Source organism: Primulina eburnea, chromosome 17 (genome assembly GCF_022965805.1).
Source record: "Primulina eburnea isolate SZY01 chromosome 17, ASM2296580v1, whole genome shotgun sequence".
NCBI lineage: Eukaryota > Viridiplantae > Streptophyta > Magnoliopsida > Lamiales > Gesneriaceae > Primulina > Primulina eburnea.
The window spans coordinates 28,771,435-28,843,523 of record NC_133117.1 but is presented as its reverse complement, the minus strand read 5'-3'; the positions used below and the strand labels follow the sequence as shown (position 1 = coordinate 28,843,523).

General features: G+C 39.6%; 2 protein-coding genes across 2 annotated transcripts in view; one reads left to right on the top strand and one right to left on the bottom strand.

Annotated features, from left to right (window-relative positions):
- Positions 1–1,786, top strand: part of LOC140818018 (uncharacterized) — a 1,968-nt gene extending 182 nt beyond the window's left edge. The window contains exon 1 of the mRNA XM_073177811.1: positions 1–1,786. This exon is cut by the window's left edge and continues 182 nt beyond it. Coding sequence (XP_073033912.1) covers positions 1–1,786 — 1,786 coding nt within the window.
- Positions 1,787–37,237: 35,451 nt separating this feature from the next.
- LOC140818017 (uncharacterized) lies at positions 37,238–38,059 on the bottom strand. The gene has a single exon (XM_073177809.1). It carries the CDS (start codon positions 38,057–38,059, stop codon positions 37,238–37,240), a length of 822 nt encoding a protein of 273 aa, XP_073033910.1.
- Between the last annotated feature and the right edge of the window lie 34,030 nt (positions 38,060–72,089).

The window sequence follows — 72,089 nt, the reverse complement described above, 5'->3', positions numbered from 1 at the left end:
ACGCCAAGCCACCCCTCCAAGACAAGAGCAGGAGCAAGAGCAAGAGCAAGATCAAGGAAGGAGGGAGGAGGAGGAAGTAAGGGAGGAGGATGGTGAGTCTAATGCCGGGTCCAATTCCCCGACCATAGCGGAAGAATTGTTGGAGTTAAGGAAAAAGATGAAAGTTTTGGAGGGACAGTTGGAGAGCCGGGGTACTTCTCGGGCAGTTATCAGGGGATGCCCGTTTGCTGAAGCTATCGTTTGGGAACCTCTTCCCGGGAACTTCAAATCTGCCAAAGTAAAAGATTACGATGGCAATGCGGATCCCGAGGAGCACTTGGTCAAGTTTGAAAATATGGCCATGTTACAGTGTTACACTGATCGAATCAAGTGTAAGGTGTTCTTGACTACATTGGTGGATTCTGTTCAAAGATGGTTTGAGGGATTGACTCCTCAAAGTATTAATTCCTTCAAGGAATTTAAGAAGGTGTTCTCACACCATTTCAGCAGCAGCAAGAAGTATAAGAAGACTGCTTTCAGTCTTTTTGAAGTTAAACAAAGCCCGGAGGAGAGTTTGAGGGCTTACATCAGGAGATTCAATAGAGTGGCTCTGGATGTTCCTACCTGCGCCACTGAAACAAAGACCATTGCCTTCACCCAAGGCCTAAGGGAAGGAGAATTTTTCCGATCTCTGACCAAGAAAGTGCCCGGAGACTTTGAGGACTTATTGTCTAGGGCAGAAAAATACATTAATATGGAGGAAGCCCAGAAGCAGAAAAGGGAGGACGTGGGGAAGGAGAGAGGAGATCGGGTGCTTAAGCCCGAGGAGAAAGGACAGAGGAGGGGTAATCCAGGGAACTTTTCTCATCATGTGCTTTTAAAAATTACTTGGGATAGGGAAGTTCAAGAATGTAGTAGAGATCTGGCTCCGGATTATCAACTCCCCCGGCCTGAGAAGAACAGATTCTGCACTCTTCATGGAGTTTGTTTTACTGGGGACTGCAAAACTTTGAAAAGAGATTATGTTCCGCCTGCCATCCAGGGACATAATCAAACTAATAAGAGGCCGAGAGGTCCACCTTGGGCACCTCGGCAACCAGGACCAAGCGCCCGGAGAGATTCAAGGAATGCCCCAAGAGATGAGCCCGAGAGAAGGAGAGGGGAGGAGCCCGAGAAAAAGAAGTCTTCACCCCCTGCTGTTGGGTTGATAAAAATGATATCAGGAGGCTCTACTGACGGAGACTCCAACCGGGCAAGGAAGTCGAGGAGCAGAAGGGATTGTATAGAGGTGGAAGGGACGAGGAAGAGTGAGGCTGTGATCAGTTTTGGCCCAGAGGATTTAAAGGGGGTAAATCTACCCCATAATGACGCCCTGATTATCCATGCCCGGGTAGCCAATTATGAAATTTTGAGAGTCTTCGTGGACTCGGGAAGCTCTGTTAATGTTATATTTAAAGATGTCTTTATGCAAATGGATTTGCAGGGTTATCATTTGGAAGCTATAGAGACTGCACTTTTTGGATTTGCTGGCTATGTGGTTTACCCGGAAGGGGAGATTGTCTTGCCACTCACTTTGGGCTCTGAAGATCTTAAAAAGACAGTGATGACCTCTTTCATTGTGGTAGACTCCTCGTCATCAAATAACATCATTTTGGGGAGGCCGGCTATGAATGAATTAAGAGCCGTGACATCCACCTATCACCAAAAGATCAAATTTCATGTGGGAGCCCGGGTAGGAGAAGTCCGGGGAGATCAACCTTCTTCCCAAAAATACTATGTGGAAGCAGTTCGGGCTGATCAAAGCTAAACCAAGAAGGAGGGAAAGAAAGCCAGAGTTGATAAAGTTGGAGGGAGAGTAATGGAGAAGGGTGAGGTGCATTTTGTGGCTAAGGAAGAGCAGGAAGTTGTAGAAGTTGGACCGGGCCAGCAGATCCGGGTGGCTCGAGACCTCAATCCATCCACCCGGGTCAATTTAATCAATTGTTTAAAAACTAATGTTCATGCTTTTTCCTGGTCCCAACAGGAGTTGACAGGGATCTCACCCCTGATATCGGAGCATCAATTGAATATTCTCCCGGGATTTCACCTGGTGAAGCAAAAGAAGAGGCACTTTGGTCCTGAAAATGACAAAGTTATTGATGAGCAGGTGAGAGATTTGCTGAAGGCTGGCCACATTTGGGAAATTCAATTTCCTACCTGTCTCTCGAATGTAGTGTTGGTGCCTAAATCTACTGGAAAGTGGAGGATGTGCGTGGACTTCCGTGATCTCAACAAAGCTTGTCCCAAAGACAATTATCCCCTGCCCAGGATTGACCAACTGGTGGATTCCACCTCAGGTTTTGAACTATTGAGTTTCGTGGACGCTTACCAAGGGTATCATCAAATCCCCCTAGCCAAGAATGATCTGGATAAGGCCAGCTTCATTACCTCAGGAGGTACATTTTGTTATATTGTAATGCCTTTCGGGTTGAAGAATGCAGGGGATACTTACCAGCGTCTCATGAACAGAGTCTTTGAGAAGCAACTGGGCCGGAATGTGGAGGTATATGTGGATGATATCTTGGGCAAGTCTAAAGAGGTTTCGGACTTCATTGCTGATTTGGAAGAAACCTTTGCCACTTTGATGTATTATGGAATCAAACTCAACCCTGTCAAGTGCATTTTTGGCGTAAAGAGTGGCAAATTCTTGGGTTTTATAGTGACAGACCGGGGAATCGAGGTGAATCAAGAGAAGGTCAAGTCTGTATTATCCATGCCATCTCCCCGATCTGTCAAAGAAGTCCAGAAGCTGGCCGGGAGGATTGCTTCACTGTCATGATTTATATCCCAGTCAGCACATAGAAGTTACCCTTTCTTTCAAGTCCTAAGGAAGGCCCAGCAATTCGGATGGGTCGAGAAGTGTGAACGAGCCTTCCAAGATTTGAAAATTCATTTGGCAGAACTTCCTGTGTTGGTAAAGCCGGAGCCCAGAGAGAAATTGTTTGTCTATTTATCTACTACGGAGCATGCTGTTAGTTCAATACTAATCAAAGAGGAAGCCTCTGATCAGAGGCCTGTCTATTATGTCAGTCATGCTTTGAGAGGTCCCGAGCTTTGGTACAGTGAAGTAGAGAAGATTGCCCTGGCTTTGGTTGCAACTGCAAGGAATCTGCGACCATATTTCCTATCACATCCTATCATAGTGTTCACTAATAGCCCTTTGGGGAGAATCATGACTCACTCAGAGATAGCTGGGCGGATGATCAAATGGACGGCGGAATTAGGGGAGTATGATATTGAGTACAAACCCCGGGTGGCCATCAAAGCACAAGCTTTATCACATTTCTTATCCGAGATGGTCCAGCCCGACAAAGAGGAAGTATGGAGAGTGTTTGTGGATGGGGCTTCTAGCCTTGTTGGGTGTGGAGTAGGGGTTGTGATAATATCTCCCCTTGGAGAAAAGGTTAAGTTGGCCCTGAGAATTGATGCCCGGGCAACTAATAACGAAGCCGACTATGAGGCTGTTCTGGCCGGCATCAGAGCTGCCCGGGAGGTTGGAGCTTCCCGGATTATCTTGTGTTCTGATTCCCAATTAATTACCCAGCAGATCAAGGGTGTGTATGAAGCTAAGGATGATAGGATGCAAAAATATCTACAGCTCATCAAACCCCAATTGGAAGTCTTTATGGATTGGGGTATTGAACAAATACCCCGAGAAGAGAATAATGAAGCAGATATTTTGGCCAAAATGACTGCTTCTTTATCAAATGCCAGTACCCGGGAAGTGCTACATGTTTCCCGGTTAATTCTCTCCACAGATGAAGAAACATTACCAGCACTTGAAGACTCCTGGATGACATGCTTGATCAAATTCATTACAACAAATGAATTACCTGAAGACAAGGCCCAAGCTCAAAAAATCAAGAGACAAGCTCCCAGGTTTGTTCTCTTAAATAATGTTTTGTACAGGAGATCATTTCATGGGCCCTTATTGAAGTGTTTATTTGAGGGAGAGGTGGAGTATGTCCTCCGAGAGATCCATGAAGGGTGTTGTGCTGAGCATCTCGGAGGAATATCTTTGGCCCGGAAGACAATATTAGCCGGATTCTGGTGGCCAACTCTTAGACAGGATTCTACTCGTATAGTTCGGGCTTGTGAGAATTGTCAATATCATTCAAAGTTTCAACACAGCCCAGCCACTCCTATGAGGCCGATTTGGGCATCTTGCCCCTTTGATCAGTGAGGTATGGACATTGTGGGTCCCTTCTCGATTGCCCCGGCTCAGAAGAAATTCTTACTGGTGGCCGTTGATTATTTCTCCAAGTGGGTAGAAGCGGAGCCCTTGGCTTTTCACCAAGCAGGAAGTATTGAAATTTTTGTCGAAAAACATAGTATGCCTGTTCGGGATACCCAGGAGATTGATCTCAGATAATGGAAGACAGTTCCAGGGTAAGGAGATTACATCCTGGTGCCAAGAAATGAAGATCACTCAGTCTTTTACTTCTGTTGCCTATCCTCAAGCTAATGGCCAAACAGAAGTTGTCAATAGAATTATTGTACAAGCTTTGAAAACCAGGCTACAAGGCAAAGGAAAAGATTGGGTGGAAGAATTACCCAGTGTCCTCTGGGTATACAGAACAACTCCCCGAGCACCTACTCAAGAAACTCCCTTCAGCTTGGTATATTGTTCTGAAGCAGTCTTACCAGTTGGAATCGGGAACACTTCTTCCCGGGTAGAATCTTACCCGGGTAACAATGATCAAAGCCGTGCCATGGGGTTGGATTTAGTAGAAAAAAAAGAGACCGAGCATTAATACGAATGGAAGCATACAGAAGCCGGGTTATGAAATAGTATAACAAGAAAGTCCGAACCCAAGACTTCCAAGTGGGGGATTTAGTCATGAAGAAAGTCAATCCAGCAGGGGATGTCGGGAAGTCGGATGCTCGGTGGAAAGGACCTTATAGAATAACAGGAGGGTCAGCTCAGTATCTTTTTATCTAGAAGATGCTCAAGGACATTCTCTCAAAAGGTCTTGGAATGTATTTCATTTAAAGAAGTATTACGCTTGACAGATGTAATTGTTTATTGGAATATATAATGAAAAATCTATTCTCTCAGAAGAGTATTGAGTCTTTATTTATTATGTCTTCACCTGGGAGATACAAGGCCCCGGACAAATAAAAGCCCAGGGCACAAACACCCTGGCTCGGAGAACCACACCTCGATCAACAAAAAGCCCAGGGCCCAAAAACCCTGGCTCAGGGAACCACACCTCGATCAACAAAAGTCCAGGGCACAAACACCCTGGCTCGAGGAACCACACCTCGATCAACAAAAAGCCCAGGGCACAAACATCTTGGCTCGGGGAACCACACCTCGATCAACAAAAAGCCCAGGACACAAACACCATGGCTCTAGGAACCTCACCTCGATAATTCTCAAGTCCCGAGACATGCTACTCGGCCCATGGTTCCACATGGGATATTCATACAACGCAAGTCCTTGTGCCTTGACTTAAAGGGCCTATACCTCGGTTATTTATTAAAATACAAGGATTATTATTCAGATCCAGAAGCTTACCAGCCAGGCTACTCACTAAGGTTCCCTGTTATTTCTTAACACTTAGAAATTTTTGTGATTTATTGAGACATGCTTCCTGACCTAAGTTTCTACACTCTGATCATTCATCCAAGACAAGAATTATTATTCGGGTTCAGGGTTTTTTCATTTCTACTACTCACTAAGGCTCCCGGTTAGTTATCAACACTTAGAAAAATTCCTGATTTTTTGCAAGTGATTATATTAGCCGGGTTTCGGAAGATTTATTCATTATTATCAAAAGGCACAATTGATCAAAGGAATAAAGTTTCATTAAAAAGCCCGAAGGCATGAATTACAAGGAAAGTAAAGAAAGAAATAAAAGAAAGTACAATCCTAATCTATATCTACATGCTCATACTCGGGCTGCTCTTCCTCTTGAGTTTCCTCTGGTTCCTTCTCTCCATCCTTGGGAAGGGATGTTATAGCCAGTTTGAAGTTGGGGAAGTTCTTCCTCTCCGAGGGCAGTAAGCCGGCCTCTTCAAAATGTTCTCGAAATTTGTCAAAGCCGGTCTTAAAAAAGGGATAGGCCCGATCTTCAACAGCTGCCTTGAATTCTGGAGAGAGGAGGAAGGAGGTTTGCAGTTGCTCCCTCTGATGTTCGGCTTCAGCCCGGGCCTTCTCAGCTCTTTCAACCCGGAGCATTTATTCTTCCATGCTCTCCATCAAGGATTTGTTTTTACCTTCAAGGATGTAGAAGTGTCCTTGAAGGGTCTCCTCCCTGATGAGGGCCTCATTATGATCCTCCCGGGCTTTGGCCAGCTCTGCCTGGGTGGATTCCAAGGAAGCTCGGAGGGCGGCCATCTCATCTTCATGAAGCCCTCTCAACTGGGCAATCTCTCCCTGGAGTCGATCCTGGGTCTCTCTGGCAGCCTTTACTTGAGGAGCTTGCCTAGTAGCTATGGTAGATACCTCCTCAAAAGCCGACATCATCATGAGAGCGCCCTGTTTCAAGAAGGAGTCAAAAAAAAAAGAAGAAGAGAGAAGATAATAAAAGAAAAGGAAGCTTACCGAGAGAAGCCGGTTGGAGCCCTCGAGATAACAGGGGGCTGGCGAAGAATTCCTCGGAAAAGCCTCCTCGGCAGAAGTCAACAGCTGCCTAAGGAGGTTCGCCTTGAGTGGAGTAGCCCCTTCCAGGAAAATAGTAGCCCGGTTGGGCTGTTCAGAATTAGGGAGCTCTTGGAAGGGCTCCTAAGAGTTTTGCTGGTTGGGAGTGTCACGCCCCGAGCCCGGGCTCGCGCCTGCGTGACTGCACAATGGGCCCCTATAGCAACTACTTCGTATTCGTCCTCGCTTTACGAAAATGGTTAACCCAAGTTGCTATAGAAGTCCATTGTAACCCTTTATTAACTCATTTTAAATCTCTGATTTTTTCAATGTGGGACAAGGGTATCACAAGGGAGGGCTGAATGACTGGTTGGCTTGGGAGGAGCCTTGGCCTCTCTCCTGGTTACCTTCAATCAGAATTAGCTCGGGGCTGGCAACAGCTTCATGCTTCCTCTGGATAAGAGAAATATGGTCTTCAGCGTCCTCCCGGGATCCAGGTACCTCCCGCTCTTGTTCAGTATTTACCCGGACTGCGTCCTTCGCCCGGGCGGCTGCCTCCTCCACAGCCTTTTTCTTCTTTTCCGCAGCTGCCTTCCGGACTGCCAGTTTCTTTTCCTTGGCAGTTCTCTCCTTCTCCCACTTCTTGAGGAAAGCCTCTTGCATCTTGTCTGCACAATAAGAAAAGAAAGGTTAGTACAAGTTATGAATAAAGGATAAAGCAGCAAATACAGGGAAAGAAAGAGTTACCAGGTTGAGAGCCCGAGCCAGCCACTTCCTCGATTACTCGGTCTATGGGATCTTTAGCCCAGGCACTCAACCGGTAGGTGACCAGGTTCTCCTGGGCAATGAGGATGGAGGAGGAGTACTTTTTACCCTCCACCAAGGCTTGGCTTCGGGTATAAAATTCCTCAAGCTTATAAGCTTGGGGAAGATCAGGTTGAGGGGGAAGGGAAGAAAGAAAGCCGATCTGACAGGAGAGAGGGGTCGGGAGTTGGATGAAGAAATATCTTCCTTTCCATCCCTTCTGGGAAGAAGGGATATCATCAAGAAACCAGGCATTAAGCCGGGCGGAGAGAGAAAAGGCATTATCACCTAGTCTACAAACAAAAAAATAATGGAGGACTAAGGGGTTGATGACAAGGTCATGCATTTGAAAAAGTACAAGGACCGAGGCCATGATATGGAAAGAATTAGGGTGGAACTGATTGATAGGTACACCAAAGAACTTGGCGACCTCAATATAGAAAGAAAGGATGGGAAACCAGAGAGCATTTCTAACTTGGTCCCGGAAGAAGGTTGTAAAGCCAGAAGAAGGGTTATCTGCCCTAGCAGAAGGGCCGGGTATAAGAATGGAGTATGTGGAAGGAATATACCCTAGGGTTCGGAGTTCTTCGTCTGCCCTCGAGCGCAAGGTGCTGCTCATTGAGGAGAACCAAAGAACCTCCGGGGATTTGGTAGAAGGGGTGTCAGAAGCCCAGGTTTTGCCCTTATCCTTGTCCTTTTTTAGGACTCGGGAAGTGCCCGAGGAAGAAGGTTTTAAAGAAGAGGGTTTTGTTTGATGAGCTTTGGATTTTTTAGAAATGTGGCTAGAAATGCAGCGGCGAGAGGGAGAAGGAGGAGAATCAGAGCGCATCGTGGTGGACTCATACCCAGATGAGCCTCGCGCATTTGCTCTCGAGGTTGAAGAAGTAGAATTGGACATGGATTAAAGAGGAAGAATGTAGCACCCCATAACTTAAATGGTATATGTAATATGATATATTATATTTTATTTATTAATTATTATATAATTAAATATTTATATATATATATATATAAATAAATGAATAACTAATATATTATTTATACACATTCACACATGCATACATACCTACATACCATCATCATAGTTGCTTAACCAACACACCACATCCCTTCTTGCCCAACCGGTGATGAAGATGTGTTCATCATAGATTGGAGATAAGGCTTGATCATTGTCTATAAAATGAACCCTTCACTTCAAGAATTTCAAGAGTTCTCAGCCTTAATTTTCGAGTTTAAGGAGTGGGTCTAGTATAGGGTGGAGTGGTGAGAGTTTATAGCTCAAAAAGTAGAGAAAATGGGCCAAAAATATCTTTATATACCCAAAACCATTCCAAAAATTCTATAAAAATTCCACAACACTCGGTCATTATGGATATAGTGGCATGGCGAGTAACTTACCCAGAAATTTATCACAAAAGGAGGTGTCAAAAAATCGTCAGCCGATATTTTGTTAAAATTCAGAAATCGCTACTGTCCGGGAAGGGAATAGTGCCGGAAAACTAACTTTTCAGGTACTGTTTTCACTCCCAATTTCCGTACCTTTTATGACCGTATTTCACCTTAGTTTAAACGCGAAAGTTGTTCATTGTATGTCATACTTCTAATTCATGTCTTTGGTTTCCCGGAATCGGCCTCGGAAATAGTGTTTTCCAGTAGCCGAAGTCGGGGTGTGAGTTCTACTAGTTTTTCCTTTTCTGGCACGTTTCGGCTGAGACTTTAAGAAAACTTATAACATAAGAGTTGTGGAAAATTGAATTTTACGTCTGCTGGAAAAAACGTGGCCGCGCGTGGTGGCCGGACGCCGGACACGCGCCGCAGGAACCGGCGCGTGTGGTGTAGAAATTTTATTTTTCGAAGCATACTCTATATTATTCTAGGCTACTGTACAAGTTTCGTAATTGTTGGATGAGTATTGCATTTACTGTGAATTTTTAAAGGGAAATACTATGATTTTCGGATATGATATACTATCTATATGATCATATAAACCTTTCTATAAATGTTCGTAGCCTTCAATACTTGAAAAATATATCATTGGAAGTAGCTGTGAAGTTTTATAATTTTTTCGACACACAAGTTATTTATTATGAATTTTGTGAGTTATATCTTAATTGTTATATATATCGATTAATAATAAAATAATTTTCAAATATTACTTATTTTGAATTTTTTTCAGTTAATATTATAATAAGAATTGTTATAGGAAATATTGTAATTTTTGGAGTCAAATATTATTTATTGTAAATTTTAAATATATTTTTGACTATTAGAAAATAATTTTGGACAAAGAAATATTAAATAAATAAATAAAATAAATTTTTATGAACTTTTAGTCAATAAATAAAGTTTATAAAGTTATATTCTTTATTATTTAGGGATAATCTACTATACTAATGATAATCACATTGGTCAATAGGATTGACTTGAACTTGGAACTCTCATTCTCATCTATAGTAAGTCTCAAGGTGAGGAAATTCTTTATCGTTCTTCCTATATAGCCTTTGGCATTTGGCCTGAAAATTATGATATGATTTATATTCTTTAACGATATTCACTACGGATTATTGATTTCTTACGCCTATGCATAAATTTTGTATCTTTGAATCGCGTTGATGCATATGAAATATGCCCCATCCTGAATGTCCTTTCTATCTTACTGACTCCTTATTCATGCCGGTACTACCTTTCTGAAATGAGTGAATGCTTCAATATAACATTCTCATTGTAATATCATCATACTAGATGTGATTCTTATCAAGCTTCTACTGAATGAAGTTTTGGTTAATCATCGAATAAATGAATGAATGATTGAATGATAAGGTGATTGACCAAAACAGAGCCCTTGACAACGGACTTTGGTCTGGAGATTGAGTCCATTGAACAACGTGACTTTGGTCCGGGTATATTAGTTCACTTGGCTCGTTATTCTTTACTAACCATTATTTTTGTGTACTCATATAACCGGATGTTGATCCTTTTGTCTATTGTATCATTCTTTCGAATTTGAGTATCATATTTACCTTTATTTAATTCTCACTATGTCCTTAAAGACTTAACCTCTCTATTTTTCTTTATCTATTGTAATTTCCAGAGCCAGGTAACCAGGATTTGGATAAAGAAAGAAATGTCGATGTCTGATCCGCCAGTTGTTGTCTGGAATAAATTGCTGGAAAGCATAATAAGTCATTTAATCTATGAGTCGGTTTGTTTGAAATGTTTATGTCATTGTCACTCTTACTGTCTATGTTGTTTGGACATGTAAAACTTTATCGTAATTTACTAGTACTTGTACGTTTCGCTTCCGCTAATAAAGTTCTTTAATAGTTCGTATTACTGCTTGTGATACTTCTAAAGAGACATAATTCTCTTATGAGGTATTATTAGGGATTGTGGCATTCCTTGAGGTCTAGTTTCAAGACAGGGTGTCACAAAGAACTTACGAGTTTTTGGAGAAAAGAGGTCGATTGAGTTGTTGCAGCGGCAGAAGATCGCCGTAGATGGAGGAGTTTGCACGGAAGGGCTCTGAGAAAATTTTTTGCAAAGGCTTCGCCTATGTTTTGAAATTGCAAGTGATTTATCGAAAATAGGTGGTCTAATATATATAGAAGGAGGGAATTAATCTGAACCGTTGATTTGAGTTAGATCGAACAATCAAGATAGGTTTTGGAAGTTGTGCCGGAAACGACGTGCACAGTTATCGAGATGTCAGACTTATCGGATTCTCGGGATACGGAACGTTTCCGACCGTTGGAAAGAAAGAGCATGCGTCATTATGACAGTATATTAATTACACGAGAATACTAAACAACAAAGTATCTTAAGTCTGGGGGATATGAGGCCCCGGAATCTTCTCTTAAGCCCGGGTAGTATGAGGCCCCGTCATCTTATATTAAGCCCGGGTGGTGTGAGACCCCGGTATTTTCTCATAGCCTAGGTTAATATCAAAACCCGGCATATTAGAAGCCCCCGATGCTATTACACATTCTGAATTATGATTGATCGGGACAGCGAGACAGACTCTAGCCCGACAATTTTAAGGATGGGTGGTGATACCCCCATAAGAATTTGGGTTATGGATCGACCCGAGACATTAATTGGATAGCCCGTATCCTAGTCAATAGGCCGGGTACCTTCCTCACAGTCCGGGCATTTCTTCTCTTCCTATACAGTCAAGAGCCCGGGCTCATGTACAAGCACCCGGACACCTTTATTCCCGGGCAACCTCGAAAATTGTACCACACTCGAATATGATTGATACAAGCCGCCTAATCTGTCAGAACCACTTGGGTTTGGAGTGTTTTGGAAGTCATTTGAAACTATAAGTATGGGCAGCCGGCTTGACATATTTAGTAGGTGGCGCTAGAAACGAGGTACCTACCCTATTTTCTCCTATAAATAGCAGGTACCAAATTCATTTTAGAGATTCTGAAATCTTTGAACTCTCAAGAATTTTTACATATTTTCTATCATATATTGCTTGTGCTCATCGGAAAGCCTGCTGACTTTAGCATCGGAGTGGCTACGCCGGACACTCCTCCGGCCCCCATTCATGAGTTTCCTTTCTTGTTTGCAGGTGTTATCGCAGCCATTATCTTCACGCAAATTCCTAAACACTAAAAAATATTGATTTGGTTCAGTAAATCGCCCACTTATTTCATACCCGATTTACTTGGATCGCATCAATGTCTTTTGGGTAACTCTCCTCCTTCGCCATCTTCTCTATCATGATTCTTGTTCCCACCGCCACCGCCTCGACCTCTGTCTCCCGGTCCACAGGTGATTGGTTACTGTCGTGGCCATTATTCTTCCAATAGTCTGTCAGGCATTTTTTGTGGTAATGAAGGATGAAAATCGGGGCATGTGTAGAGAGCTGGTAACTGTTGTGGCCATTATCCTTCCAACAGTAGGGCAGGCGTTGTTTGGGGTAACGAAGGATGAAATTCGAGGCATGTGTAGCAAGCTGTTGGCGATTGTGCATGACCGGTGTCATTGTTAACATACAACGAGAATCCGTCGTCCTTGTTTTTGCAAAATTCCCCATGATTGTCAGCTGCGACATACTCGGTCGTAGAATTTTTATGCCTAGTTTTGAATCTGATAATTATTTATATATTAGGCCAAATTTTGAACTGAAATATTACGTGTTATAGATTGCTTAAGATTTTGTTTAAATAATTGTTACTAATTTCTTAAAAAAACTATTAAATTCGGAATTTTTAGATTTAATTAATATGCCTAATATATATGTGCTTGGAAATTAAGGAATTAATTTAATTTGTGATTGTTTCTAATGAATTTAAAATAATCCTTTTCCAAATTTATCGATTCTAATCGGGATTCTGGACACCAATACGCAAAACTGCCACAATTCCCTGTTGGATCTCGGTTTTCTACGCGCCCAAACGCAACGGAAGTTTTAAAATTTTTATTTTATTTTGACAATCAAAATATATTTGATTTGGACGCTCGTATGGTTTTCATAATTAAACATTCATAGGACGTTAGAATTTATACCTTTGGTGAATAAATCACTTGGCTCCAACTATTCCGGGGTTAGCGAAGATAGCTCTTGATGCACTCCCTACGAACGTTCTTCAGAAATTCCTTTGTTAATTCTTCTAATCAGGTCCACGACTGGATGATTTGTTCCTCTTCTAATTTGCACTTGAAAATTAGAAGAAGTTTTAACATAGGAGATTGAAATTTGAGAGGCGGCTCAAACTTCCTATCAATGAAGAGAGGGCCGAAATTTAGAGAGAAAATATGGAGGAGTTTTCGAAATTATGTTTTGTTGGTGGCTAGGGTTTTGACTTCTCAACCCCTATTTATAATAACACATGACCTAATTATCATAGTATAATAATTGAGCCCTTTAATTAACATTAATGGGCTTGATTGATTAATTGAGCTAGTCACACTAGTTTAATCTATTAATCAAGGCCCATTAATAACTTTAATTATTTAATATGTTGGACTTGTACTTCTACAAGTCCATTAAACATATTACCCACCATATTCAATTTATTAATTAATAAACTCAACTTTTGAGCTTAATAAATTAAATACATTATAAATTCAACATTTGAATTTAATATTTAAATTATAAATTCAACTGCTTGAATTTTATCACCTCCAAAATTTAATATTTAATAAACCCAACTTTTGAGTTTAATAAATTAAATTATCAAATTTTATAAATTCAACTCCTTGAATTTAATCTCTCCAAATTTCATAAATTCAACTTCTTGAATTTACTATCTCATAAATTCAACTCCTTAAATTTATTTTATCAAAATTTTATTATCAAATATTCAACTCCTTGAATTTACTATATTATAATATAAATTCAACTCCTTGAATTTATTCTCTCAAAATTTAATTATCATAAATTCAACTCTTTGAATTTACTATATAATATAAATTCAACTTCTTGAATTTATTCTTTCAACGAGAACAAACGATCCAGTGCTTGTGTGACCCTAAATGGTTCAGGGATACAGCTAGCCGTGGGTTCACAACTCCTTGTGATTCAGAATAACATTTATTCTTATTCGGACTTACCCTAGTTAGCCCCATTCTTTTCATCAACACATTGATCAAGAATGTCAGAACTCATTTCTGATTGTACCCATCGGATCATGGTAAGAGCGTCTAGTAGCATCGCCTCATGATCTCCTAGGTATCACTGATAGTGCCTGCAAGAACCAGTCGATTATGATTAACTTACAGTACGGTCCCTTCATCTCATATATCCCGATCGAATCTGCAACCATTGGTTCATCGAGGGTTGCATATTAATTCGATAACTATGTGATAACTATAATAGTGGCATCGCGTGTACTATTTGGATAACTCCTTCTCTAAAGTACATCTCATACTCTGGCCAGAGATTCCATGTACTATTATTACATTAGATCACATAGGATATCCATTCCACACCCGTAGCCAGAGCAAATTTGGTATCACCAAAGTAGTCCACCATCAACCTATCCAACCCACACAGTATTTGGTGTCTAATGTTACAGTCGATACTAAAAAACATCCCATTCCCTAAGATAATGTCGTGTTCTCAAACGACAACCAGATATGATGAAGAGATGTTGCCACAAGTGTGTTCTTTCTCGAAATTGATTTTAAAGAGGTAATTGTACTAACAAATACCCCAATCCTCGCCGTCGCCGGTGGACTCATCGTCATCTTCCCAAACGTACTCATCTTCCGCTGATTCAAGACGAACTTCTCTGATTTCTCGAAGCATTTCTCCTCTTCCAAACGAACGTCGGTTGTTTGTTAAAATCGATATACTCGGCATATTGCACTTATATATAGAAGAACAATGAAAAACTTTACATCCAAATATAAGAAATTGTGAAATACCGTTTCTCGATCGATTTTAGCTTGGTACTTGCGGTACTTTTTAGAATCAAAATATCCCACCAGAAGATTTAGGTTGGAAAAAGGTAACTAAATTCAAGAATTTAAATGCCGATTAAACTTCTGTTTATTTTTATTTTTAGTGAAACAACTAAACAATGAATTTATTTAGGAATCGAAATTAAAAATGTTCTTGAAACGTAGGAATTGAACTTTCTTGAATTCAACGCACAAAAATTCAATATTGATGAATATATCAAGATAATGAACATCGATTCAAGAACACAAATTATGGAGAAAGAGCACATGATCAAGAAACTATTATAACGAAAACTTTACATTAAAAAAAAAAATGGGTACCAAGATTTAAGATACCATCTTTCTTGTTCTTCGATTGATCCGAGACCATTCAGTCTTGCATATATAGAAGAAAACAGGCATTAGAGGCGGCTCAGGCAGCGGCAGTGGATTCACCGTTCCTTGATCAGACCGGCCGATGCGTCCACAGCCGCCGCTCGAGCTTCCCCCACTACTGATTTCTTATTCTTCCACAAGAAACGTTGGTTCTCTCTTCGTTGAAATCGGCATACATATATAAACACAAAATATGAAGGACGTATTGGAATAGGAGTCGGTGGTTGGTTCTTTCCATTTTGACATGTTTTAGTTCGGTTGAATTTGTGTAAATCCGATTTATTTTTTATATAGTTATTACCTTTTTTTTAGAACAAACGTAATTATTATTTTAAAGTAGAATATAGACTCAAACGATATACAACTAGATTGTTGGAAATTTAGATTTTTTTAATAGGTTAATAACTTTGTTAATTTTGAAGCATAAGATTTTATCATATACATAAAGTAATATTTTAGTAACATTATTAAATTTCATCTTTTGCTAAAGTATGAAGATACTATTATTTAACCTTTTTTCCAAAAATATAATTTCAATATATTTCGTTGACGGGTACATAATTACATTAAATTAAGAGAAATCGATTATTCTAGTCCATTTCAAAGTCATAATTTTAAAAATGGCCTTCTTTATTACACATTATTTATTATGTCTTATTTAATTAAAAAAAAATCCTAAAATACCATTTTTCTATGAACACACATGTTCCATTTTCATGATTTATTTGTTTAATTATCTATTATTTCTCTTTAAGATTTGATTTAACATTTGTTCTGTTTTATCTAATTTATAATATATTAATTTTTTTAATACTACTTACTTATATCAATAAACATATTTTAATAAAATTATGAATTGTTAGTTTGAATTAGTTCATATGAAACCACTAAGGTTATAATATTTTAATTACGATTGTTACTCAAACGACCTCGATTTTTTTTCTATTCTTATATTATAAATTCTAACTACTAAACTAAATAAAATAAATTAACATAATCATGAATCATAATAATTTAACAATTTAAACCTCAAGTGCATGAAATAAAATCTTAAATCATCGGCTAACCAAAATTCCTAAATCGACCTTTAAAAAGATCGGCTAACAATAAAAATAAAGAATAAAAATATCTCTAATAAAAATCATTAGCAAAATCTTTAAATTATAAATCTATCTAGCTAGTGCGGAAACATAAAGGCCCTCAGTTGTGTACAGCTGCACTCGATCGGCTCAATCGTCACTGCCTCCAAAATCATCAAATCCTGCATCATACAAACCTAGTGAGTCTAAAGACTCAGCACATTCTAAACATGGATAACAAATAGTACATACACATCCACACACATTTAAAATAATCTTTTGAACATAATAAACCATTAAAAATCATTTAAGCATAATTGAATCATAAATAGTAAAAATCATTTTTAAAATAACTTTAAGCATAAATAAATCATTTAAAAATAGCTTTAATCATCATCATGAATCATATATCATAAAATCATTAAAATCTTAAAGCTTTCAATCGTATATCATTTTGGGTGATGTTTGATCCTTGAAAGTGACTAGTTTTTATCGTTTGGTCGACTGCAGTCTTAGCTCCACATGGTCCATGGGGGTGTGCACTAGGCTCCACCGTGAGAAATACGATCGTTGGGGTTCCCTCGGGGGCCTTTTCCCATAGACGGTGTCCCTCTGGGGCCTTGGCCCGTATATGGGTTCCCTCTGGGGCCTTTTCCCCTCACGTCATCCCCGCAAAATCATATATCATATATTTTGTCACAGTCAATTCACATCCCTCAAAATATTTTTTCCTTTTCTTTAAGAATCATAAAATAAGACAGCTTTCCAAAAATAGCATTTTTGACAGTATAAATTGCACAGCTTTACCATAAATCGTAAAAATACATATTATCATCAAAATCATCATAATAAACCATAAAATATCATTTTACATGCATTATGATCCTTCGGGACGCTGCCAAGCGCTTTCGTATTTTCCTAAGTGTAAAAAAGCCGTTTTGCCCCTGGACGTAAAAATTCTCAAATTTATATTTTTTTTCCACTTTTAATGACATGCGATTATTATTAATAATTATTTAAGCTTACGTGAGTTTTCTCATAATTTTATTTGGCTTAAAACGATAACTTTTAATTTAATCGTTAAATATAACATATTAATGCGTTTTAATCCCGAATTAAACCAAACCTTAATATAAAATTCCTAAATTAAAAACTTAGACTATTAATAATTATTTAAGCTTAAACCTAATTTTTCATAATTTTATAAAGCTTAACTAGGCGTTTCAATTAATTCGTTAATTAACGTTTTGTGCGGCGATTAAATCCCGAAAAATTCCAAAACTCATTATTTTGATCCCAAATTTTAAACATAACATTTTTAGTATTTAGACTTGAGCCACACCCGTGGATCCATGGATTCAATTTTTGCCTTTTAATTTTTGAAATTGACACGTTATCGAACTACCCGAGCCATCTCCCGATTTACTCGAGCCACGCCCGAGCCACCTCGAGCCAAACCATATCCAACCCATCTAGGGACCCTACTAACCAAGCCCAGCCCAAAGAAAAAGACCCTAGCTCACCCAATCACCCACCAAGCCCAGCCCAAAGAAAAATCCCCTAGCTCACCCAATCACCCCTGGAACTTGGCCAAAAATCTGCATGTTGTGCGTGAGTTTCCTTGGCAAACTCTAGAACTCCTAACCCAACTAGGACTCTCCCAGCCGAGCAGCCACCAAGCCCACACGACCCTCACCATCCCTGGACCACGCCCAGCCCTAACCCAGACCAGCCCAGCCCCTGGAACTCACGCACGATGCACTGAATTCAGAAGTCAACCTACGCGTCCCTTTGCTGCCTTGCACTTCATCGCGTTTTGTTCAACCAGCAGCGAGCACACCATTCCAGACCCTAGCCCGACCCCTTCCCATCACCCTTGTACCCTGAAGGACCTACCCTGAGCAACCCAGCCCCAGCAGCAAGCTCCCTTGGCTGCTGTCACTCTCAACAGGTCGCGCGAGAGTCCTAGCTTTAAAGGACTCCTTCTAGGCTGCAACCAAGGAGTCCTAGCCATGCTAGGACCCTTCCTGACCCTGACCCACATCCAGCACGAGCCATCCTCAAGGCCTGGTCGAACCCCTAAGCCCCATGCAGGTTGATTGATCAACTTGAACCACAACAAGCACACCCTCCTCCACCAACTCTCGGCCCTTCTTGGATAAACAATCCTACGGTTCCCAGCCTTGAATTCCCAATCATTTATCATGTTTTGTCCATAAATTAATCATATTTTATCATGTATTGGCAGCTTAACCCCTTGGATTCATAGCGTTTTTTTTTTTTAATAAACGTAAAATCGACGTATTTTTGAAAATAAACGTTTTACAGTAAAAATTATTGAATACCTATTTTATTCTTGCATCAACAATTAAATCATGCATAATATGATTTGTATGATGTTAAAAAAGTTTAGGAAACGTGCCTTTGCGTTTAAAACGCTCGATTATTCGATCATCGGCGAGGGTGCGATGTTGGACGACCGGACGACGAAGAACTCAAGCTTCTTTCCTTCCCAAATTTTTGAAAATACTTGTGGTGTGAGTTTGTGGGGGTGTTATACGGCTGATGTAGGTGAATTGTGGTGAAATAAAACTCTAAACACTATTTATGCATTTTAATTAACATGTAATTGGGCTTAGGTTTGGGCTTGCATGCTGGTGATACCCTTATTATAACTCGGGTTGTCATTAACCCGGTTTGTTAGTTGGATACCTGAAATCATGACCCATGTGCCGGTTAAATCCCCTCTACCCCGGACATTATGACTCTGCTTGGTCTCTTTACAAACAGCCTAGGCTCCCCCGAAACCATCCGGGCGCTCTACTAACAGGGCATTTCTCCTCTGCCCAGGTAGTCAAGAGCCCGGGCTCCCTATAAGTTCCCGGGAGCCTTACCACTTGGGCAACCTCGAGAATTGCATCGCACTTGAGTGATATTGATACAAGCCGCCTAAATCTGTCAGAAACACTTGAGTTTGGAGTATTCGGGAAATCATCAGAAGTTTTGAGTATGGTGTCCGACTTGAAATGTATAGTAAGTGGCACTAGATATGAGGTACCTACTCCATTTTTCTATAAATAACAGGTACCAAATTCATTACAGAGGTCTGAAATCTTTGAAGTTAAAGGCACTTACATATTTTCTCTCAAATATTGCTTGTGTTCATTGGAAACCTGCTGACTTTAGCATCGTAGTGGCTACGCCGGATACCCCTCCGGCGCCCATTCACGAGTTCCTTTCATTGTTTGCAGGTCACGATAAAAGCCCTTATATTCACTCAATTTCCCAAACACTGTAAATTATTGATTTGACACGCTGGAGCTCCTTACCCGGCTCAGCCATTTCAGCGGGATAACATCATTGGCGCCGTCTGTGGGAAATTAGAGATTAAGGCGTTGATATGACTCGTACAAGAATAACTAACCAAGATAATTCTCGGGCCCAGGGAGATGGAGGGCAGACTTCGAAACAAGGTGGTGTTAATAACACTGTGCCAAACCTTATTACCATGACCCCGGAAGAACTGAAAAAGATAGTATCCGATGCGGTAAGACAAGCCATGACCAGGAAAGAGGCTTCATATCAGGATGCACCACCCGGGGCAGGAGAACAAGAAAATGAGTAGGAATAGGAACAAGAGTGGGAAGTGAGGGTTGAGAAAGTAGGAGGAGAGGATGAGGAGTCTAATGCTGGATCCAAATCACCTACAGTAGCTGAGGATTTGATAGAATTAAGGCAGAAAATGAAAGTTTTGGAAGGTCAGTTGGAGAATCGCAGTATTTCCCGGGCGGTACTAAAGGATGTCCATTTGCTGAGAGCATTGTCCGGGAACCTCTTCCCGAGAATTTTAAATCTGCCAAGATAAAGGACTATGATGGCAACGCAGACCTGAGGAACACTTGGCCAGATTTGAAAACATGGCCATGCTGCACTGTTACACCGATCGAATAAAATGTAAGGTATTCTTGACAACGTTGGTAGATTCGGCCCAAAGATGGTTCGAGGGATTAGCCCCTCAGAGCATACACTCCTTTAAAGACTTTCAAAAGGTGTTCTCACACCATTTCAGCAGCAGCAAAAAATACAAAAAGACTGCTTTTAGTATTTTTGAGGTGAAGAAAAGCCCGGAGGAGAGTTTAAGGGCTTATATTAGAAAATTCAATAAGGTGGTTTTGGATGTTCCCACTTGTGCTACTGAAACAAAGACTACCGCATTCACCCAGGGCTTGAGGGAGGGTGAATTTTTCAAATCATTAACCAAGAATGTGCCCGGAGATTTCGAGGACTTACTATCCTGGGCCGAAAAGTATATTAATATGGAGGAAGCTTAGAAGCAGAAGAAGGAGGCCGTTAAGAAGGAGAGAGGAGATCGAGTGTCTAAGCCCGAGGAAAGGGGACAGAAGAGGGGTAATCCAGGGCATTTCTCTCATCATGTGCCTCTGAAGATTGCCCGGGAGAGAGAAGTACAAGAATGCAGAAGAGACTTGGCTCCGGACCATCAATTACCTTGACCAGAGAGGCGAGGATTCTGCTCTCTCCACAAAGTGTGCTATCATAACACCGATGACTGTAAGACATTGAAAGGAAATTATGTCTTACCTTCTAAGCCAGGACCCAGCCACGACAGCAAAGGACCGAGATTGCCACCTTGGACATCCCAGCAGCCAGGATCCAGTGCCCGAGGAGGAGGTATCAGAAGTAGTCCGAGGAGAGAACACGGGAAAAGAAGAGAGCCCGAGCCTGAGAGAAAAAAGAGTTTACCCCCTGTTACGGGAGGAGCGAGGAGGTTATCAGTTTTGGCCCGGGAATCTACCCCACAATGATGCCTTGGTTATTCAAGCCCGGGTGGCAAATTATGACGTTTTGAGAGTGTTTATCGACTCAGGAAGTTCTGTAAATGTAATTTTTAAATATGCCTTTGTGCAAATGGATTTGCAGGGCTATCGCTTGGAAACTGTGGAAACTGCTCTCTTTGGCTTTGTTGGCCATGTGGTCTACCCAGAGGGGGAGATTGTCTTACCACTAACCCTGGGTTCCCAGGATCTCAAGAAAACGGTGATGACTTCTTTCACTGTGGTGGACTCCCCATCATCATATAATATCATTCTGGGGAGACCGGCTATGAATGAGTTGAGAGCTGTAGCCTCTACTTACCACCAAAAGATAAAATTTCCCGTGGGAGCCCAGGTAGGGGAAGTCCGAGGGGATCAGCCATCTTCTCGAAATTGTTATGTGGAAGCAGTCCGGGCTGATCAAAGCAAAACCAGGAAGGAGGGGAAGAAAGCAAGAATTGATGAAGAAGGAGGAAGAGTAGTAGTGGAGAAGGAAGAGGTGCACTTTGTAGCAGAGGAAGAGTAGGAGGTGGTAGAAATCGGACCAGGCCAGCAAATCCGGGTGGCTCGAGACCTCAGCACAACCACCTGGGTTAGCTTGATTAACTGTTTAAAAACTAATATTCATGTGTTTGCCTGGTCCCAACAGGAGTTGACAAGGATTTCTCCCTTGATATCGGAACACCAATTAAACACTCTCCCGGGATCTCACCCGGTGAAGAAAAAGAAGAGACATTTTGGTCCTGAAAAGGACAAAGTTATTGATGAGCAAGTGAAAGAACTTTTGAAGGCCGGCCACATTCGGGAGATTCAATTTACTACATAGCTCTCAAATGTGGTGTTGGTACCTAAATCTACCGGGAAGTGGCGGATGTGTGTAGATTTTCGAGATCTTAACAAGGCTTGTCCCAAGGATCATTATCCTCTGCCCCTTATTGATCAATTAGTGGATTCCACCTGAGGCTTTGAATTGCTGAGTTTCATGGACGCATACCAAGAGTATCATCAAATTCCCCTGGCCAAGAGTGATCAAGATAAACCAGCTTTATCACCTCGAGAGGTACATTTTGTTATATCGTAATGCCTTTCGGGTTGAAAATGCAAGGGCTACTTACCAGCGTCTAATGAACAAAGTCTTTGAGAAATAGCGGGACGAAATGTGGAAGTTTATGTGGATGATATTCTGGGTTAGTCTAAGAAGGTTGCGGACTTTATTGTTGATCTAGAAGAAAATTTTGCACTCTTGTGCATTACGGAATCAAGCTTAACCCTGCCAAGTGTATTTTTGGTGTAAAAAGTGGAAAATTCTTGGGGTTCATAGTAACAGATCGGGGGATCGAGGTGAATCAGGAGAAAGTTAAATCGGTGTTGTGCATGCCCTCTCCTCGATCTGTCAAAGAAGTACAGAAGTTGACCGGGAGGATTGCTTCTCTTTGTCGATTTATTTCCCGGTCCGCACACATGAGTTATCCTTTCTTTCAAGTCTTGAGGAAGGCCCAACAGTTCGGATGGGATGAGAAATGTGAACAGGCCTTCCGTGATTTAAAGAGTCATCTTGCAGAGCTCCCTGTATTAATAAAGCCGGAGCCCGGGGAGAAGCTATTTGTTTATCTATCTACTACGGAGTATGCTGTAAGCTCAGTTTTGATAAAAGAAGAAGGCTCTGCTCAGAGGCCTGTTTACTACGTCAGCCATGCTCTAAGAGGCCCCGAGCTCCGTTACAGTGAAATAGAAAAGATTGCGTTGGCACTGATCATGACTGCCCGGAAGCTACGACCTTACTTCCTGTCACATCAAATCATTGTTCTTACCAATAGTCCTCTCGGCAGGATCATGACTCATTCCGAAGTATCCGGGAGGATGATTAAGTGGACGGTAGAATTAGTAGAATATGACATTGAATACAAGCCTCGGGTTGCCATCAAAGCGCAAGCTTTATCAGATTTCTTATCGGAAATGGTTCAACCCCAGGAAGAAGAAGTATGAAGAATATTCGTGGATGGGGCATCTAGCCATGCAGGATGTGGAGTAGGGGTTGTGATAATATCTCCCCTAGGAGAAAAGGTTAAACTCGCATTAAGAATTGATTCTCGAATAAAAAACAATGAAGTCGAGTATGAGGCTGTCCTAGCAGGTATCCAAGCTGCCCGGGAAATCGGTGCTTCCCGGATAATTCTGTATTCTGATTCACAACTCATTACTCAGCAGATAAAGTGCGTGTATGAAGCTATGGATGACAGGATGCTAAAATATTTACAGCTCATCAAAGCCCGAGCCAAAGTCTTTGCGGATTGGGGTATTGAACAAATACCCCGAGAGGAGAATGGCGAAGCAGATGCTCTGGCGAAAATGACTGCTTCTTTGTCAGAAGTCAGCATTAGGGAGATCTTACATGTTTCTCGGTTGATCCTCTACACTGAGAAAGTTATATTTCCTACACCCGAGGACTCCTGGATGACACCAATCATAAAATTTATTATCAATAAAGAGATACCCGAAGACAAAGCTCGAGCTCAGAAGATTAAGAGGCAGGCTCCCAGGTTTGTTCTCTTAAATAATATTCTGTACAGGAGATCATTCCAGGGACCTCTTTTAAAAATTCTTATCTGAGGAAAAGGTGGATTATGTCCTCCGAGAAATTCATGAAGGCTGTTGCGCCATCTCGGAGGAATGTCTTTGGCCCGAAAAACAATGCTTGCTGGTTTCTGGTGGCCAACTCTAAATCAAGATTCTGCTCGGATGGTTCAAACTTGTGAGGGCTGTCAACATCATTCGAATTTTAAACATAGCCCGGCCACTCTCATGAAGCCTATTTGGGCATCTTGTCCTTTTGATCAGTGTTGCATGGATATTGTGGGACCTTTCCTAATCGCCCGGACTCAGAAGAAATTCTTGATAGTAGCTGTTGATTACTTTTCCAAGTGGGTAGAAGCTGAGCCCGTGGCAAAAATTACTGAGCAGGAAGTATTGAAATTTCTTTGGAAAAACATCGTTTGTCGGTTTGGAGTGCCCAGAAGGTTGATATCAGACAATGGGAGACAATTTCAGGGCAAAGGAATTACGTCATGGTGCCGGGAAATGAAGATCACTCAATCTTTTACCTCTGTTGCGTATCCTCAAGCTAATGGCCAAACAGAAGTTGTCAATAAAATCATTGTACAAGAGTTGAAAACTAGGCTACAGGGCAAAGGAAAAGACTGGGTGGAAGAATTACCCAGTGTTCTCTGGGATTACAGAACTACTCCTCGGGCACCCACTCAGGAAACTCCTTTCAACATGGTATATGGTTCTGAAGCAGTCCTCCCAGTAGAGATTGGGAAAACCTCTTCCCGAGTAGAATCTTACCCGGACAACAATGACCAAAGCAGGGCCATAGAATTGGACTTGATAGAGGAGAACAAAGAACGAGCATTCATTCGAATGGAGGCGTACAAAGGCCGGGTTATGAAATCATATAACAAGAAGGTCCGGATCCGAGATTTTCAAGTAGGGGATCTAGTCATGAAGAAAGTCAACCCCGCTGGGGAGGTTAGTAAACTGGAAGCTCGATGGGAAGGACCTTATAAAATCACCCGGAGAGTCAGCGCAGGGTCTTTTTATTTAGAAGATATTCAAGGATGTTCTCTTAAAAGGCCTTGGAATGTATTTAATTTAAAGAAATATTATGCCTAACAGATGTAATTATTCGATGAAAGGTATAGTGAAAGATCTGTTTTCTCATAAAGAAGTGTTATATACTGTTTCTTGTATTCTAAATTTGGGAGGTACCAAGCCCCAGTTTCTTGAGAAGCCCGGGGCACTACACCCTGGCTCGGGGCTCACACCTCGATCATTCACAAGTCCCGGGACATGCTCCCCGGCCCAAGGCTCCGCACCTTGGTTCTGAAAAGCCCAGGGCACTACACCCTGACTCGGGGCTCACACCTCGACCATTCACAAGTCCCGGGACATGCTCCCCGGCCCAATGCTCCGTACCTTGGTTTTGAAAAGCCCAGGGCACTACACCCTGGCTCGGGGCTCACACCTCGACCATTCACAAGTCCCGGGACATGCTCCCCGGCCCAAGGCTCCGCACCTTGGTTTTGAAAAGCCTAGGGCACTACACCCTGGCTCGGGGTTCACACCTCGACCAATCACAAGTCTCGGGACATGCTCCCCGGCCCAAGGCTCCGCACCTTGGTTTTGAAAAGCCCAGGGCACTACACCCTGGCTCGAGGCTCACACCGCCCGATCAGAAGAACCGGGTATTAAAATAGACAGGGTGGATGGAATAGAGCCCAGGCTCCGGAGTTCCTCATCCGATCACGAGCGCAATGCGCTGCTCATGGAAGAAAACCAAGGAACTCCCGGGTCCTCAGTAGGAAGAGGGTTGGAAGCTCGGGCCTTGCCTTTGCCCTTGCCCTTGGCAAGAGCTCGGGAAGGGCCAGCAGTAGAAAGTTTCGAAGAAACAGGCTTGGTTTGATAGGCTGAGGTTTTCTTAGAAGGTTTTGTAATAGAACGGCGAGGGGTAGATGGGGGTGAATCGGAGCGTAGCGCGGCGGACTCGTGGCTAGAATAGCCTCGCGCATTAGCTCCTGAAGTAGAAGAAGTAGAATTGGACATAGTCTTAAAAGAAGACGGAAAACTTACAAATATAGAGGAAGAAGACGGTGGAAGATTGTCGGTAGAAGGTGGCCGCGCACGGAGGAGCTTCGAGAAAAGATTTTTGCAGGGCTTCGCCGATAGTGTAAAATCGAAAAGTGATTTTTGAAATAAGAGGGGTAATACATATAGACGATAGGGATTAATCTTGGCCATTGATCTGGATGCACGTGAACGCTCAAGATGATCCTCGTAAATTGTACCGGGAGCGTGAAAGGATGTACAATTATGAAGGTGTCAGACTTATCGGCTCCTCGGAATACTGAACGTTTCCGACCGTTGGAAAGAAGACAGGCACGCGCCATTATAGCTTTACATTAACTACCTGGGAAAACTAAAACGACAAAAATGTTTTAAGCACGGGAGACATGAGGCCCCGGCATCCCATTTTAAGCCCGGGAGATATGAGGCCCCGGCATCCCATTTTAAACCCGGGAGATAAGAGGCCCTGACACTTTATTTTCAAGCCCGGGAGATATGAGGCCCCGACACTTTATTTTCAAGCCCGGAAGATATGAGGCCCCGGCACTTTATTTTAAAGCCCGGTTCTACTAAATAGATTGCTCCTCGGTTTCTCCCGAAATCTTATTTATAGGCCCGAAGGGTGTGAGTGCCCGTCATCTTATTTATAGGACCAGAATTCATGAGCTCGGTATTTCGGTTTATTGTTTACCTGTCATGTATCTTATTCGGTTTGTATTGGTTTATTTGCAGAAGAGTAAAGAAGCAAAAGTACATAAACTGAAATTTTTATTAATGAAATCGATGCCATGTTACAGCTGCCATTCTAGAACCTACAGAGTCTTTCCACTCCGTTATCCAATTAGTCAAATCATGGATTCGGAGATTGGTAAAAGACTCGGCAGTAGAAATCTTGTTCAGTTGATGTCATTCCTTCCATAGCATCACGTGCAATAGAACTTGATCAGTGGCCAGCTCTGCAACATTGTTTACTTCGAACTCTCGCTTGTATTTCCTCGCCACTGCTCTTTGCGACCGAGTGAAAGCCAAGCCATTCCGTTGTGAGTGTTGAAGGTCCTGAATCTTGTACCAGGTGGACATGACCTTCACCCAGATATATTCTTCAATGGTCCTCTTCAGCTCCTCCAGATGAGGACGCATTCCGTTAGGCACCTGGACGTGCGTGCTGCTGCAAACGGTGGACTCGCTCGAACTCGACATACTGAATTATTATTCTCACATTCCACCTTCATCGTCTTATTTATAGGCGAGTAACATTTAATGATGGAGAAGTTGGAAGGCCTCAAGGCAGTCGAGGCGCCTTTGCATTTATTCAGGTATATGAAAAGACATTCACGTATATCTACAAACCATAATTATCAGATTCTTGGAATATGAAACGATATAAATGCAAAGCGTGTGTCATAATTACATCTCGTGGAATACCCGAGAAGCATTAACTGATAAGACATCTAAAGCCAGGGAGGTTTGAAGTCCCGGTATCTTATTATAAGTCCGGGATATACAAGGTCCCGACACTTCATTTTAAGACCAGGATATCTGCAATTCTAACATTCCGGTTTGTCATTTGTACGTTATTCATTTGATTGATGTCAAAGCCTTGTGTTAGTCTTTGATATGTGTATTAACTGATGGAATTTAAAGAGACCAGGAAGATGAGTGATAAAGACAAACTAGAAAAAATATTCTTCATATTATTCATTTAAAGAAATTGTGGCGGATTACACGGTAATATTCTTCCTCTACATGAGACATCCACAAAGTCAACCAACGTCTTATCTCTCCGGTGGACATCTTGAGGAAGCTATCGGAGCTGGCCATTTTCCTCAGAGTATCCCTTTGCTTCCGAAAAATTAGTTGGTATACATGCTCGTCAGTAAAGATGTCTGACCAATCAGATAGGTGCAAATGGTCCCGAAACTTCCGCATCTTCGCCATTAATCTAGGAGTAGTAGCCTCTCCCGTCTCAAAAAGAAATTTTAGTCCCTGAAGTTCCTCCTAGTAGGAAAGGATTTTGTGGAAGACCTCATCTTCCAGAGCGGCTTTTCGAGTCTCCACAGCAGACTCTTCAAAAGCATCAGCCATATCAGGAGCCTTTGAGCTACTTGCACCTGCCATTATACTTCTTGGAGTAGTTTGCTAAATATAATTGAAAGATCGGTAGGCTACTATATATATATATATATATATATATATATATATATATATATATATATATATATATATATATATATATATATATATATATATATATAGGAAGAAGGAGTGGATCACAACCGTTGATTTTTGAATGAGTGAACGGTCAGGATGGATATTGGAAGTTGCACCAAGCAGCCGAAAAGACATGCGCAAATATCGAGATATCACAACGATCATCCTCGGGATACGAAACATTTCGGATAAGTTTGAATTTTAGGGCTTACGACAGCATCAGTAATTGTGGCAACGACTTTAACATTTCAGAAAGCTAAGCGAAAAATCACTTTTTCTGACCGGGAACACATGATTACCCGGGAAATATGTATGAAATAGTGCCCGGGTCAGGGGTACGGATTATTCCCAAATCGAACGGGAAGCTCATAAATCGAGATAAGCAGGTTGTCGAGCTCTGGAAAAGGAAACCTAGGAAAAGTCAGGCCAGTAATTGTTCGAGGATACTAAACGTCATCTTGTCCTAAGCCCGGAAGAAATGAAATCTTGGAATATCATCCTATCTCTATGATATTTGAAGGCTCCGATGTTTGTTTATGATGAATTATTTTTTACTGATCGGGACAGGGAGTCTAGCTCTAGCCCGACTATTTTAGGGATGGGTGGTGATACCCTTATTATAAAACTCGGGTTGTCATTAACCCGGTTTGTTATTTGTATACCTGAAATCATGACCCATGTGCCGGTTAAATCCCATCTACCCGGACATTATGACTCTGCTTGGGCTCTTTACCAACAGCCTAGGCTCCCCCGAAACCACCTGAGCGCTCTACTAACAGGGCATTTCTCCTCTGCCTAGGAAATCAAGAACCCGGGCTCCCTATAAGTTCCCGGGAGCCTTATCACTTGGGCAACCTCGAGAATTGCACCGCACTTGAGTGAGATTGATACAAGCCGCCTAAATCTGTCAAAAACACTTGAGTTTGGAGTATTCGGGAAGTCATCAGAAGTTATGAGTATGGTGTCTGACTTGACATGTATAGTAAGTGGCACTAGAAACGAGGTACCTACTCCATTTTTTTTATAAATAACAGGAACCAAATTCATTACAGAGGTCTGAAATCTTTGAATTTAAAGGCACTTACATATTTTCTCTCAAATATTGCTTGTGTTCATTGGAAACCTGTTGACTTTAGCATCGGAGTGGCTATGTCGGATATCCCTCCGACGCTCATTCACGAGTTCCTTTCATTGTTTGCAGGTCACGATAAAAGCCCTTATCTTCACTCAATTTCCCAAACACTATAAATTATTGATTTGACTCGCTGGAGCTCCTTACCTGGCTCAGCCATTTCAGCGGGATAACATCACATGCTTAAGGCTGATTGAGCCTACTTAAATTAATAAAATTGGGCCCAATAACACTTAAGTAAATAAATAATAAAATTTTATAAAATAAGTTTCCATAAAATAATATTTTTGATCTTTTAAAACTCCTTATTTGCCCAAAACCGGCTTCCCGGGAAAAATCGAGCTCGATTCGTAAAATAATTCGAACTCCAACATTTTTAGAAAAATTAAATCATTTTTAATCATATCAGGAAGCCTTGTCACTATTTAAATAAAAATACATAATATTGTCTTGGTCGTCCCCGATCTCTTTTTCCCTGCCTATTATCGAATATTCGGGTAAAAATCCTAATTTCATGCAATCATGTCATATTATCATTTAATCATTCAATTATATATTTAATCATATAATAAACATCATGCTACCATTTAAAAATGAATTAAATAAACAATTAAGCAATTAAAATAATTTTGCATGCATGCGGTTTATGTGTACTGATTTTTCGGACGTTACATTTACTCATGCAAAATAATATAAACAAAATCACCAATCACCATGGTTATGAAACGTAATAATTACATCAATGTGAGTTTACACAAATATAAACAAAAAATCTGATTATCTCAATTAAGTCTCTACTTTATTCCATGTTAATAGTTTATGAGTATGCACAACAAATCTTCAAAAAAATAAAATGCAATTCGACAAAATGATTATCTTAAATTATCACCACTTTATATCCAAATGCATGGAATTCATAAGATTATTCGAGAAATTGCGAAAATCAAATAAAGAGTTTGAGATGAAGAAATTGATGGTAAATGGAGTTTAAATGATGGGGGATATCTATGTAATTTGATATGATAAAAAGACTATTTGGGTAAATTAATTTAAGTGAATACTAAAATTGATTATAGTAATTGTGCGAAGTCTATTTAAGTAAACCTCTCTTAAATTAATGGTAAATATCTTTGCAAGTAAAAAAACATCTTTTTAATTGCTCCAAAAAAAAAGTGAAATCGCTCAAACATCTTTTTAATTATTTAGATTTAATGATGTATTCAATGTATTATTGACTTTTGTGGAATATTTTAATAGTCTAATGGTACTTTTATAAATTTTATAGAAATATAGTGACATCAAAATTAGATTTTTGTAAAATTTTTGAAAAGTCAAATAATATTCATATCTTTCTATTTTTAAAACTGTATGTATAAAGATCTACAGATAACCAATTTTTTATATATAAAAATAGTCACATACAAACCTTAAAACACTGGGATATGTTTTTCCGCTCTCACCCTAGAGACTTTAATTCTACTAAACCCTCTCTCCTCTCAAAGGGCTCGTTTCTCTTCTCTCAAAATACGAAGTTATACATACGGTGAAATTTTGGTTTCTTGCTATCAAATTTCAAAAGTATGTTTCTAGAAATTTTTAAATAATTATGGATAAAATATTCAAAGGTATATAAATAAAAAATAATTTTTGTTTTTTTCCAAGGAAATATGTTGTTTCTTACGTGGTTAAAAAAATCATGGTTATTGGTAAAAATAGTCACAAGAAATTTTTTTGACGTGATAGTAATTGAGTATTTTTAAAAAAAAAAACAGCGAAAAAAATAAATTTTATGCTCTAAACAAAAGCCTTGAGTGTCAATACACTACTACATAATATCAATTTTTAAATATTGTTCAAACAGCGGTGCAACAAATATTATAAGCTTATACGTCGTAACTCTGATTTTGGATGAGATCTTTAGATGAAGAAATTCTCGGCTCCTCTATGTATTGATTGAGCAAATAACTGATATGTGTTGTTAATGTGTCCATCGTCGCTTAAATAGACGACCAATAATTTTCAGTTGATATAATTATATATTAAAAGAGTATTCAAGTATCCAACACACATTCGAAAATTTTAAAGATTCCATATGTAGCCTTTCTAATTTATTATTTTTTATAAACGATATAAATAAAATGAAGATGTAAAAAGAAGTTGCAAGTTAAAAGTACAGACCCAACGACAAAAATTGCATTTGAGATCAATGTGGAGTTTAGGGCCTCATAATTCAGCTGGCTTCGGGTGACTTGGGTCTTGTTTTTAATTGGGTAATTATTAAAATTAATTAGATGAAATAGTTTGTAGGATATTGACATAGAATTTTTATTTAATTTTATTTGATGGAGGGGATTGTAAGTTAAGTTTCGAACTTGAGAGATTTTGCTCTAAATGTAAGATTTTAATACCAGATAGACAACAAATTATCATCATTAACCTAGAATGTTTTGATACAACAAATATATTAATCCAATCACTAAAAATCTTAGACTGTTTCATAGGTTAATTTTGTGTTATGGATCTCCGAATCGATCTATGAAAAAATATTACTTTACTTGTGTTTTTGTGAGATTTTGCTCTAAATGTGAGATTTTGATACCAGATGGACTATAAATTATCAGCATTAACCTAGAATGTTTGGATATATCAAATTTTTTTCATGCCGTGAGAGGCTGGATAACTGGATTCAAGCTCCATTATAAAAATTCTAAAATCAAATGAAAAAATTAGAGGAAAAATTGTGCCGAATATTTAGGGTTTTTTCCCTAAATATTTACTAGTGTTAGTGCCAAGTAATTGATTATAATCAAAATTTTAACAAATATAGTACAATAAAATCTCTTTAAATTAATAGTCGGTAAATTAGAATAATAATTTTTTTGGTCTCCATTCCAAATTGGGCCAAATAGCTAAATTAACAATTTCGATTTGGTCCTAATTTTTTGGAAGAGCCTTGTATATATAAATGTATAGTTCTGTCAGACATCAATGTCATTTACCACAGATCAATTTCGTCAGACGGAAATCTTATCCGACTTAACTCATGAAAAAATATTATTTTTGATATCAAAAGTATAACTTTTGACTCCAAATATGGACCGAGCCGATCCATTTCAAGATAGTCACACAAAAAACTTAATTCTATAAATTATATAGGACTGATTTTAATTATAGCATTTCACCATTATATGGGTATACATCGATCCTCTATAAGAAACGGTTTTTGGAATATTTTATTTATAAAAACCAACTAATTAAATTCAAGATTAATTAAATTCAACTTATTCTTCTTTAATTTTCTTTTTAGTAAAACAACTAAACAATGCATTTATTTAGGAATCAGATAATAACAAATGTTCTTATCTTTATACTGGAAGTTTCTTCAATTTAATCTCACACATAAATACATGAAACATGCATGGAAGGTGTCATCTGATGAAATCAAACTTGCTTTCTCAGACAAAAAATAACATGCAGATCCAATATTCAAACCAGAACAAGAATCATGAAAATCTTACATTCAGAGAAACGTCGTGATCAACATGACCTGCCGCGCCCACGATGCTGCTCGAGCTTCCCCTACTATTGATTTCTTATTCTTCCACAAGAAACGTTGATTCTTTAGTCGTTGAAATCAGTATATATATATATATACACACACACACACACACACACCTTGCAAGAAAAGTTTCAAGAACTTACGAACAATTTCAACGTATAAGAGAGGACAATTTTCAAAGATTTTGTTCTTAAAAAAAAAACTAAATTAATTCAAGACTTTAAACCAACATGATATGCCTCATTAAACTCGATACAAAGGACAGTTCTCTCATGGAAGAAATTAGAAGAAAAACAAAGAGTGGCAGCTAGCAGTGACTATCTTGCAAGAACATGTACGAGAAACAATCTTGCCACACAACAACATGAACAATTAAATTATTTTTACATCTAAGTTAAAGAAAATTTACAAGAATTCGCAATACCTGTTTCTTGATTTGTCGACCGATCAATATCGCATATATATATATATATATATATATATATATATATATATATATATATATATATTATATATATATATATATATATATATATATATATATATAGGTGTCAAGAAAACAGGAAGTGGAAACCAGCAACAGCAACAACAATGGATTCAACATTTCGTAATCCGACAATTGCTACTATGGATTCACCTAGCATATCTTGATCCTTTGCTGCGGCTATAGCGGTCACCACCACTGCTTTCTTATTCTTCAATTCTTGATTTAAATCCAAACGAAAGGAACTTTTGTATTCTCATGAGGGGTTATCGATCGAAGGAGAATAACATGCGACGAATGGTAAAGGGTCTAACACATATTGCATTATATATGGAGAGCCTAATATTCAAGCTACATTATATAATTTTTTTAAAATAAAATAAAAAATTAAGGGAAAAAATCGTGCCAAATATTTAGGGGTTTTTCTTTTCAAATATTTACTAGTGTTTCTGTCAAGTAATTGATTACAATCAAAATTTTAACAAATATACTATAATAAAATCTCTATAAATTAATCCTTGGTATTATTAATAATAACTTCTTTAAAATAATATTTTTATCTCATTCACGGCTTTAGTCAATTTGGTAAATTAATAATTTCGATGAATTCATAAGATAAAAATTTTTCGGAAGACCCCCGAATAAATTATCGATCCCTTCATTATCATCTATAGTATGTATACTTTTATACTGATTATAATACTTGATCATATTAGAGGGACACCAAAATATTTTTGACCAAATTTGCCCTTAAATTATATTATATTAATATGTATATATTAGTAATTCTAAAAATTTCTCATCATATTTTCATATTTTAAAGCTACATTATATAATATTTAAAATCAAATGAAAAAATTAGGGGAAAAATTGTGCCGAATATTTAGGGTCCCCCACCCAAATATTTACTAGTGTTTTTTGAAGGTAAAACTCGTAACTTTATTGAATAAAATCATCCATTACAAGCCTGACCAACCACGATGGAAATTCACCATTCACCCTTACAAATGGTGATGGGGAAGAAAAAACAAAATGAGCAATATTACGAGCAACTATATTCGAAGAACGACGAACATGAATGCACTCAAAAATCACAGGTTTCTTCAACCGCTCTTTAATATCTGCTGCACAAATACCAGTGTACCCAAGATCACCTTGGTTGGTAGTGACTGCCTGCACTGTCAATAAGGAATCCGAAGCTACTTGAACATCAGTAAAACCTTTATCGTACAAAAGAATAATTCCTTCCCGGATCGCCAGTAATTCCCCATGAACTACTGATAAAGGCTGATTGATCTGTTTTCCAAAAGCCAGCAGCAAGCGACCTTGACTGTCTCGAACTACACCCCCAATGCTAAATTGGTTTTTCTCATAATTCACCGCTGCATCTACATTGAGCTTGAGCGAACATGGACTGGGAGGCGTCCAACTCTTCTCCAGATTAACCCTTGGATCTGCAGCGACTATTTTCTCTTTGACTCGAGCTTTGCGGAAGTCTGGTAATATCGCTGAGCTCCAGGAAACGGTCATTGCTAATGGGTTCTTCTTATCACTATGCAGGAAATTTTGCTTCTCCCGCCAAACTGCCCATGTGAGGATCGCAAACTCCTCAAAATCCGGTTTGGGTAATTGCTCCTTCAACCACAGACATAGCTCCAGAGTGCAAGATTGCGTGGCTCTACGCAAGACAATAGCAAAAGAAGTGTTCTTCCACAAATGCTTGATTGCAGCACAGAAAAATAGAGCATGACAAGTAGAGTCCCTCGGGAAGTTGCACAGACTACAAGATTCATTGACTGGAACATGCTGGCGAGATAGGTTTAGATTAGTCGGAATACAATCATGTGATATACTCCACCAGAATAATCGGATTTTTGGCGGGACAGATAAGCTCCATATAAAAGACCATCAATCCTCATTAAGATGAGCCGACTGATGTTCCGGAGGTGAGAATAATCCACGCTGAAGGCGGCATCCATCTCTCACTGTATAATGACCTTTAGCGTCATACCTCCATAATAGGGTGTCACAAACCCCAGTAACAGGAAGTGGGATCTTGAGGATTTCACTAGCCACATGAGGGTCAAAGCTAGAAATGATTAGATCAGTATCCTACCCACCATTCCTGATTAGAGTACTTACCGTTCTTCCTTGATCCCGAGAGACTAGAGATCCATGCAGGTTAGAACACATGCTTGGTATCCATCTGTCCTCGAAGATATTAATTTTTGTACCATCTCCTACTCGCCAAAGCAGACCTTTCACAATGATTTCTCTACTCCATAAGATCGATCTCCATATGTAAGAGGGGTTACTACCCAATCCCGCTTGCAGCACCGACCCATGTCTAAAGTATCTTCCTTTCAGAATTCGACCAGCTAGAGAATCAGGATTACGGATGAGGCGCCATAATTGTTTAGCTAGCAGAGCTCTATTAAATTCCGCTAGTTTCCTGAACCCAAGGCCGTCCCTTCCTTTAGACTGGGAAAGAAAATCCCAGGTTCGCCAATGCATCTTCCTCTTACCATTATCAACACCCCACCAAAAATTCGCACATTCCCGTTCAATATCTTCACAGACCATGGTGGGTAGCTTGAAGCAAGACATAGCAAAGGTAGGAATAGCTTGGAGAATCGATTTAATGAGCACCTCCTTCCCCCCTGTGGAAAACCACTTGTTACTCCATCCTTGAATTCTCTGTACCACTCTGTCTACCAGATATTTAAATTGGAGTCTTTTGCTTCTCAAAGAACTGTAGGAAGGCCCAAATATAATTCATGCTGGTGTACTACAGGAATAGCCAAGATATTCTTTATCGTATCCATAAGCAACGGATGAGTATTGGGACTGAAGGAAAGAGATGACTTATCATAGTTGATGAGTTGTCCCGATGCCTTCTCATATATGGACAAGCACTCCTTTACCCAAGCTCCTTCTTCCATATTCGCTCTAAAGAATACCAGACTATCATCTGCAAAGAACAGGTGAGAAACTGATGGACTGGTAGGTGCAATCTTAACTCCTCGGAATAAACCTCTAGTTTCAAAGGCATTAAAGAGAGAAGAAAGACCATGAGCACACAAAACAAAGAGATAAGGCGAAAATGGATCACCCTGTCTCAATCCGCGAGTCGGCTTAATAGATCCCACCACTTCCTGATTTACTCCGAAATAATATGAAACAGATTTGAAACAGTGCATCACCTTCGCAACCCAACTCTGATTAAAACCCAATTTTAACATCATCTGCTGCAGGAACTCCCATTCCACTCGATCGTATGCTTTACTCATATCCAGTTTAAGGACCGCATATCCACTGCATCCAGTTTTCATGTGCCTCAACCAATGCAATATTTCGAACCCCACAATAATGTTATCAGTAATAAGGCGTCCTGGGATAAAAGCACTCTGTGACGCCTCAATAAGTTTCGAAAGCGCTGGCCTGAATCGATTGGTAAGGGCCCGGGAGACAATTTTGTAGCATACATTACACAGGCTGATAGGTCTGAATTCCTTCACAATCATCGGGTTTTTTACTTTCGGAATGAGGGTGAAAAGTGTGTCATTCCATGTCTCAAGAGAGGCTCCCTCATTAAGCACACGGAGTATCGCATGCGTAACATCCTTACCAACTACATCCCAAAACTTCTGGTAGAATAGCGCAGATAGTCCATCAGGACCTGGGGCTTTGTCGGGATGCATATCAAAGAGAGCTCGTCTAATCTCCGTTGACGTGAAGGGGGCACAGAGAACCTGATTCATCTGAATATCAAATTGCGGAGCCACTACATCTACAACTTGTCCAATCTCATCGTCCGATGGATTAGACGATGTGAATAAAGATTCAAAGTAGTCTAACACAATCGTCGATATGCTTTGCGTCTCTGTACACCAGTCCCCCTGATTTGATACCAAGCCTATTATTGTATTCTGATTTCGGCGAAGAGAAGCTTTTGAGTGGAAGTATTTGGTATTGCGATCCCCATCTTTGAGCCAAGAGATTCTCCTCCTTTGTCTCCAATACATCTCCTCCTGGGTGGCCATTTCCTCTATCTCACTTTCAAGACTGGTAATTTGGGGTGCATTATCAGACCAATGCGCACTTGTCCTTAACTTATTCAATTATGCATGTTTTGATTTGAGCCGTTTTGGTATTCGACGAAGTCTCGCTGCATCCCAATTAGTCAACGAGTTTTTGCATGATTCAATACGCTCGAGGAGAGGAACATAATGATCTTTGTTGCCCCACCCACGCTCAATCACCTCCCTACACTCATCCACCATCAACCATCCTTTTTCAAAGCGAAATTTCAACTCTCGATTCCCTTTCTTTATGCTGGTTTGCAGGCTGTCTCCCTGTAGTTTCATGCAGATAGGTCTGTGATCCGAATGGTAAAACTCTAATGATAACACGTAAGCCGACGGAAAAAGCAACCGCCACTTTAGATTTCCCACAAACCGATCGAGCCTTTCGAAGATAATACTGCTAGAGTCCCTTCTGTTAACCCACGTAAAAAGCTCACCTTTACCGTGTATATCTTGGAGTTCGCATATCTCAAGCGCTTCTCGGAAAGATTGCATCTGACTTGGTGCTCTTCTATTACCACCCAATTTTTCACTATCGTAGCAGATTTCATTGAAGTCACCACCCACAATCCAAGGCATTTCCCTGAGCTCTGTCATATCTTTAAGGCGGTGCAATAATTCCCAGGAACTATGACGCATGGCTACTTCAGGATGTCCATAAAATCCAGTGAATCGCCACTCTTGTTCTGATTCCTGGACAAGACAGTCAATATGTCCGTTAGAATAGTATTTAATCGTAACAAAAACTGAATCCTGCCAAAGTAATGCAAGTCCTTCACTTCGCCCTCTACAATCAACCAGAAAACTCCCTGAAAATCCCAGCTTGTATTTCCAACTTCTACAATTAACCTCTCTCATTTTGGTTTCACTCAAAAATAGGAGAGTGAGTTTCTTTTCGGCGACGAGACGCCTCAGTTCCCGGAATTGATTATAATCAAAATTTTAACAAATATAGTACAATAAAACCTCTTTAAATTAGTAGTCGATAAATTAATAATAACCTCTTTAGAATAATATATTTTTTGTCTTGGTTCCAATTTGGGCCAAATCGCTAAATTAACAATTTCGATTTGATGATAATTTTTTGGAAGAGTCTTATATATATAAATGTATAGTCCTGTTAGGCATCAATATCATAAATTAATAATTTTCTAAAATTACAAACACAAATAAGACAATTTAGTAAATAATTCTATTGCTGTTTGTTTTTTTAAAAAATTTAAATATATATAGTAAGATTTCATATCTAATTTTCTCATTGCATCCAAAAGCTCCGGTGTCGTGTTCTCAAACGACAACCAGATATGATGAAGAGATTTTGTCACAAGTGTGTTCTTTCTCGAAATTGATTTTAAAGAGGTAATTGTACTAACATTATAATGCGAATTTTATTTGATTAGTCAATATAATTAATAATATTGAAATTATTTAAGTTCATGTCCATCTCAAAAGTACGAAGGGAACTGATTAAGTCGTCTAGTGCGAGCTGAGTTGTATCCCGTGCTTCATCAATTGCACAGATCTTGATATTGAAACGCTCCAGAAGTGATCCTAATACTTTGCTGACAATTTTTCATTTGAAATTGGATCGCCAAGGCTAAACGCTTCATTAGCTATCTCTCTCAAACAATGATCATACTCTGTGATTGTCTCAGTTTTTTCGATCCTCAAACTTTCAAATTTAGAGGTTAGCATTCTTTACTTCGTTCTTCATATAATTTTAGATCCTTCACAATGATTTTGAAAGATTTCTCATGCATCCTTAGCAGAAAAGCAGTTGGTAATCAGACTAAAAATATTTATATCAACTGATGTGAAGATGATATTTAATGCCTTTGAATTGTAGTTGGAAATTTGTACTTCATCGGTTGTCAATTCACTTTCTGGTTTGATCAAACTGTCACCATCTTCATCAACTCTTTTTGGTGGAGTCCAACCATTGACAACTCGTTGTCATGCTCTTTCATCTATGGACTTGATATAGCATCTTATTTTGACTTTCCAAATAGTGTAGTTTGATCCATCCAAGACAGGTGGTCATAGTGCAGTGTGTGCATGTAAAAACACGTCCATTGAATTTTACTTGTTAAAAAAATAACAAAAATCTCACTTAGTAACGTCAAGAGTTGTCTATGATACCAAATGAAAGTATTTTGTTTAGCACGAACGGTAATAATTGTTTGTATGAGATAAGTGTTGTCTCGAATGTTGTAAGACATTGTGATAACATGCAGCAGAATAATATAATATACAAATAATTAAAATAACATAGAGATATTTATGGACAAGTGAACACACTTATGCGATGTCTCAGGACAAAATAATCCCTAGAAAAACAATCGAGTTTACAAAACTAATACTAGTGAAGGAACAAAAAACTTCCTTCCTTAACAAGTCAGATAAGTAAATTGCAACTTAAAATAACAATAACAAAAATAACAAAAACACAAAAATGCAATCTGTGCAATACAAGTCATGTTTCCTTTAAATTATAAATAAATTAAAGTTTTGTGCGATATTTCTTTGTACATTTCTTACAATTCACGATTACACCGCAAAAACTAATATAACTTAATATGTAACAATAGTACAATATAGAAACTAATCATATGAATTTTTAAAAAACGTCTCAATTGTAACTTTTTAAAAAAAAAAAAAATTGTTAATTTTCAAGCTTCCCAAACTTGATTACTCAATATTTACTTAAACACGACGTGTGTGCTTGAGCGCCATTCGTCATATATTAAGTATCAATAATAAAAAATGGCACATAAGATTTTTACGAAACACACGCGTCACGTATGCCACTATATACTTGTTATGATAATCGACCAATTCTTTTTCTTGTGTGGAGAGGTGTGTGTGTCTTATATATATATATATATATATATATATATATATATATATATATATATTTATATATATATATATATCAGTTCTTTTTCTTGTGTGATAGAGGTGGGGCAAACCTCAGCGAGGACGCTGAGTCCCGAAAGAGCGGGGGTGAGAAGGACCTTAAGTGAAATCCCACATCGCTAAACCACGGGAGATATGCTGGGCATTTAAATGAGCGTATAGCAATCCATTGTGACGTGTTTTAAAGCCGTGAGACCTCAGGCCAAAGCAGACAATATCACAAGTGGCTGGACATGACATTTAGAAGGTCCTATGCGAAATCCCACATCGCTAAACCACAGGAGGGATGCTCGGCATTTAAATGAGAATGTAGCAACCCAATGTGACGCGTTTTAAAGCCGTGAGGCCCCGGGCCAAAGCAGACAATATTACAAGTGGGCTAGGCCGTGACATTTTGTATCAGAGTGACTCCGCGTGGGTTTGGGATGGTAGGGCAAACCTCAGCGAGGACGTTGAGTCCCGAAAGGGGGGGTGAGAAGGCTCTAGGCGAAATCCGACATCGTTAAACCACGGGAGAGATGCTGGGCATTTAAATGAGCGTGTAGCAACCCATTGTGACGCGTTTTAAAGCTGTGAGGCTTCGAGCCAAAGCGGACAATATCACAAGTGGGCTGGGCCGTGACATTTGGTATCAGAGCGACTCCGCGTGGGCTTGGGATGGTGGGAAAAACCTCAGCGAGGATGCTGAGTTCCGAAAGGGGGATGAGAAGGCCCTTAAGCGAAATCCCACATCGCTAAACCACAAAAGAGATGATGGGCATTTAAATGAGCGTGTAGCAACCCATTGTGATGCGTTTTAAAGCCGTAAGGCCTCGGGCCAAAGCGGACAATATCACAAGTGGGCTGGGCCGTGACAGTATGTGAGTAGGTACATATGAGACAGTATCATGAATGACGTTAACATGTAAAATTGATCGAAAGTTTTGTATTGAGCACAATTCAACATGCACGATAGTGTCTAAATGCTATAATGCCTACTCAACTTAATTCAACCATCTCAAATAATATATTAATGCTAGTCATGAGCTTAGCTTAACTCTTTTTTTTTGGAACTTATAATCCTATTTTTTAAGGATTAACCAGATAGATAATTATATTTTAAATAGTTAAATCTGTCTTAATTTATTGGTATCACATAAATTTTTTTAAGCCGAAAAATATTAAGTAATTATCACATATATAATTATATTATATTTTACACGTGTTTGTTATATATTTTTAAGTATCAATATTAGATAATCAATTTTGCTAGTACATTAGAAAGAAATCGAGAATAACATGATAATTAACTTCAATTTTATGTTGTTAATGCTAATTTAAAATCAAAATATTTATTTATTTTTATATTTGGTATTTAATTATTATAATAACTAAGAAATAGATATGTGTCATGGATTGATTATATTGGAGTATAGGAGAATCATATTAAACGCACAGTTGAATAATTTGTGCCACAACCTACCGGTGCTTACGCAAAAGAAACGCATTAGCGACGGTTCTTTCGTCGCTAATTATTGAAAACCCGTCGATAATTTGTGATAGATCCTAAAACCATCGCTAAATTATCGACGGATTCACAAAATCGTCGCAAATTAACGACGGTGTTTATATACCGTCGCTAAAAGCGACGGTTTAATTTGCGACGATTTAGTATAACTGTCCCTAATCAGCGTCGATTTTTTTATTTGTCACTAAAATTGGCGACGGTAGTTTGTAAAACCGTCGCAAAGTTTTAAATGGCGACGGTTTTGTGAAAACCGTCGCAAATATTAGCGATATTTTTTTAAAACCGTCGTTAACAGCTTTTTTTCTGTATTGAGACCGGCACAACCTGCCGGAGCTTGCTGCAAAAGCAAACCTATCAATAGTGCCAGCAAATGTATGGATGTTAACAATGATGTTAACATGAGTAATAATTATATAATATTTCAATTTTATTGTTGTAATAGGGTTTAGGGTTTAGGATGATGGAGCAAACCTCAGCGAGGACATTGAGTCCCGAAAGGGGTGATGAGAAGGCCCTTAGGCGAAATCGCACATCGCTAAACCATAGGAGAGATGATGGGCATTTAAATGAGCGTGTAACAACCCATTTTGACGCGTTTTAAAGCCGTGAGATCTCGGACCAAAGTGGACAATATCACAAGTTGGTTGGGCCATGACATTTTGTATCACAGCGACTCTACGTGAGCTTGAGATGGTGGGGCAAACCTCAGGGAGGACGCTGAGTCTCGAAAAGGGGGTGAGAAGTCCCTTAGGCAAAATCTTACATCGCTAAACCACGGGAGAGATGATTGACATTTAAATGAGCGTGTAGCAACCCATTGTGATGCGTTTTAAAGCCGTGAGGCCTCGGACCAAAGCGAACAATATCACAAGTGGGCTGGCCCGAGACATTTATAAGCCCCTAGGAGAAATCCCACATCGCTAAACCACGGGAGAGATGCTGGGCATTTAAATGAGCGCGAAGCAACTCATTGTGAAGCGTTTTTAAGTCGTGAGGCCTCGGGCCAAAGCAGATAATATCACAAGTGGGTTAAGTCGTGACATTTGGTGTCAGAGCGCCTCCTGTGGGCTTGGGATGGTGGGGCAAACCTCAGCGAGAACGTTGAGTCCTGAAAGGGGGGTGAGAAGGCCTTAGGCGAAAGCCCACATCGCTAAACTACGGGATAGATGTTGGGCATTTAACTAAGCGTGTAACAACCCATTGTGACACATTTTAAAACCGCGAGGCCTTGGGCCAAAGCGGACAATATCACAAGTGGGCTGGACCGTGACATTTGGTATCAGAGCGACTCCACGTGGGTTTGGGATGGTAGGACAAACCTCAGTGAGGACGCTGAGTCCCGAAAGGGAGGGTGAGAAGGCCCTTAGGCGAAATCCCACATCGCTAAACCATAGGAGAGATGCTGGGCATTTAAATGAGTAAATTACACATTAAACAAATACATGCTCCTCACGAAACATTTCACTGAAAACAGAACACTCTACCGAACAAGGAGGATGTCTGCCATTTTCCTCACCAACTCTCCTATTTCTCTCAAAGATAAAAAGACCCAAATGTTCATGGCAAATCTCAAGTGTCCCTTCGACTCTCATATTTCTCTCAAAGATAAGAAGACCCAAATGTCATGGAAAATCTCAAGTGTTCGTTTGACAAGATAGAGGCTATTTATACAGTCCCTACCTTTCCACGACTCATCACAAGAAAGACGAGAGTGAACGTATTTCCTAACTATGGCGGTTCCGAGAAAAATCCTTATGAAGATGAGATATGGCAGAAGCGCTGTCGTTTATCTGTCGCTAGAAACCTCGATATTCTGTTAGGATACAATGAAGCTGACAAGAAGTGCTGCGAAGCATTTCGTGCAATGGTGGAGAAGGAATTTGAAGTTGAAAAAGACTTTGAATGGTTCAAATTTCTTTTCCAGATTTATATCGATGAAGTCATGCCTTTGTTTTCTGGAAAAACGATATTCGATGAACTTGTATCCCAAGACAATATTATCATCCTGGTAATGGACGCCCACAAAAAATTCAATGAAGCCGAAGATGCACATGTGAAGCTCGTAAAGAATTACATAGAGGCACTTAAAACTCGTAATTCTCTATATGAGAAATTTAACAATGAATTACCAGAAGCTTTCCTCTACATGACAAATACAAAATATTATTTGATCGAGTGGATGATGAAACCAAATTCTGATGATGAAGAAAACCATCTATTGATGGATTGGTAATGTGCATGGTGAGTTAAGTGCATGTTTTGCCTTCTGTTTTAAACATTCAAAGCTGCAATTATGTTTCTATAAATTCAAACCAGTAATGTTGATTCTTTTATGGCAGAGTACTGGATGATGACACTGCCTGATGATGAAGAAAACGGTCTATTTATGAATTGGTAATCTAGTGGTGGTAAATTAAGTGTGTTGGCATTTCATTTTAACGTTCCAAGTTTTTTTTTTATGCTTATATATTCTTTGTGCTTCAACAATCACTACAAGTAAACCATCCTTCAACAACGCACCTACGACAATGGTTTTTTACTAAAATTGTTGTCGTATACTTTTTAACAACGGTTTTAGTGAAAACCGTTATCGTATGTGCGTTTTTTTAGGGTCAAAGATAACGGTTTTCTAAAAACCATTCTATAAACCATTGTCTATTAGCGTGTTTTTTTTACATTCGACAGCGGTTTTCTAAACCTATTGTTGATTAGTGTGTTTTTTGGACAAACAACAACGTATCATTTAAACTGTTGCAATATTTATCGACGGTTTTGTTAAAACCGTCGCTAAATTAGCGACGAGTTTAGCAAAACCGTCGCTAATTTAAATTTTTAGCGATGGTTTTAAGTCCGTCGCTATTACTTAAAACTGTCGCATGTTTTTAATTAGCGACGGTTTTAGCAAAACCATCGCTAAATTTAGCGACGGTTGAAAGCAAAACCGTCGCTTTTTTAAAATTAGCGACGATTTAACCAAAAATCGTCGCTAATTGCCTATAAATATCCACATTTTCGATCCATTTTTCTCCAAACAACCTCACAACACTTAAAATTTTTCTTTCTTACACAATTTTAATTTCGATTTAGGGTAAATTTTTTCGATTTAATTTTTTGTAAATTTTTAAGTGTTAGTTAAGATCATGAATATTGTCTGCATAGTCAGATTATAAGTTTTTTTATTAGATTTATTAAATTATTAAAAGTAATTTTTTTTATTTTACTCAAAAAATTAGCGACGGACATCATAAAAAAACGTCGATAAAATTAGCGACGGTTTTGCATGAAGTTCGTCGCTAATTTTAGCGACAGATTGAATTAGCGACGGTTTTGAAAAACCGTCGCAAATTGTAACTACAACAACGGATAAAAACCATTATCGTTGAACGCACTTTCAACAACACCTCAGTTACAACAGTTTTAAATGACCTAAGACAACAGATTCGTTGTCGTTTAGCGTTTTACTTGTAGTGAATTATCATTGCATGTAATGCATATAATTAAGTTTATCGATATCGTATTAAAAATTTTATTCCTATGCATATGTGTATTGTTCCAAATGTGCGAAAATTTTTGATTTGATCTACTTATGAAATATCTAAACAGTGGGTTCTTGGACTATAAATAATAATTGTAAACCTTCCAAGAGCAAATTAAGTATAATAATTTGCGACAAATTTTCATTATAAAAATAATTTATCTAATAATACTTTGTTTAAAATTATATTTGTAGGGAAGAAGCATGCAATATTTCATTCTGAATAGCTAGCGCGTTATATCGTAACAAAGTAATATAAAAAATTTTCGATTTTGTAGTCGATGGAAGGAATATAAAATTTTTGAAAATTTAATTTATTCATAATTATCACGTATCGTATGTATGCGGGATTCAACCATTTCCAAACCCAGCAGCCTGCTTCAAATACGATTCATGTCTTTTCCGTGCGTTATATCGTAACCAAGTAATTGATAGTAAAATGCATGTTTTCGACCCGATAATTTATACCATTTGTAATTGCATTTCTTTATAATATAACTAATTTTATGGTATTAAAAATTTATTTCCAAAACTGCGTATGAAAACAAGCCATATTTTGATCAACCCTAAAATAAAATTAAAAAAAAAACCATTATATATATAATTATAAAGAGTTGCATACGACGGACCTATATATGTGCTGTTGTTTTGGGCACTGGTTGAGAACTGAGTGCATAATTCAAACTTCTCTTGGCTCCACTCCATGCATTCGTTGCCCTAAATATAGCACAAGCCAGAGCAAATTTGGTATCACCAAAGTAGTCCACCATCAACCTATCCAACCCACACAGTATTTGGTGTCTAATGTTACCGTCGATACCAAAAAACATCCCATTTCCTAAGCGAATGTCTGTTGATCTACCAAAACGAGCCTGATCACCATTAACCACTACCTCGGCTGCTTTTATCAATGTCCCTAATATAAACAGATTTGTCCCGCTGCGAACCAAACAAAAAATCCGCTTCCCGACATCGAACTTCTTGAATTTATATTTTGTTGCATCAAAAACGTTTCTGGGGCCAGAATTTGGTGAGTAATGGTAGTTTACAGAAGCCAATAGCCAAACAACTAAACTCTCTGTGGCGGCCATGGTTAAGGCACTTGCTAAAATTGAAACAAACTTTTCTGATTTCTCACGACGGCCTTCGAATTCCCACCAAAGAGAAAAACTTGCTGAAGTTACGAATTGAAATATAATTTTTTTTGCAAAGTGCTCGTCTCGCATAATTCGAGGTAAAACACTCTTACAAAAACTTCTAATGAAGGCGGCGCCCTTGATGGAAGTTATGTTCTCGTCGAGTCAGGCGTGAATAAGCGAGAGCATCATGCAAAGGAATTCTTGGTATTGTACGTAAGATGGCAAGATCTTTTTCCTCTTCATCCACTTGCTTAAAACTGAACCCACGGTATTCCTTTCTAAATTCTCAACAAAATGGTTATGATGTCTTTTGGGTATTTCTCCTCCTTCACCATCTTCTCTATCATGATTCCTGTTCCCACCGCCACGGCCTCGACCCCTGCCTCCCGGTCCACCAGGTGATTGGTTATTGTTGTGGCCATTATTCTTCCAACAGTCGGGCAGGCGTTGTTTGTGGTAATGAAGGATGAAAGTCGGGGCATGTGTAGCGATCGAGCTGGTAACTGTTGTGGCCATTATCCTTCCAACAGTAGGGCAGGCGTTGCGAAGGATGAAATTCGAGGCATGTGTAGCAAGCTGTTGGCGATTGTGCATGACCGGCGTCATTGTTAACATACAACGAGAATCCGTCGTCCTTGTTTTTGCAAAATTCCCCATGATTGTCAGCTGCGATATGATATATATTCGGTCGTAGAATTTTTAATTTGCCTAGTTTTGAATCTGATAATTATTTATATATTAGGCCAAATTTTGAACTGAAATATTACGTGTTATAGATTGCGTAAGATTTCGTTTAAATAGTTGTTACTAATTTCTTAAAAAAAACTATTAAATACGGAATTTTTAGATTTAATTAATATGCCTAATATATATGTGCTTGGAAATTAAGGAATTAATTTAATTTGTCATTGTTACTAATGAATTTAATATAATCCTTTTTCCAAATTTTTCGATTCTAATGGGGATTCTGGAGACCAATACGCAAAACTGCCACAATTCCCCACATCAAAAGGATTATATTATATTCATTAATATACGTAGATTTATCCGAAAAATTATTTTATTCACACAAACTTTATATACTTCACCCTAACTATAAAAACATTCAAAAAAAAAGTTACCAATATATAAATCTATTAAAAAAATTATATTCACTCCCAACAAATAAAGTAAAAATATACAAATTTTTACATATATCACATTGAAAATAAAACATCCAAAAAATAAATTTATTAATGTACATAAAATTTCCCAAAAAAATACCAATTATATATTTCATTTCTTTGTGAAAAGAGGAATTTTTTGATATGTCTATGTTAACCGTTATTGTTTTGTTTTTTTTATATAGATTTCAAAATTTATATTTATTAATTTTTTTACTGTTATGGTGGTATATTTAAAAAAAATGGTGTATAGAAGGATAAATTTGTATTTGGAAGGATTTTGTTGATATGTGGGAGATTATTTAAATAATATCTATTTAGCAAGTAAATAACCGAATATTCAATATGGGGGAACTTAATACACTTGTACACAATTAATTGGTGGAGCTAGCATGGAGTGTTGCATATTGGTGGAGCTAGCCAAAGCAGACAATATCACTAGTCAAAGCGGACAATATCACTAGAGCCAAAGCGGACAATATGCGTTTTAAATCCGTCAGGCTTCGAACCATCTGATACTCACTGAAAATTTAGGGTCCGATTTCCAGCGAGTGACACTAGTCCAGATGCAGAATTCGAATTTGTCCTGAGATGGATTCACAAAGGGGGGGGGGGGTGAGAAGATCCTTAGGCAAAATCTCATATCGCTAAACCACGGGAGAGATGCTGGGAATTTAAATGAGGTGTAGCAACCCATTGTGACGTGTTTTAAAGCCGTGAGACCTCGGACCAAAGCGGACAATATCACAAGTGGGCTGAGCCGTGACATTTACAAGGCCCTTAGGAAAAATCTCACATCGCTAAACCACAGGAGAGATGCTGGGAATTTAAATAAGCGTGTAGCAACCCATTGTGATGCATTTTAAAGCCCTCACTCGGGCCAAAGCGGACAATATCACAAATGGGCTGGGCCGTGACATGTAGAAGGACCTTAGGCGAAATCCCACATCGCTAAACCACGGGAGAGATAATGGACATTTAAATGAGCGTGTAGCAACCCATTGTGACGCGTTTTAAAGCCGTGAGATCTCGGCCCAAAGCGGATAATATCACAAGTGAGCTGGGCCGTTAAATTTGGTATCAGAACGACTCCGCGTGGGCTTGGGATGGTGGGGCAAACCTCAGCGAGGACGCGGAGTCACGAAATGGGGGGGGGGGGGGGGGTGAGAAGGCTCTTAGGATAAATCCCACATCGCTAAACTACGGGAGAGATGCTGGGATTTAAATGAGCGTGTAGCAACCCATTGTGACGCGTTTTAAAGCCGTGAGGCCTCGGGTCAAAGCGAAAAAAATTTAACCTTTGGCACATGCATTTTTGTGGTTCACAAATATTTATCTTAAATGTAATAAAAAAATATTGATATTAAATTTGGATTTATTGTTATTATAAAATAGTAAATTACACATTAAACAAACACACGCTCTTCACAAAACATTCTACCGAAAACAGAACACTCTACCGAACAAGGAGGATGTCTGCCATTTTCCTCACCAACTCTCTTATTTCTCTCAAAGATAAGAAGACCCAAATGTTCATGGCAAATCTCAAGTGTCCCTTCGACATGATAGGGGCTATATATACAGTCCGTACCTTTCCACGACTCATCACGAGAAAGACGAGAGTGAAAGTATTTTCTAGCTATGGCGGTTCCGAGAAAAATTCTTATGAAGATGAGATATGGCAGAAGCGCTGCCATTTATCTCTCGCTAGAAACCTCTATATTCTATTGGAGTACAATGAAGCTGACAAGAAGTGCAGCGAAGCATTTCGTGCAATATGGTGGAGAAGGAATTTGAAGTTGAAAAAGACTTTGAATGGTTCAAATTTCTTTTCTAGATTTATATCGATGAAGTCATGCCTTCGTTTTCTAGAAAGACGATATTGGATGAACTTGTATCCCAAGACAAGATTATCATCCTGGAAATGGAAGCCCAAAAAAAATTCAAAGAAGCCGAAGATGCACATGTCAAGCTCGTAAAGAATTACACAGAGGCACTTAAAATTCGTAATTCTCTATATGAGAACTATAACAATGAACTATCAGAATCTTTCCTCTACATGACAAATTGTTACGCCTTAAATGCATACAAATCTCGAGGATGAGATTAATGTTTTTAATGCAGTAACATATCCCAAAGTTTTTGTTTTGATGATACCAAAACTTGGATTAAAAATGTACTAATTTTTTATATTGAGGCATGCAGGAAATTAAGAACAAGGTTACGTTCGGAAGATCCGAAATTTGGTTCGGACGTTCCGAAAATGTGCAAATCAGAAGCAAAATAGAAGCTGTTCGGAAGCTGCGAGGAGCAAGTTCGGACGTTCCGAAGACTGGATCGGACTTTCCGAACACAAGCAATCAAATCACTTTATCCGGAGACAAATTGATCTGACTGTTGATTGAGTAGATTTCGGACGCTACGATGGACATGATCGGAAGCTACGAAGTGTTGAAGATTTCAAATCTCCGGAAACGCGGGAAAGTTCGGACGGTACGAACTGGAGTTCGGACCTTCCGAAGTTGGTCATACACTGTCTGAAAGAATCGTTCGGAAGAAACGGAGTTTGATCGGTCCCTCCGAAGCATATGTTCGGACCCTACGAAGTCAAGAACGGAAGATCCGAAGTCATTCCAGAATTACGCAAATTGATTTCAATCACATCGGAAGTTCCGAAGCATAAACTGAAGATCCGAACCTTGGCGTCCAAGACTAGTATAAATAGGCCTTTGAGGATGCATTCTCAATCATCCACTCCATTCTCTCTTGTCTCTTACAAAGCTTTCTACTATCTCTTGTGTGCGTTGATTAAAAGAGTTGTAATATCAAAAGAGTTGTAGAAAAAGAGTGAAAGTAATACTCTCGAGTGGGTTGTAAAGTTCGTGGCTATCCTTGGAGCCCTCAAGGCCAAGTAGACACATCGAGGCGTGGTTGTAAAAGCTAGCTTGGAGCTCCTAAAGCCAAGTCGTCATAGTGATACCTCGATCCTCATCGAGAAGGGGAGACGTAGACGATTCTTCGTCGAACTTCCATAAACATCTCTATCCCTCTTTACTTTACGCATTTACTTTACGCATTTATTTTACGCACTTACTTTACGCATTCATTTTTATTTGTGATTGTCTTAAGTCTTCCGCTTGCAATTTTTGCAAACTCGTTTTAAAAACGCTAAAGGGCCTTAAAGAACCTATTCCCCCCCCCCCCCCCCCCTTTAGGTTCTTCAAGTGGTATCAGAGCCTAGTTTTTCAAAATCTTTTAAAATGGCCAATCTAGCAAGCGAGTATGCCCAAGGACAATCCACAAATCGTCCCCCTCTTTTCAATGGTACCAATTACGGATATTGGAAGAATAGAATATCTCTATACATCCAATCCGTCGATTACGACCTTTGGAAAATAACGGTGAAAGATCCCTATATCCCCATGAAAACGGTGGATGATAAGGAAATTCCTAAGGGAATAGATGACCTCACCAAGGACGATATGAAACTTATCTCTCAAAATGCTAAAGCTATGAATATTCTTCATTGTTCCCTAGATATGAATGAATACAACCGAATCTCGGCTTGCACCTCCGCCAAAGAGATTTGGGACAAATTGGAGATTTGCCACGAGGGAACCAATCAAGTCAAAGAAACGAAGATAGATCTTCTCCAACTCAAGTACGAGACCTTTGAGATGGAACCCAAGGAGGATATCGACACCATGTTCCGGCGGCTCACCCAAATCATCAATGAGCTTGCCCAACTTGGTGAGAACTACCCAACTAAACAAGTGTGGAGGAGAGCCCTTCGAGCACTACCGGCGGAATGGGATGCAAAGCGCACGGCTATCATTGAATCCAACAAGGGAGATGCGGCATCCTACGACCTTAATCAACTTCATGGGACCCTAAAGACCCATGAACTTGAAGTATCTACCCGGAAGGAGACAAAGAAAGATGACGACAAAGTAAAGGCGAAAGGGATCGCCTTGACCAGTCAACTTGAAGATAGCGACGATGAAGAAATGGCACTCCTCACTAGAAAGTTCAAAAGATTCATGCGGAGTTCCAACTTCAACAAGAAGGACAAAAAGATTGAGAAGGAAGTGACCTGCTACAACTGTCAACAAAAGGGTCACTATGCAAACGAGTGTCCCTCCAAGAAGAAGGCCGGCAAAGACAAGAAGAAGGCCCTTCTAGCCACGTGGAGCGACAGCGACAACGAAGAGGAGTCTACCCTATGCTTCATGGCAAAGGAAGATCATCTGACCGACTCGGATGACGACGAGGTACCCTCTTACGATGAATTACTCTCCGCTTACACTAGTATGTACAATAAGGCTAAGTCACTTAGAAATGAGAATAAGCAACTTAAAACTGAACTAGAAGCTAGGATGCATGACAACACTAAGCTCAAGACAAACCTAAGAGACTTAGAGAAAGCCTTCAACAAGTTCAATGTGAGTAGCGGTAAACTAGAAAACCTCTTGAGCATGCAAAGGTGTAACTTCGACAAAGGAGGTCTAGGATATGAAAAGAAATCAGTCAACTTCGCTAGTCTTATCGCAAAGGCAAAACTAAGAACACCACCAACATGCACTTACTGTTGTAAGATAGGCCACATAAGACCTAAATGCAAGAAACTTAGACACCAACACAATAAGAATAGTTATTGGAAATGGATCCCCAAATCCCCAACTACTACTAACCTCAAAGGACCCAAAGAAACGGGTACCAACTATCAAATTGTATCTCAATCTTATAGGGACAAAGGGGAGACAAGTTATCGAGCACTTGGTATCTTGACAGTGGATGCTCTCGACACATGACGGGAGAAAAGAAGCTGCTACAATCCATTCGACCAAAAGAAAAGGGATCGGTGACCTTTGGAGACAACAACAAAGGGATCATAGAAGGCATCGGCTCAATAGGTATATCTAACTCTACTATTATTGATGATGTACTTCTTGTAAAAGGACTTAAACATAACCTCCTAAGCATTAGTCAATTGTGCGATAGGGGTTATGAAGTCAAATTCACACCACACGATTGCACTGTATCACTCACAACTGACAAATCCATTAGTTTCAAAGGTTATAGAAGTGAAAATGTTTACAAGGTCGATTTAAAGATTTCATCTTTTTCAAAAATAAAAAGCCTTGTAACATTAAATGTTGATGACAACATTCTTTGGCATAGACGACTTGGTCATGTTGGGATGAGCACCATAGAAAAACTTTTAAAACTTGACCTAGTTTCCGGAATGCCAAAGCTGAATTTAAAATTAGATTCTTTTTGTGATGCTTGTCAACTTGGTAAACACACAAAGGAATCTTTCAAAAATAAAAATTTTGTATCCACTTCTATGCCCCTTGAATTACTTCACCTAGATTTATGTGGTCCCTCGAGGACAACTAGTCTAGGAGGTAAATCCTATGCTTTTGTCATTGTGGATGATTTTTCACGTTTTACTTGGACATTGTTTTTAGCCCATAAAAGTGATGCCTTTGATAATTTCAAAATTTTTGTCAAAAAGGTTGAAAATGAGAAAAATCTTTTGATCAAACAAATCCGTAGTGACCACGGAACGGAATTTCAAAATGAAAAGTTTTCAATTTTTTGTCAAAGCAAAGGCATTGGTCACAACTTTTCTTGTCCTAGAACTCCTCAACAAAACGGTGTCGTTGAGAGGAAGAATAGGACCCTAGTAGAGATTGCAAGGACCATGCTATGTGAGCATTCTCTACCAAAATATTTTTGGGCTGAAGCGATGAGTTCTGCTTGTTACATCATCAATCGCGTATCAATAAGGCCAATTCTCAAGAAAACTCCATACGAACTATGGAGAGGGAGAAAGCCTAACATTTCTTACTTCCGCGCTTTTGGATCAAAATGCTTCATCCACAACAATGGTAAGGACAACCTGGGTAAGTTCGATGCTAAATCGGACAAAGGTATCTTTCTTGGTTACTCTACTTCTAGCAAAGCATATAGAGTCTTTAATAAACGTACTTTACTAGTTGAAGAATCTATTCATGTCATATTTGATGAAACTAACCCTTGCTTGCCTAGACCTGTTGTTTCTGATAATGATGATATAGATATCCTTGGCGAAGAGTTGGAGTCCACAAGCCTAGATGATGTTCCTAAAGATCAAGAGGACGCACCTCTTCCGAAGGAGTGGACTATGCACAAGGATCATCCCATGGACCTCATCATTGGTAGCCCATCGAAGGGAGTATCTACTCGCTCTTCTAATATGTGCAATTATCTTGCTTTTCTTTCTCACATAGAGCCTAAGAACATAGAAGAAGCTTTACTTGATGATTCTTGGATTATTGCTATGCAAGATGAACTAAATGAATTTAGAAGGAATAAAGTTTGGAATCTTGTACCTAGACCCACTGATAGACCTGTCATAGGAACTAAATGGGTATTTAGGAACAAGTTAGATGAGCATGGTACAATCACTAGAAATAAAGCTAGGCTAGTAGCTAAAGGATATAGTCAAGAAGAGGGAATTGATTATGATGAGACTTATGCCCCTGTTGCTAGACTAGAATCCATTCGCATGCTACTTGCTTTTGCTTGCTCTAGAGACTTTAAATTGTTTCAAATGGATGTTAAAAGTGCTTTTCTTAATGGTGATTTGAAAGAAGAAGTGTATGTTGAGCAACCTGTTGGTTTTGAAGATGTGCACTTATCTGATTATGTGTATAAACTTGATAAGGCTTTGTATGGTTTGAAACAAGCTCCTAGAGCTTGGTATGAGAAATTATCTACCTTTTTGCTGTCTAATGGTTTTTGTAGGGGTAAAGTTGATATTACCTTGTTTACCTTGACTAAAGATAATGATTTGCTGATAGTACAAATATATGTAGATGATATTATTTTTGGTGCTACTAATGAACACTTGTCTAGAGATTTTTCTAAGCTTATGCAGGATCACTTTGAGATGAGCATGATGGGCGAGCTCAACTACTTCCTTGGTCTCCAAATCAAGCAATGCAAGGATGGTTTCTTTGTCAACCAAGGGAAGTACATCAAGGAGATGCTCAAAAAGTTTGGGATGGAGTCTTCCAAAGCCTCATCCACACCTATGAGCACGACAGTCAGACTCGACAAAGATGAGGGAGGTAAACCTGTTGACCAAAAGTTATTTCGTAGCATGATTGGCTCCCTACTCTATGCAACTGCTAGTAGACCTGACATTATGTTTAGTGTTTGCTTGTGTGCACGATTTCAATCATGTCCAAAGGAATCACACTTATTCGCCTTAAAACGCATTTTCAAATATCTTTCAAATACTCCAAATCTCGGATTATGGTATTCTAAGAACTCTTTTTTCAATTTAAAAGCTTACTGTGATGCCGACTTTGGAGGATATAAGGTGGATAGAAAGAGCACTAGTGGTACTTGTTTCTTTTTGGGAAATTGCTTGGTGTCTTGGTTTTCTAAAAAGCAAAACTGTGTTGCACTTTCAACGACCGAGGCCGAGTATATGGCTGCCGGTAGTTGTTGTGCACAAATTCTTTGGATGAAGTATCAATTACTCGACTATGGTGTTACTTTTTCAAAAATTCCAATCTTCTGTGATAATACAAGCACCATATGTTTAACAAAGAATCCAGTTCAACATTCTCGTACAAAACATATTGACATTCGACATCATTTTATTCGTGATCACATTGAGCAAAATGATTTTGAACTTCACTATGTTGACACCAAGAATCAAATTGCTGATATTTTTACAAAACCACTAGATGAATCTACTTTTACTCGTTTGCGTGTTGAACTTGGCATGATTGAGTTGTAAACATTAGTCAAATACTCTCGTACATATTTGTTAAATTGAGGGGGAGTATTATTAATGTGAGCATTATAATGTCGGATAATACAAATTAATTGTATTTATCCATAATTATGGCTCAACATTCATTTATGTGCTAAATATTTTAAATTTTATGCATCATTGTATAAAAGACTTGCATTTATTAGTGGATATTTTACCTGTTTATTTGTCTCTTTTTATGCTTATGTCTTTTTGATTATCGCAAAAATGGGGAGAATTTATTTGGTTAAAATTGCTATTAAATGGTTATTAAATAAATTCGCCTTAATTCAACCTCTTAGACTTGTTATTTGATTAAGGGGGAGTTATTTAATAACATTTAGATTATGTTGATTATTGTTTCTCAATTTTTAACCAAGTTTTGTGATCATCAAAAAGGGGGAGATTGTTACGCCTTAAACGCATACAAATCTCGAGGATGAGATTAATGTTTTTAATGCTGTAACATATCCCAAAGTTTTTGTTTTGATGATACCAAAACTTGGATTAAAAATGTACTAATGTTTTATATTGAGGCATGCAGGAAATTAAGAACAAGGTTACGTTCGGAAGATCCGAAATTTGGTTCGGACGTTCCGAAAATGTGCAAATCAGAAGCAAAATAGAAGCTGTTCGGAAGCTGCGAGGAGCAAGTTCGGACGTTCCGAAGACTGGATCGGACGTTCCGAACACAAGCAATCAAATCACTTTAATCCGGAGACAAATTGATCTGACTGTTAATTGAGTAGATTTCGGACGCTACGATGGACATGATCGGAAGCTACGAAGTGTTGAAGATTTCAAATCTCCGGAAACGCGGGAAAGTTCGGACGGTACGAACTGGAGTTCGGACCTTCCGAAGTTGGTCATACACTGTCTGAAAGAATCGTTCGGAAGAAACGGAGTTTGATCGGTCCCTCCGAAGCATATGTTCGGACCCTACGAAGTCAAGAACGGAAGATCCGAAGTCATTCCAGAATTACGCAAATTGATTTCAATCACATCGGAAGTTCCGAAGCATAAACTGAAGATCCGAACCTTGGCGTCCAAGACTAGTATAAATAGGCCTTTGAGAATGCATTCTCAATCATCCACTCCATTCTCTCTTGTCTCTTACAAAGATTTCTACTATCTCTTGTGTGCGTTGATTAAAAGAGTTGTAATATCAAAAGAGTTGTAGAAAAAGAGTGAAAGTAATACTCTCGAGTGGGTTGTAAAGTTCGTGGCTATCCTTGGAGCCCTCAAGGCCAAGTAGACGCATCGAGGCGTGGTTGTAAAAGCTAGCTTGGAGCTCCTAAAGCCAAGTCGTCATAGTGATACCTCGATCCTCATCGAGAAGGGGAGACGTAGACGATTCTTCGTCGAACTTCCATAAACATCTCTATCCCTCTTTACTTTACGCATTTACTTTACGCATTTATTTTATGCACTTACTTTACGCATTCATTTTTATTTGTGATTGTCTTAAGTCTTCCGCTTGCAATTTTTGGCAAACTCGTTTTAAAAACGCTAAAGGGCCTTAAAGAACCTATTCCCCCCCCCCCCCCCTTTTAGGTTCTTCACAAATACAAAATATTATTTGATCGAGTGGATGATAAAAGCAAATTCTGATGATGAAGAAAACCATCTGATACTCACTGAAAAAATTGGGTCCGACTCCAGCGAGTGATACTAGTCCAGATGCAGGATTCGAATTTGCCTTGAGGCGGATTCACAAAGGGGGAGGGGCAAAATCCCACATCGCTAAACAACGGGAGAGATGCTGGGAATTTAAATGAGTGTGTAGCAACCCATTGTGACGCGTTTTAAAGCCGTGAGACCTCGGACCAAAGCGGACAATATCACAAGTGGGCTGAGCCGTGACATTTACAAGGCCCTTAGGAAAAATCTCACATCGCTAAACCACAGGAGAGATACTGGGAATTTAAATAAGCGTGTAGCAACCCATTGTGATGCATTTTAAAGCCGTGAGGCCTCGGCCAAAGCGAACAATATCACAAGTGGGATGGGCCATGACATGTAGAAGGACCTTAGGCGAAATCCCACATCGCTAAACCACGGGAGAGATGTTAGACATTTAAATTAGCGTGTAGCAACCCATTGTGACGCGTTTTAAAGCCGTGAGATCTCGGGCCAAAGCGGATAATATCACAAGTGAGCTGGGCCGTTAAATTTGGTATCAGAACGACTCCAAGTGGGCTTGGGATGGTGGGGCAAACCTCAGCGAGGACGCGAAGTCACGAAATAGGGGGGGTGAGAAGGCTCTTAGGATAAATCCCACATCGCTAAACTACGGGAGAGATGCTGGGATTTAAATGAGCGTGTAGCAACCCATTGTGACGCGTTTTAAAGCCGTGAGGCCTCGGGTCAAAGCGAAAAAAATTTAACCTTTGGCACATGCATTTTTGTGGTTCACAAATATTTATCTTAAATGTAATAAAAAAAATATTGATATTAAATTTGGATTTATTGTTATTATAAAATAGTAAATTACACATTAAACAAACACACACTCCTCACAAAACATTCTACAGAAAACAGAACACTCTACCGAACAAGAAGGATGTCTGCCATTTTTCTCACCAACTCTCTTATTTCTCTCAAAGATAAGAAGACCCAAATGTTCATGGCAAATCTCAAGTGTCCCTTCGACAAGATAGGGGCTATATATACAGTCCGTACCTTTCCACGACTCATCAAGAGAAAGGCGAGAGTGAAAGTATTTTCTAGCTATGGCGGTTCCGAGAAAAATTCTTATGAAGATGAGATATGGCAGAAGCGCTGCCATTTATCTCTCGCTAGAAACCTCTATATTCTATTGGAGTACAATGAAGCTGACAAGAAGTGCAGGGAAGCATTTCGTGCAATATGGTGGAGAAGGAATTTGAAGTTGAAAAAGACTTTGAATGGTTCAAATTTTTTTTCCAGATTTATATCGATGAAGTCATGCCTTCGTTTTCTAGAAAGACGATATTGGATGAACTTGTATCCCAAGACAAGATTATCATCCTGGAAATGGAAGCCCAAAAAAAATTCAAAGAAGCCGAAGATGCACATGTCAAGCTCGTAAAGAATTACACAGAGGCATTAAAATTCGTAATTCTCTATATGAGAACTATAACAATGAACTATCAGAATCTTTCCTCTACATGACTAATACAAAATATTATTTGATCGAGTGGATGATAAAAGCAAATTCTGATGATGAAGAAAACCATCTGATACTCACTGAAAAAATTGGGTCCGATTCCAGCGAGTGATACTAGTCCAGATGCAGGATTCGAATTTGCCTTCAGACGGATTCACAAAGGGGGGAGGGGCAAAATCCCACATCGCTAAACAACGGGAGAGATGCTGGGAATTTAAATGAGTGTGTAGCAACCCATTGTGACGCGTTTTAAAGCCGTGAGACCTCGGACCAAAGCGGACAATATCACAAGTGGGCTGATCCGTGACATTTACAAGGCCCTTGGGAAAAATCTCACATCGCTAAACCACATGAGAGATAATGAGAATTTAAATAAGCGTGTAGCAACCCATTGTGATGCATTTTAAAGCCGTGAGCGAACAATATCACAAGTGGGATGGGCCATGACATGTAGAAGGACCTTAGGCGAAATCCCACATCGCTAAACCACGGGAGAGATGTTGGACATTTAAATGAGCGTGTAGCAACCCATTGTGACGCGTTTTAAAGCCGTGAGATCTCGGGCCAAAGCGGATAATATCACAAGTGAGCTGGGCCGTTAAATTTGGTATCAGAACAACTCCGCGTGGGCTTGGGATGGTGGGGCAAACCTCAGCGAGGACGCGAGGTCACGAAATGGGAGGGGGGTGAGAAGGCTCTTAGGATAAATCCCACATCGCTAAACTACGGGAGAGATGCTGGGATTTAAATGAGCGTGTAGCAACCCATTGTGACGCGTTTTAAAGCCGTGAGGCCTCGGGTCAAAGCGAAAAAAATTTAACCTTTGGCACATGCATTTTTGTGGTTCACAAATATTTATCTTAAATGTAATAAAAAAAATATTGATATTAAATTTGGATTTATTGTTATTATAAAATAGTAAATTACACATTAAACAAACACACACTCCTCACAAAACATTCTACAGAAAACAGAACACTCTACCGAACAAGAAGGATGTCTGCCATTTTTCTCACCAACTCTCTTATTTCTCTCAAAGATAAGAAGACCCAAATGTTCATGGCAAATCTCAAGTGTCCCTTCGACAAGATAGGGGCTATATATACAGTCCGTAACTTTCCACGACTCATCAAGAGAAAGGCGAGAGTGAAAGTATTTTCTAGCTATGGCGGTTACGAGAAAAATCCTTATGAAGATGAGATATGGCAGAAGCGCTGCCATTTATCTCTCGCTAGAAACCTCTATATTCTATTGGAGTACAATGAAGCTGACAAGAAGTGCAGCGAAGCATTTCGTGCAATATGGTGGAGAAGGAATTTGAAGTTGAAAAAGACTTTGAATGGTTCAAATTTCTTTTTCAGATTTATATCGATGAAGTCATGCCTTCGTTTTCTAGAAAGACGATATTGGATGAACTTGTATCCCAAGACAAGATTATCATCCTGGAAATGGAAGCCCAAAAAAAATTCAAAGAAGCCTAAGATGCACATGTCAAGCTCGTAAAGAATTACACAGAGGCACTTAAAATTCGTAATTCCCTATATGAGAACTATAACAATGAACTATCAGAATCTTTCCTCTACATGACTAATACAAAATATTATTTGATCGAGTGGAATATAAAAGCAAATTCTGATGATGAAGAAAACCATCTGATACTCACTGAAAAAATTGGGTCCGACTCCAGCGAGTGATACTAGTCCAGATGCAGGATTCGAATTTGCCTTGAGACGGATTCACAAAGGGGGGAGGGGCAAAATCCCACATCGCTAAACCACGGGAGAGATGCTGGGAATTTAAATGAGCGTGTAGCAACCCATTGTGACGCGTTTTAAAGCCGTGAGGTCACGGACCAAAGCGGACAATATCACAAGTGGGCTGAGCCGTGACATTTACAAGAAATCCCACATCGCTAAATCACGGGAGAGATGTTGGGAATTTAAATGAGCGTGTAGCAACCCATTGTGATGCGTTTTAAAGCCGTGAGGTCTCGGGTCAAAGCGAAAAAAATTTAACTTTGGCACATGCATTTTTGTGGTTCACAAATATTGATCTTAAATGTATTAAAAAAATATTGATATTAAATTTAAATTTATTGTTTTTATAAAATAGTAAATTATACATTAAACAAACACACTTCTCACAAAACATTCTACGGAAAACAGAACACTCTACCGAACGAAGAGGATGTCTGCCATTTTTCTCACCAACTCTCCTATTTCTCTCAAAGATAAGAAGACCCAAATGTTCATGGAAAATCTCAATTGTCCCTTCGACAAGATAGGGGCTATATATACAGTCCGTACCTTTCCACGACTCATCACGAGAAAGGCGAGAGTGAAAATATTTGCTAGCTATGGCGGTTCCGAGAAAAATCCTTATGACGATCAGATATGACAGAACTAGCAGAAGCTTTCCTCTACATGACTAATACAAAATATTATTTGATCGAGTGGATGATAAAAGCAAATTCTGATGTAAAGAAAGCCATCTGATACTCACTGAAAATTGAGGGTCCGATTCCAGCAAGTGATACTAGTCCAGATGCAGGATTCGAATTTTCCTTGAGACGGATTCACAAAGGGGGGTGGGATGGGGGGTGAGAAGGTCCTTAGGCAAAATCCCACATCGCTAAACCACTGGAGAGATGCTGAGAATTTAAATGAGCGCGTAGCAACCCATTGTGACGCGTTTTAAAGCCGTGAGGTCTCGGACCAAAGCCGATAATATCACAAGTGGCTGAGCCGTGACATTTACAAGGCCCTTAGGAAAACTCTCACATCATAAACCACAGGAGAGATGCTTGGAATTTAAATAAGCTTGTTGCAACCCATTATGATGAATTTTAAAGCCGTGAGGCCTCTGGCCAAAGCGGACAATATCACAAGTGGGCTGGGCCGTGACATGTTGAAGGACCTTAGGCGAAATCTCAAATCGCTAAACCACGGGAGAGATGTTGGACATTTAAATGAGCGTGTAGCAACCCATTGTGACGCGTTTTAATGCCGTGAGACCTCGGGCCAAAGCGGATAATATCACAAGTGAGCTGGGCCGTTAAATTTGGTATCAGAGAAACTCTGCGTGGGTTTGGGATGGTGGGGCAAACCTCAGCGAGGACGCGGAGTCCCGAAATGGGGGGGATGAGAAGGCTCTTAGGATAAATCTCACATCGCTAAACTACGGGAGAGATGCTGGGCTTTAAATGAGCGTGTAGCAACCCATTGTGACGCGTTTTAAAGCCGTGAGGCCTCGGGTCAAAGCGAAAAAAATTTAACCTTTGGCACATGCATTTTTGTGGTTCACAAATATTTATCTTAAATGTAATAAAAAAAATATTGATATTAAATTTGGATTTATTTTTATTATAAAATAGTAAATTACACATTAAACAAACACACACTCCTCACAAAACATTCTACCGAAAACAGAACACTCTACCGAACAAGGAGGATGTCTGCCATTTTCCTCACCAACTCTCTTATTTCTCTCAAAGATAAGAAGACCCAAATGTTCATGGCAATTCTCAAGTGTCCCTTCGACAAGATAGGGGCTATATATACAGTCCGTACCTTTCCACGACTCATCATGAGTAAGGCGAGAGTGAAAGTATTTGCTAGCTATGGCGGTTCCGAGAAAAATCCTTATGAAGATGAGATATGGCAGAAGCGCTGCCATTTATCTCTCGCTAGAAACCTCTATATTCTATTGGAGTACAATGAAGCTGACAAGAAGTGCAGCGAAACATTTCGTGCAATATGGTGGAGAAGGAATTTGAAGTTGAAAAAGACTTTGAATGTTTCAAATTTCTTTTCCAGATTTATATCGATGAAGTCATGCCTTCGTTTTCTAGAAAGACGATATTGGATGAACTTGTATCCCAAGACAAGATTATCATCCTGGTAATGGAAGCCCAAAAAAAATTCAAAGAAGACGAAGATGCACATATGAAGCTCGTAAAGAATTACATAGAGGCACTTAAAATTCGTAATTCTCTATATGAGAACTATAACAATGAACTAGAAGAAGCTTTCCTCTACATGACTAATACAAAATATTATTTGATCGAGTGGATGATAAAAGCAAATTCTGATGATGAAGAAAACCATCTGATACTCACTGAAAATTTAGAATCCGATTCCAACGAGTGACACTAGTCCAGATGCAGGATTCAAATTTGCCCTGAGACGGATTCACAAAGGGGGGGTGGGGGTGAGAAGGTCCTTAGGCAAAATCCGACATCGCTAAACCACGGGAGAGATGCTGGGAATTTAAATGAGCGTGTAGCAATCCTTTGTGACGTGTTTTAAAGCCGTGAGGCCTCGGACCAAAGCAGACAATATAACAAATGGGCCGAGCCGTGACATTTAAAAGGCTCTTAGGAAAAATCTCACAACGTTAAACCACGGGAGAGATGCTGGGCATTTAAATAAGCGTGTAGCAACCCATTGTGACGCATTTTAAAGTCGTGAGGCCTCGGGCCAAAACGGACAATATCACAAGTGGGATGAGCCGTGATATGTAGAAAGACCTTAGACGAAATCCCACATCGCTAAACCACTGGAGAGATGTTGGACATTTAAATGAGTGTGTAGCAACCCATTGTGACGCGTTTTAAAGCCGTGAGACCTCTGGCCAAAGCGGATAATATCACAAGTGGGCTGGGCTGTTACATTTGGTATCAGAGCGACTCTGCGTGGGCTTGGGATGGTGGGGCATATCTCATCGAGGACGCTAAGTCCCGAAAGGGGGGGTGAGAAGGCTCTTAGGAGAAATCCCACATCGCTAAACTACGGGAGAGATGTTGGGCTTTAAATGAGCGTGTAACAACCTATTGTGACGCGTTTTAAAGCTGTGATGCCTCGGGTCAAAGCGAAAAAAATTTAACCTTTGGCATATGCATTTTTATGGTTCACAAATATTAATCTTAAATGAAATAAAAAAAATATTGATATTAAATTTGGATTTATTTTTATTATAAAACAGTAAATTACACATTAAACAAACGCACACTCCTCACAAAACATTTTACCGAAAACAGAACACTCTACCGAACAAAGAGGATTTCTGCCATTTTACTCACCAACTCTCCTATTTCTCTCAAAGATAAGAAGACCCAAATGTTCATGGCAAATCTCAAGTGTCCCTTCAACAAGATAGGGGCTATATTTACAGTCTCTACCTTTCCACGACTCATCACAAGAAAGGCGAGAGTGAAAGTATTTGCTAGTTATGGCGGTTCCTAGAAAAATCCTTATGAAGATGAGATATGGCAGAAGCGCTGTCGTTTATCTCTCGCTAGAAACCTCTATATTGTGTTGGAGTACAATGAAGGTGACAAGTAGTGCAGCGAAGCATTTCGTGCAATATGGTGGAGAAGGAATTTGAAGTTGAAAAAGACTTTGAATGGTTCAAATTTCTTTTCCAGATTTATATCGATGAAGTCGTGCCTTCGTTTTTTGGAAAGATGATATTGGATGAACTTGTATCCCGAGACAAGATTATTATCCTGGTAAAATATTCAAAGAAGCCGAAGATGCACTTGTGAAGCTCGTAAAGAATTACACAGAGGCAATTAAAACTCGTAATTCTCTATGTGAGAACTATAAAAACGAACTAGCAGAAGCTTTCCTCTACATGACTAATACAAAATATTATTTGATCGAGTGGATGATAAAAGCAAATTCCGATGATGAAGAAAACCATCTGATACTAACTGAAAATTTAGGGTCCGATTCCAGCGAGTGACACTAGTCTAGATGCAAGATTCGAATTTTTCCTGAGCCTGAAATCATGAAAAAGACCGTTAGAAGGGGGCCGGGAGGGTGTTCCAGCGTAGCCCCTCCGACGCTCAAGTCAGAGACTGAGGATATAAGGGGGAGCAGCTAAGGTGCTGCTGAAAGTCAATATAGTGAATGAATGAACCGTACGCTCAAACCTGGTATTTATATGAGAATATATGGGCTTGTCATGGGCCCTCTACCTGTGTTAGGGATGGGCCAGGAGTTTGGGCCTGATCTTGATGGGTCCATTCCTGGGGTATTACCAGTCTTTCTCTTTCAAGTCGAACTGAATCTTAGGTTTAAAGTTCGATTAATTGCGTTGTCATCGGCTTACAAGGCGTGAGCTGTGCATTTTTCCTCTGCTACTCATTAGTCTCCACAAGTTGAGAAACAAATTAAATCACCTTCCCATTTGAAGTCCAGATCTGCGATAGGCTCCCCTACTTGCCAACCACATCCTCTTGTGCTCGTCGCCTCGCCTACGCCCTTGCCATAGTCTCGCTTCACAACCACACCCTCGCACAGCCCTCGCCCCATAGCCCTCCTCAAACTCCTGCGCAGCCTAATCATATCGCCTTCATCTCGCCTCGTCCCCACCCTTCTGCCTTGCCAGAACCCACGCCCGCAAGAGCCTTTCCCTCGCCCCCTCCTTCTCGTCCAAAGGCTGCGGCGCCACAGCCCCTCGCCCTTCCTTGAGTGCCCGCCTAGCACAGCCTTGCCCCGATTGCTCGCCTAGCACACCCTCGTCCTGAGTGCTCGCCCACCACACTTCACGCTTGACTCACACGCTTGCCCAGCAACCTTGCTCGCCGAGCATGCCCTCGCCCAGTCGCCTGCACGCCCTCGCACACAGCTGCAAGATTTCCTAACATCCTCGCCCAGCCGCCCACACGCCCTTGCCCTCGCCCACATCCGCGCAAGCTCACCCTCACACCCTCGCCCAGCTGCCTGCAATCCCTCGTCCACAGCCGCGCAAGCTAGCCCACCATGTTTCATGCTCGCCTCGTGCGCTCGCCCAACCGCCTGCACGCCCTCGCACACAGCCGTCAGCTTTCCCTCACGCCCTCGCACACAGCCCACACGCCCTCCCCCACATCCGCGAAAGCTGGCCCTCACACCCTCGCCCAGCCGCCTGCAAGCCCTCGCCCACAGCCGCGCAAGCTCGCGCCATAACCATCCTCGTTGCAGCCCTTCTCGAGCGCCCGCAAGCCCTCGCCCCACAGATGCCTCCCAACCTCGCCCCTCTTCCCCTTGCGAATGATTACGTGGTTTCTAAAGAGCTTTTGGTTTTCGCAGCAGTAAACATCGTTCGTTATCGACAAACCAAATAAATTTTTCTAACACGGTATGCCCTCGTCGCCCTCATCTTCAAGGTCCTCTACTAAGTTTTTAAAGGAAAATAATTTCCATTTCCCTGCGCTCTTGACTCCTCTGCTAAAATAGTCCTTAGCAGAAAAAATAAATATTCAACCTCTAACACCTTTGCAAGGCGATGCCTTAGAAGGAAAATAAATCTTTCACCTCATTATCTCGTTACTCCTCTGCTAAGACATGCCTTAGTAGGAAAAATAAAACTTTCACCTAATCATCTCGTAACTCTTCTGCTAAGCAGGGCATTAGTAGGAAAAATCAAGCTTCAACCTCCTCACTCTCTGACTCTTCTGCTAGGCAATACCTCAGCAGAAAAACCAAACTTCAACCTCCTCACCCTCTCACTCCTCTGCTAGGCGAATGCTCAGCAGGAAAATAAAACTTCCACCTCCTCATCCTCCAACTCCTCTGCTAGACGATGCCTTGACAGGAAAATAAGACTTAATTTCCAACTCCTCACCTCTGACTCATCTGCTAAGTGATGTCTCAGCAGGAAAATAAAAGTTTCACCTCCTCACCATAGTCTTCTCTGCTAGGCGATGCCTTAGTAGGAAAATAAATGTTTCACCACCTCACCCTTGACTCCTCTACTAGGCTCAGCCCAAGTAGGTAAATTTAATTTCTCCTCATCAATTCTCCTCCTCTACTAGGCACAACCCAAGTAGGTAAATTTAAATTTTTCTACTTCACTCTGCTCTTCTACTAGGCGATGCCTTAGTAGGAGAATTTTAATTTTCTCTTTCACAACTCTGCTCCTCTACTAAGCGATGCCTTAGTAGGAAAATTTTATTTTTCTCTTTCCCAACTCTGCTCCTCTACTAGGCGATGCCTTAGTAGAAAAAAATTAATTTTCTCCTTCCCAACTCTACTCCTCTACTAGACGATGTCTTAGTAGAAAAAAATTTTATTTTTCTCCTTCCCAACTCTGCTGCTCTACTAGGCGATGCCTTAATAGAAAAATAAAACTTCCACCTTCTCACCCTCTGACTCCTCGGCTAGGCAATGCCTTAGCAGAAAAATAATAAATTTAAATATTCTCAACTCTTCTCCTCTACTAGGCATAGCCCAAGTAGGAAAATTTAACTTTCAATCTCATCACCTCTTCTCCTCTAGTAGGCATAGCCCAAGTAAGAAAATTTCATTTTCAATCTCCTCACCTCTTCTTCTCTACTAGGCATCGCCCAAGTAGGAAAATTTAAGTTTCAATCTCCTCACCTCTACTTCTCTATTATGCGATGTCTTAGCAGGAAAATAAAACTTCCACCTCTTCTGCTAGGCGATGTCTTAGCAGGAGAATAAAACTTTCACCTCCTCACCCTCTGATTCCTCTGCAAAGTGACGTCTCAGCAGGAAAAATCAAACTTCAACCTCCTCACCCTCTAACTCCTCTGCTAGGCGAAACTCTAGCAGGAAAATAAAAGTTTTCAATCTCTCCAACTCTTCTCCTCTACTAGGAGCAATCCATGTAGGTAAAATTTAATTTATATCACCCTCATAATACAACAACATCCATTAATTGAATAGAAGAACGTGGCTTTAATGAATTTCAACTGATTACATAGGACAAATTCAAAAATGAAATACATCAACGATAAAATCAAGAATGATATTTCTTAAGGTGTTAAGCATTCCAGTGCCTCTTTAAAGCCTTGTCTTGAGCATTCTCCAAGTAATAAGCTCCAGAATTAAAATTCTCAATCACTCTAAAAAGACACTCACACTCTAGGTCCAACTTTCCTCTCTGCTCTTCTTATACCATCAACAGGACCAAGTCACACACTTCTTCCTTTCCTAATCATGTTAACCTCTACACGCGCTCTTTTTCTCTCCTCCCTCACTACCCCTTCATAATACTGATGCTCGACTTTTTGGTCCCCTCACAAGACTCCAAGTCCTTTTCCCACAGGAAACTTAAGCTTCTGATGATAAGTGGAAGCTATGGCTCTAAAATCCTTCAGGGCTGGTCGTCCTAGAATTCCATTATACGCTGAAGGGGTATCCACCACGGTGAAAGCTATCATTTTTGTTATCCGCCTGAAGATAAGTTCCCAAGGATAGGGGAAGAACAATCTGAACCAAATGCGGGATGGAGTGTCCTACAAACCCATACAGCGGGGTGGATACCGGCTCAAACTCGAATCCTTCCACCTTCATATGATTCAACGTGCTCTTGAACAAGACGCTTACTGAGCTTCCATTATCAATAAATATCATCGTCACATCATAATTAGAAATGGTGGCCGTCACCACAAAGGTATCGTTATGTGGAGTCACAACACCTCGGAGGTCTTCCAGCCCAAAGCTGATGATGGGGTCTTGTGGTAAGTCTGCACCCCTGGATATTTCAAAGTTCTCCAACCTTCTCCCATGTACATTCCGAGCTCGCCCAGAGTCTCCATCAGTAGCACCCCCAGAAATCATATGAATCATTCCTTTCGTAGGGTTGTTATCCTCATTTATTCCCCTCCTCGGTTCGACGGGTTCCTAAGGAATATCTCAACCTAGACCTTCCCCTCTCTGCTCTTCGACCCTCTTATTTATCCATGGAGGGCCTTGACAATGCCCTAGGGTACGGGCGAGATCTCTGTTAACTCCCGGATGAGTATCCTTCTCGTCTGTCCCGCAAAGGCAATTCAGCACTACTCTCAACCTTTTGCGACTTCTCCCATCTCCCCTCGGGCTCCCTCACCTCCATCACATTGTCACGACTCATGTCCAGAAGAACATGGGATGATAACTGTCATCTGTCCCTAGCTTTATCCTTCTCCCTCTCGCCCACACATCTCTTCCTACCTCTTCTTTCCGCTCCCTCAACTTTACTTCCCCCAGGCCGCTGCTCCATCCTCTTATGCCACTGAGCATCTTTTAGATTTACATATTTTTCTGCCCGATATAACATATCATCATAACTTGATGGAGGTTTTTTGACCAACGATTTAAAGAACTCCCCTCCCCTCAGTCCTTGGGTAAAGGAACTTGTCATGATGACAGGGGAAGCAGCTGGTATATCCAGCGTTGCATCGTTAAAACACCAAATAAATTCTCGCAGAGTATCAGTTTCCTGCTGCTTCATCACAAACAAGCTCAAATAAGCCTTTTGCTGCTAGCAAATCTATGCAAGAAAGCAGCGGAAAAATCCTCGAAAGATCTTAGGGAGTTGGGCTGCAAGGTGTTAAACCATTGCTAGGCTGACCTCACCAACGTGCCCAAAAACACCTTACACTTGACTCCATTTGAATGCTGATGCAACAGAGCTGCGCTCTCAAACCTTCCCAAATGTTCCTCGGGGTCAGTATGTCCGTCGTACTCTCCCACATTTGACTGTCGAAAATTTGGAGGAAGCCCTTCTTCTAAAATTAAGAGTGAAAAAGGACTTCCTCTCTTGGGTGCCGACGCTCTGCTTCCCAACTGCTACCTCAACATCTGTATTTCCTTCCACATCTCTCCCATCTCAATATTCTCCCCACTTGGGACGTGTTGTGTCTCTTCAACCCTGCTCTGGTGGCCCTCACTATTCTCATCTCCTTCCTCGCGAGTGGCTTGTCCTTCAGCAAACATAGACTCTTGGTTATTCTTCATGGCTTCGTCAACTGTCCTGGTGATGAACTGACCCAATTGTTCCAAGGTCAAGTTCCCCACATTTTCATTGGGACGAGGTTGCTCGTCTGTCGTCTCAAGACGAGGTTGTTCGGCTGTCGTCTCAAGACGAGGTTGTTCATTTCTCGTCTCAGGACGAGATTGTTCGGGACTCATCTGAGGACGGGACGATACAAAGTTAGTTTTTCTACTTCCTCTTTGGCCTACCATCTCTACGTCTCAGCTCAAATTTTTCCACATACGGCACCAAGTGATACTCATTGAAAATTTAGGGTCCGATTCCAGCGAGTGATACTAGTCCAGACGCAGTATTCGAATTTACCCTGAGCCTGAAATCACGAAGAAGACAGTTAGAAGGGAGCCGGGAGGGTGTCCCGGCGTAGTTCCTCCGACGCTCAAGTCAGAGACTGAGGATATAAAGAGGGAGCAGCTAAGGTGCTGCTGAAAGTAAATATAGTGAATGAACGAACCGCGTGCTCAAACCTAATATTTATAAGAGAATACCTGGGCCTGTCATGTGCCCTCTACCTGTGTTAGGGATGGGCCGGGAGTTTGGGCCTGATCTTGATGGGTCCATTCCTAGAGTATCACAATCTATTGAAGGATTGGTAATGTGGCAGAGTACTGGATGATGACACCGCCTGATGATGAAGAAAACGGTCTATTATATTTATGAATTGGTAATCTTAGTGCTTCAACAATTAATTATCATTTTAGATAAAGTATTTTCATTCTGAATAGCGTGTATCAAAGTAATATAAAAAAATTTCGATTTTGTAGTCGATGGAAGGAATATAAATTTTTTGAAACTTTAATTTATTCATAATTATCACGTATCGTATGTATGCGGGATTCAACCATTTCCAAACCCAGCAGCCTGCTTCAAATACGATTCATGTCTTTTCCGTGCGTTATATCGTAACAAAGTAATTGATAGTAAAATGCATGTTTTCGACCCGATAATTTATACCATTTGTAATTGCATTTCTTTATAATATAATTAATTTTATTGTATTAAAAATTTATTTCCAAAACTGCGTATGAAAACAAGCCATATTTTGATCAACGCTAAAATAAAATTAAAAAAAAACATAATATATATAATTATAATGAGTTGCATACGACGGACCTATGTATGTGCTGCTGTTTTGGGCACTGGTTGAGAACTGAGTGCATAATTCAAACTTCTATTGGCTCCAATCCATGCATTCGGTGCCCTAAATATAGCACACAAAGCCAGAGCAAATTTGGTATCACCAAAGTAGTCCACCATCAACCTATCTTAAAGGAATCGTGTATTCCAAATTCAATTAATATTTTATTTTTGCATTTCTAGACTAATTTAGTGATTTGTTTCCTTAGATATAGATAATATAATTTGAGAACTTATCCATAAGATATATTACATATTGAATAGAGTTTGATTTCTATTAAACACTTGTTTTCTTGTTTATAGATATGAAGTATCTATGAAGATCTAGGTTAAGAAGTAATATATATATATATATATATATATATATATATATATATATATGTGTGTGTGTGTGTGTGTGTGTGTGTGTGTATGTGTGTGTGTGTGTGGACGACCGGAGATGAATTACTTGCGGCTTCTTGAGCTTTGTCAACACGCATATATAAGAATAGCTCTAATAAAGTAAATATATTAAAATTTTATAAATTTACACTAATTACAAATATTTTAACATACTTATTATTTATTTTCAGATATAAATAATTGTCTTATTTTTTTTGTTTGACATATTGTCAAAAACAAAATTGATATATTTTTTATGCAAAAAATTATTTAAAATGAATGAAATTATTTTCAGTTTAATTATTTATTAATATTGAAAATTATTATTATGTATTTTTAAAAAATATTAATTATTTAAACAAACATGTTGAATTGAATTAAATAATGGAAGTTTAATTGCAATAAATTTAATACTGACTTATTTGTTATCTTTCGTGAAATCAATATGTAAAAAATATTAAATTGAGAGATAGAAATATTCGAAATAAGTAAATGTTATTCACGTTCAATTGTTAGTTCAAATAAATTTAAAAAAAAATCACAATAATAAATTACAAAATCCATGGGATTCTATGAAAAAGTTTACAAATGTCAATAAAAGTCATGCCAAATAAATCTCAAGATTCTGTGAAAATCTTTAGACATCCGTGAGATTTTGCAAAAATCAGTAGAAATCTATAAACTCCATAAAAGTCTGTTATTTAAAAAAAAACAGCAAATCTCTGTAACGAATACATACCCTACCCTCAAGTCTACGCATTATAAATTTAGTTTTAAAAATCCGAAAAATAACATAATTTAGGATTTTCAAAATGGGGCTAAACACTAACATAAAAAGAAGAGTGACTTCACTGTATGGAATCAGAGTACTGTGATTTCTTGAAACAGAAGGACTTCTGCAATACTTATATTGTGGTTTAAAACCATAGAGAAATAAGCGATATTTCTCTGTTCGCTCGACTGCTATATCTAACTCCTCTTGCTATTATATTATTACGACAGATAACTTTTAATATATTTTTTGATTAATTAGTTTGCTAACGATATCTCGATCTACATAGTTTTTTGTTCGATTTACATACTTGTTAATTATTATTACTTATTTTAAATAGTTCCAAATATGTACTTTCCTTGTTTAGTTAGTTTGGTGTGAAAATTAAACATGATTATTTTGATAAACTTATTTTTTCTTGATAGATTATTGTGTAGCTACAAAATGAGAATACTTAAGTTTTTTTTAAAGGTGAATACCCGGACTTGAACTCGAACCCGACGCTACTGGGTACCCGATTAGTCGGGTTGTCACCAGACCCGGGTTGGGTTTGGGTAATAAAAACACTACCCGAAAAATCAAGTACCCTACCCGAACTACCCAAAAACCCGAC

What these genes read in the sequence shown, in the direction of transcription:
- LOC140818017 (XM_073177809.1), bottom strand. Translation starts at nt 38,059, where the DNA reads ATGAGAGAGGTTAATTGTAGAAGTTGGAAATACAAGCTGGGATTTTCA.